Source organism: Leptidea sinapis, chromosome 37, assembly GCF_905404315.1.
Source record: "Leptidea sinapis chromosome 37, ilLepSina1.1, whole genome shotgun sequence".
Taxonomy (NCBI): Eukaryota; Metazoa; Arthropoda; class Insecta; order Lepidoptera; family Pieridae; genus Leptidea; species Leptidea sinapis.
The window spans coordinates 6559819-6631907 of NC_066301.1; the positions used below are offsets into that span (position 1 = coordinate 6559819).

The 72089-nt window shown below is 34.1% G+C and overlaps 3 protein-coding genes across 5 annotated transcripts in view; 2 read left to right on the plus strand and 1 right to left on the minus strand.

Moving 5' to 3' along the window:
• Positions 1 to 28033: 28033 nt before the first annotated feature.
• Positions 28034 to 50060, plus strand: LOC126975760 (opioid-binding protein/cell adhesion molecule homolog). 2 transcript variants are annotated; one of them, XM_050823790.1, is made up of 10 exons: positions 28034 to 28190; positions 37056 to 37153; positions 37779 to 37983; positions 43782 to 43940; positions 44982 to 45110; positions 45489 to 45623; positions 47063 to 47212; positions 47761 to 47847; positions 48417 to 48524; positions 49186 to 50060. In XM_050823790.1, the coding sequence occupies exons 1-10, from the start codon at positions 28121 to 28123 to the stop codon at positions 49203 to 49205; spliced, it is 1161 nt and encodes a 386-aa protein (XP_050679747.1). In that variant the 5' UTR covers positions 28034 to 28120; the 3' UTR covers positions 49206 to 50060. The 2 variants fall into 2 exon arrangements, with proteins under 2 accessions (XP_050679747.1, XP_050679748.1); XM_050823791.1 differs by lacking the exon at positions 43782 to 43940.
• A 21336-nt stretch (positions 50061 to 71396) lies between these two features.
• Positions 71397 to 72089, plus strand: part of LOC126975771 (uncharacterized) — a 2350-nt gene continuing 1657 nt past the window's right edge. Inside the window, exon 1 of the mRNA XM_050823806.1 lies at positions 71397 to 71838. Coding sequence (XP_050679763.1) covers positions 71661 to 71838 — 178 coding nt within the window. The 5' untranslated portion in view covers positions 71397 to 71660. The remainder of the gene's footprint in view (positions 71839 to 72089) is intronic.
• LOC126975757 (uncharacterized) overlaps positions 71840 to 72089 on the minus strand; it is a 2801-nt gene continuing 2551 nt past the window's right edge. For both annotated transcript variants that reach the window (XM_050823787.1, XM_050823786.1), the window contains exon 2: positions 71840 to 72089. This exon is cut by the window's right edge and continues 689 nt beyond it. In XM_050823787.1, the coding sequence (XP_050679744.1) occupies positions 71899 to 72089 (191 nt within the window). In that variant the 3' untranslated portion in view covers positions 71840 to 71898.

A 72089-nucleotide genomic window follows, 5' to 3' on the forward strand; every position in this document is an offset into this window, starting at 1 on the left:
GCAACAACGCCGAACTGATTGTCGGGGCCGACGTCAATGCGCACCACACAACTTGGGGAAGCAGCGACGTCAACCACAGAGGTGAGCAACTTCTTAATTTCTTAGACACTAACGGCCTACAGGTACTAAACAGAGGTAATAAGCCAACCTTCGTTACCTCAAACAGGCAGGAAGTTCTAGATATCACTTTCGCTACCGACAACATTGCCAGGCGAATATCAAACTGGCGAGTCAGTGATGAAATTTCGCTATCGGATCACCGTCACATAGCATACGACATCTTGACTTGCCTCGAAAAACAACTATATACGTTTAGGGATCCAAAGAAAACAAACTGGACTGTCTATAAAGAGAAACTCAGGAGTAATTTGGAGAATATCCCTAAGCGCATCAGAACCCTGGATGAGCTAGAGTTGGCAGTGAAAATAACCACGGATGGCATCACTGACGCCTACGAGGCTAGCTGCCCTCTCTCCTTACAACACTCAAACAGGAAAGTGCCTTGGTGGAATTCAAACTTGAACAAACTAAGGCAGAAATCCAGAAGGCTGTTTAACAGGGCTAAAAAAACCCAAGAATGGGAACCTTACAAAGAAGCCCTAACAGATTACAACAGAGAAGTTAGGAAGGCCAAACGAGCATCTTGGAAGAGGTTCTGCGAGGATATAACAAAAATTCCCCAAGGATCCCGAGTACACAAACTGCTCGCCAAGGACAAACCTAGCCAAATCGGCCTGCTTAAGAGACCAGATGGATCTTTTACAGCCGACGACGTAGAAAACGTAAGAGTACTGATGGCCCACCACTTTCCGGGGGCTACCTATCAACCAACTGTAGCAACGCCTACACAACGGCCTCTTGACGAGGACTGGCGTAGAGCGGCAAAGATAATCAGACCCCGGGATATAAGGTGCGCCATCAAGACTCTGAAACCCTACAAGTCAAGCGGTCTAGACAACATTTTTCCAGCGCTTCTTCAAAAAGGCCTGGATATCCTAGTACCGCTACTAGTCAAGATATACCGGGTAAGCTTTGCCTGGGGCTATCTTCCAGAGCAATGGACTAGGGCTAAAGTACTATTTATACCTAAGGCAGGCAGAAAGGACTACTCCCTGCCAAGCTCCTTCAGACCCATTAGCCTAACCTCCTTTCTCCTGAAGGTTATTGAGAAAGTCTTGGACAGATACATAAGAGAGCATGCTCTAAGCCTAAAGCCCATTCATAGTTCTCAACACGCCTACTGTAGAGGCAGGTCTACAGAAACGGCCCTTCTACAACTTGTGGATAGAGTCGAGAAGGCGTTACAAGACAAACAGATTGCACTTTGTGCGTTCCTAGACATTGAGGGCGCCTTTGACAATACCCCGACAGACACGCTGGTGAAGGGACTAATTAACAAAAATGTAGACTCCACCACTGTCAAATGGGTAAGGTCAATGCTCTCAAATCGCAAAGCTCTAATCTCCCTCCATGGGACATCACTGGAGCTATACACTACGCGAGGTTGCCCACAAGGTGGCGTTCTTTCACCACTTCTATGGACACTAGCAGTAGACGAACTACTTAGTAAGCTGGCAGAACTCAGAATTGATGCACTAGGGTACGCAGACGACCTAGTTATTATCGTCAGAGGTTTCTGCCAAAGCTTACTAAGCTCTGGATGGTGTTTAGCGCCTTTTGCAGTATGCAAAAGGCGCTAAACACCATCTCACAGTGGTGTACAGCCAACAAACTGTCAGTCAACGCAGGAAAGACTGTTATTGTGCCATTCACGAGGAAACGGAGACTTAACAAACTGAAGTCTCCCACCTTGAACGGCTCTACTTTGGAATTCTCAGCTGAGGTTAAGTATCTGGGAGTCACATTCGACCAGAAACTCACATGGAATTCTCACATCGACAAAGGCGTGAAAAAGGCTAAAACAACCTTGGGTGTATGTCGACGTCTGGTAGGGAGACATTGGGGAATGCGCCCCAAGATCCTCCTATGGCTATTCAAAGCAATTGTGGGACCAACAATCACATACGCCTCCATTGTGTGGTGGAACAAAGCCAACCAGAAAACAACTGCAGACAGACTAAATAGCCTGCAGAGACTTGCCTGTATGTTGGTAACCGGAGCCATGACGTCTTCTCCTGGTGCGGCCATTGAAGCAATGCTAAACCTACCGCCTCTTCCACTGTTCATACAGCAAGAGGCGAAGGCAAGCATGCTGAGGGCAATCGCCCAGGGGGGTTCATGTAACTGGATGTCGCAAACGCTTAGGACCTTAGAGGACTCAGTTATGCGAGACCACATATTAGGCATGTTACCTGATCAGATGATTCCACAATTAATCTCTGTTAAACACTATATCGTGGAACTACCTTCCAGGGACGACTGGATGAACAACAAAGTCACGTGGAAGGACGGGAGCCTCATGTGGTTCACCGATGGGTCCAAAATGGAAAATGAAGTCGGCTGTGGGGTCTATGGAGAACGCCCCAGGTTTAAATCCAGCACAAACCTGGGAAGCTTTACCTCCATAATTCAAGCAGAGGTGTACGCCATCCTGGAATGCGCGGAAACCAATATCCAAAAAGGCTACTTCAATCATAACATATACATTCACTCTGATAGTCAGGCAGCATTGTTGGCTTTAGACGCTGACTTGACGTCGTCTAAGTTAGTCAATAATTGCGTCGAATGCCTGAATTCATTAGGCATGAAAAACAGAGTGATTCTCAGATGGGTCCCAGGGCACGCCGGAATCATAGGCAATGAAATGGCCGATGAGCTCGCAAGAGCTGGGGCTAAAGCAGTCCGATATGGTCCGGAACCCATTTGTGGACTGCCAAAGAGCGCCATCCGACACACCCTGAGTAACCAATGTAAACAAGAAGCACTTAAACGCTGGAACAACTCTTCAGGTTTAAACCACTCTAAAGCACTGATAAGGGCATTCAACAGCAGCTATGCGAATGAAGCCCTATCATTGAACAGGAAAAATCTATGCATACTCACTAGGATGCTAACCGGGCACTGTCGCCTAAACAAGCACCTCAGTGTGGTCGGCATCAGAAGCGACAAGGCTTGCAGGTTCTGCCTTGAGGATGATGAAACACCTATTCATCTACTCTGCGACTGCGGCCCACTAATGCATAAGCGTAACACAATCTTTGGCAACTACTTCGTACCTCCAGATAGTGTTTGCAACACTCGCGTCAAGGAACTACTGCGGTTCGTAAAGGCGGTAGGGCTTGACGATGAGCTCTAGTATGAGTGGCGAACACAATAGTCCAATTCTGGACGCGGTGTTACTAGGAACCTTCTAGGACCAGGAAATAGCCACCCTCTTCAAATAATAATAATAATATGTAAGTTTATTGTGTTTCAGTCTGAAGGGCGCCGCAGCTAGTGAAAATACAAACGAGACAACATCTTATGTCTCAATTGTAGTGCCGCTCAGAATTTTTGGGTTTTTCAAACATCATGAGCGGCACTGAAATGTAATGCGTATCGATTAGCACCAGCTGAAGATCCTGCTCATCTCGTCCCTTATTGTCATAAAAAAAGATTGGAGGTATACAAATGTTGCAATTACAGGTGAAATAAAATAGAAAACAAAAAGATATTTTTCTCTAAAAATATTTTGAATTAAAAAGATCTGTCCAAATCTGACTTTTGTTAAAGTTACGGTAATTTGTTTAATCGTTTACGACGAAAAAATCAAAGATAAATTATTAAAAATAGACTGTGTAATAAACTTCAGGACAAAAATGTTAGATTTCGAATCATTTCACATATTTTGATATATTAAAAAACAACTTATAATAGATAGATTTATAATAGATAGATTCAGATATAGATTTATATAGATATTTACTAAGTATCTATCACTATCTGTTTGTCTATTGACAATGGCCTCTTCGAACTTCTTCCACCCTGTTTTATCTTTAGCTATCCTAAACTATGTCTTGCCTGCTATCGTATTTATTTCGTTTGACCATCTCATGTATTGTGCCCAGTGTCCTTTTTAGTTTTCTGGGATACCAGTCTGTTTTTTTTTTATATATTTTGCTCCATTTGTCTATACCCAGAAAGTTGTGTCCCGTCTAGCGCTGTTTAAGTTCTTCTACTTGCATAAGTGGCATTATTTATTTTTGTTTTGTCTTTTAAATCTATGTATCGAACTTTATGTGTTTTATTAATATTCAACATCATCTCCATGGCACTTTGGCCAACCTGCCAAATTACCAATTATGACAATCGTAGGTCAATATAGGAAGCACACAAGTATAATAAAGTTTTCTTTTTATGCTTATTTTAATATGTTTGCTCTTCATTACTAGTAATGGCCTCACAATCTGAAATACTGAAATAGAAATAAAAATAAGCTGACATTAGAAGTATTGCTTCGCTGAAAAAAACAAATACAATAAAATTTTAAAGATTCTGGTTTCTTGCCAAGTACTCGTTATCAGTAAATATGAACTCCACAGCTTAATATATAAATGATCGGACAGCCTGGGACTATATTATGATTATTTTAGAGCAATAGTAATAACAGTACAATATTGTATATTTTTATTAACAAGAGCGCTTCTTGCTCCGCTTCTTCTCTCTCAGAGAGCCATTTGTTTCCGAAGCGGTAGTAGTATCTAGTATATTAGAGATGACATCAAAAAGAATTGCAAAAGGAATAAATTTTGAGTAAATAAATGCCTTTTATGGCTTTTACGAAAGTGCTCTTACAAGAAACTCAACAAGAAAATCAACACATCTGAAAAATAATATAAAATAGGCATACTCCATCTAGTATAAATTGGACATTATGCAATAAGTCCCGAGTAATATGATTTTATTTTAGTTAAAGCATGATAAAAAATATTTAATTTAAATAAGACTTGAATGGAATAATTAGAAGAACAGAACCTTTGGTCTGGTTTTATTTCTGTAATATGTTAGGTTAATTCTTAAAATAAATTTATGTGTGTAGAATGGGTTGGTAATTTAAACGCACTTAATATAGAAATGTCTGTATTTTATAGTTTCTACTAATAATAATTACGATAAGTAATGTTCCCTCGAACTGAGCGCTCTGGCTTATATAGGGCACGACCGTCACATTGATTATGCCACCAACTGTTAGTTGGCACTACATAGTGCCAACTAACTTACACGTATCAAGTTAACCAAAGATCAATATGCTATCATAATTATTTCTAAAATTATTGTTATAATTATATAAAACAACTTAACGTTAGAATTTGGGGATGTACCAAACAAAGTTATATTAAAATTATACATCGTTTTCAGAATAAGTTGGTCATGGGTTATCGTGACTTTAAGATGAATCTTGTCGTAAAAATTATCTAAAAAAATGCAGAAGCTCACGAGCAAAGATTTCAGAATTACGTGAGGTAAGCCAACATCTCGACAACACGAAGTGAGTTAGAATTGAGAAGCTTAGGACTAAGAACCATCTAATAACTAAGCCTTTAGAGTTAGTTTTTTATTATAAAAAAAATTGTTGAATTAGGCGTTACTTTATTATAATTATTATATTAATATTTATTATATTATCCATTATTATACAAATGATTTAAGTTTTCTTTAGTGTTAATTCCGCCAATATTTGTTTTTAAACAATTCGACACGTGTTTCGCCTCTACACGAGGCATCCTCAGGACGTGCTGTCTCGCCAAAATCTGGCACGAGACGAGTCTCGGCTCTAAACAAACTAGCTCAGTGATTGTACTGTCTGAGTTTAAGAGCAAGCCTTAGTTAACTCAGAAAAAAGGGAACTAACAAAATAAATATATTTAAAATATTAACATGATAAACGCAGCTTTACAGAATAATTGCGACACAGCGGGGGTTAGTGTCTGAGCTTTATCGGGCAACCCTTCTCTCTAATACCAGTAAATATCATAATATACTATAGATATGTAAAGCTGTCTTAAGACTTACTCTGATAATGACAGCTTGCCTGTACTATGGTTGTACGCTTTACGAACTTATATTATTTTCTCAGCGAGTTTTAAGTAAGGAGTAATTGCTTTTGTAAGTGTGCAGTACAAAAAAACTAATTAAATTGTATACCTACGTATCTACAAACTACATTTATTAATTTAGTAATTTTCTTGTATCTCAACTACTGTCAACAATAACTAACGAAAGTTAAATATATTAATACGGCAATTTATTCTTTGTCTAAGAGCTGTAATTGTTTCTATTAAGTTTCTATTGTTCAATGTATTGACAAGTATTTTGTAATCCAAAACGATTTGAGATTTAAATTATATCTGCTTGGTTGGATCGAAGATATGAGAAAAACGTGTAATGCAGGGTTATTCTTTTATTTCATTTGAATTAATAATGTAATGCGATCCGCAAGTTTTTCAAAAAAAAAAAAAGGTTGGCTTGGTCAGACTCATTTCAGTTTTTGTTCTATTAAAATTTAAAAAAACAATAATGATAAGTAGGCATATTAATTATTAAATTTAATATATTTTTAAGTATGTAGTTTATTCTACGATTTCACTTTATCTTGTGGATTAATGGAAAATAAGTCCATACAATCACGGATGAGTTAAAAAAAAGGACGCCGCGCCGTGATATTAGCAAGTAAAACACGGTTATGCTAGTGTGTGTGGTGTTACGGGGGATACTAGTAACACACTTTTTTCTCCCTTAAATAATCATATATGGCCACAAATACTTATATAGTATCGTTTTTACACGTTTTCACAACGCACGACGGCATTTTAAAAATATTTTATTGAGACGCAAACTGATCTGTCACAGATGATGACAATTCTCATAATGGCCGCCTATCGGCCTGTAGTAGTGTAAGTGTGTGCGTGTGTGTATGTATTTACACGTTAATCGGCTTGTTTTGGTGCTACAGTGTTATGTAAGGTGACACGGAATCCTTATTTTTATACTAGTCTGTGCATACAATACAAATATTGGAAATAAAAATAATTTGGGTCCCAAATCGAAATAAAAACTATCCTATCTCGCAAGTTGGACTAAACTGCACTCCATGAAGTAATCCCCATCAAAATCCGTTCATTAGTTTACGAGTTCACTGGAAACAAACATCAGGTCACTGGATTTATATTATGGATATATATAAAGATTTACAGAGAATACAATATGTTCGTCGTCTGAAGTTGCAGAGTACTACCGTTTTTATAATTCATTCAGAACCATGGACTGTGTAGTACTTTTTGTTTATCGTTTCCCAAATTGAAAATTCATTTTATATACAGCTGCTCCTGGGGTTTTGTTTTTGTATCTCATTCATTGAGGCAGTGAATAGAATCTGTTGAACTCCTGTTTCATCTATTCAAACTACTTCGTCAATACTACTCATGCAGTTAGTTACTAGGCTTTTCTGTGGAAAGTTTATAAGCAAATTTAGTTCCTGTTGCGAATAATTACGACAAAATGTAATTTAAATTTTCAATCTTACCACCAAATTTTAAAGGTTGACTTAGTCTTTTTTCTACTTTTTAGTCAGGTTTAGTACGCATCAAAATAAAAATATTGCAATTAAAGTAAATGTCTAATTTTTACAAAAGTGTACTCGTTATAATATGATCGTATGATATTTTTTTTTTTTCAAAAAAATAAAAATTCATATAATAATGTTCCCAGTGGATGCTTAACAAAAATGGCCGCCGCCAGCTAAGGCCAAATAAATATTAATATATTTTATTTTCAAAAGTGTTGCGCTTTGTTTTATAGCTCTTACAAGCAAGAGCAATTAATAATACATACATCTATAAGATGCTCTTGCGTCAGTAATTATTTTATTGAAAGGCTAACATTTACCTAGCAACCATATCTGTAAATAAAACTAAATAACCCCACACCACACTCAACCGTTGCAGTTACAAACGCGACTTATTTTAAGAACATTTCCAACGTGAAATCTCTAACAAAGCTCTGAGCTTTAATAAAGCCAATTCTTGCAGCTTTCCTCAAAACGATTGTGAAGGCTTTCAACACTTTAAAGCCTTTTGAACCTGCCCATTGTAGAAGATTTATTTTTTCAAAGAAATTAAAATCAAAAGGCCTTATGTTTTTGTTTCAACTCGAACATTGATTACGTAACTAGATTATTTACAATTTTTTTTGACCCAAATTAATATTAACCGGACATACCGTACCGTTCCGTACATTTACCTGTCCTTTAATTCCTTTCTTGGCACAAAACCCCTCCACCATAACGTTCTAATTGCCCCAAGCATTCAAATACATTTGTGGTACACGATAAATACCACACATCAACAAAACAATGGAATTTTAAATTTTTTAATGTAACTTTGATTCCTTTTATACATTTATCTGGCACGAAATTATTCATCATTATGCATAAATGTTGTTAAGGAATGCCCCGTGCCATAATTACTATACCGTAATAACAAGATTTAATGAAGCTTCAAATGTTAATAAGGCCACGGCCGCTCATTAGTAATTAAGGTTTTAATTGAAGATAAGGTTCTTGAGGAAGTAAACACTTGAAATATTATAATTATGTTTTATATAATTGAAGCTGTCTTGTGTTGGTGATGTATATTAATTTTTATTATGATTCACTAATATTAAATTATCAACGATGATAAAATAATTCTAAAATACCAACAGTACAACTTATACGTGCGTTTTGAAAAGTTTATTTTTTTACAGCTGACGGCCTACAATATTAGGCTGAGGCATCATATTATTAACTGTTATAGTTAAGGTGTAAGTCAAATTTAATGTTAACAGTAACGCTGACTTTCACATAGACTGCGGAATTTGTTGTACCATCGTATTCCTTAAAATGCATGCTTAAAATTAAAGTTAAAAAGTGAAATATCCTTAATAAGTTGCTTGTTAACAATAGCATTAACGATCTCAAATCCGAACGTTTAAAAATGTTGTAAAACGTAAAATACAATGTAATAAAAGTCTTCAACTTTAAATTTGCTACTGCTTCTAAACTACTGGTGATTTTTTATAACTCTTACTTAAGTGAAAATAGCTATTTTATTTCTCTATAAAGTGAACGTTTGAAAAGTTATTAAAAAACATATAACTTTGACATAAGGGACTTTATACTATAATATTCACTACAAACAGCCGTCCGCGGGTCCGTGTGCGGGCGACGGGAGGCAGAGGGCCGCTGACTTTAACACGAATTACCTATATTTTTGCGGGTTGGTGCGTGTGAATTGAGATAGCTAGCTCCGCCCAAACGCTGAAGGTCGTTGGCGTGATCTTGAGCCTTAACGTCTATTGATATGCTATATATACCATTTAAAATGATGTAAAGTACTTTTTAAGTTATTTTACATATTATGCGAACATTCAAAAACCTGCAATGAAACTTTACGAAAGTACTTTCGCCATAGCACCTTCATAATTAACCTATTTACCCTGTCGCTATCTTAACGGCTGATGTTGAACGTGTGTAATATAAGGGTAACAGAAATTTTGTTAACAGTTAAATATTTAAATGGTATTTGACTTAATAATACTACTTTATATTTTAAATTAAAACGTTAGTTACTTTCAGCAAACTGAACTATTTTTAAGCACTCAATCGTTTGGATTAAGACTGAAAATTAAAATAACATTAAAAGACATGGACTGTATTTAGTTCAGTCGGTGAGCTATCTGAAGGCCTATACTCCTCCCTGGATAGTTCTGGAGTATCTGTCCCTGGCCGTCTAGAGTCAAGCTGAAGATACTCTGGTTTGAATTCGTGCTTACTAGAGACGAGTCGAGCAGAACGTTTAGCTGAAGGTGATTGACGTCCTGCCCATTACATTCAGTGCCACTCAGGATTCTTGAAAAATCCAAAAATTCTGATCGGCGCTACAATTGCGCTCGTCACCTTGAGACATAATATGTTAAGTCTCATTTGCACAGTAATGTTTATACATTACTACTTCACAGCAGAAATAGGCACCGTCGTGGTCCCAAAACCTAGCCGGCATCCTGTGCAAAGGAGCCTCCCACTGGTTTGCTGTAGCCTTTGTTCTAGTCTAAGGGTGAGATCTACAGAGCATACTTAGACTTTAAGGTTTAGGTAAGTAAAGTCTAACTTTACTTACCTAAACCTTAGCTGAGTGTGATAAAAAGCGAACTTGACTTTTGCATTGAACTGTCTTATCTTAAGCTCAGCATAATTTTAGGTATCAAATAAAAACGGTATCAAATATTATGCTAAGCTTACACTAAGCTAAGGTTTACGAAAATAAATTTATTGAACTAAGCGTTACTTTGCGGAAATCCATAATTATCCAAATGACTTGAGTTTTCTTTAGTGTTAATTCTGCCAATATTTGTCTTTAAGCAATTTGACACGTATTTCGCCTCTACACGAGGCATCCTCAGGACGTGTTGACTCGCCAAAATCTGGCACGAGACTGCCATCTGTCTTAACACTAAAGAAAACTCAAATCATTTGGATACGTAAGTAAAGTCTGAGCAAAGGCTAAGTATGCTGTATAAATCTGAGCCTTATATCAGAGTTCTTTCTTCTAGTCTCAATTCCGTCCACTTTCATCTTGAGATAGCGAAGCTCAGCCTTGCTTTTTTGGAGTGAGCTACAAAAATATCTCTGTCTGATACTCGTACTTCCTTCGTCTCCTAGCCGGGGTATGAATTGGAGCACTCTTTTATACCATGGGTTTGTCGTGAAATATAGGTAATAAAAGACTATAACGTTTTAAAAGGTTTCTTATAAAATTTTATGATTGGGAAATAAGTTAGAGCAAAAACCTAAAAAAATATATAGATATATTATCCTTAATTACCCGTTACTCTGGACAACATTTCTATCAACTAATTATCTATATGATTGGGGTGAAACCCAATATTCCCAAGATTCGTCCGATCATAAATCCTTCAAAACCTTTTATAACTTCGTTCAAATTTACCATATGCGCACTTTTTTATGTGTGAATTATACGTAAAGGTGGTTAGAAAAGTAAAGAATTCTCATTGATGTGTAGCGTAAAATTACAGTTACATATTATCTTAATGTTAAAACATATAAATTCCCCTTCCTCTAAATAATAATGAATACAAATGAAACGGCAACGATTGTTTAATGTAAGCTAAAGTTAATCTGACGCAAATCGACTGAAAACTTTGCCTCTTTCGCTAACTTTACCTAACCCTGTTCAGTTTTGAACTTAATTTCATTAGCATGATTGGAAGTTTGCAGTCTAATTTAAATGTGTTGTAACATCTATGGTGGAGTTACGAGGGCAGATACTAGATAATAAAACGTCACTGCTTTTCAATAGATTAACTTTTTGCTGTTTTAGTAATTATTCATTTTGTATTGGGTAATGGAAACATAAAGAAAAACGCGTCTTGAAAATACAGCAACAGAATTTATTAACCAAAAATTTTATAAAATAGCAGTAAATTCAATCAAGAACAACCTATTAATCCTGTTAGTATAAAATACTATGTACGATCCTGAAGCCCTATTACCAAAACTGAAATACGAAGTTCCGGTTGACGGATCGTACATTTTCCTATCACGAAAGTGTTTCGGATCCGAATCCGATCGCGATTATACATTTTGTCTTTCGTTTACCGTATTCCCAAATCTGTTGACATATTTACTTTTTCGTTGTTTGACATTATACTGATCGTCACTACAACTTAACTTTTTATAGATGTCTATGGTTCCGAAACGAAATCCGTCCGCACTATTCGGATCCAAAGTACTTTCGTAATAGGATTTAATTCGAAGTTCGTAGTTTTTTCGTTTCGGACCGAAACTTCGGCTTTCGATTTTGCTAATAGACCTTCTGTACTTTAATCGAACGTAGCATTGTACTTATCAGCGGTTTATGTATACTCATGATTTTCTTAAATAGTTTTTTTGTTGGTTTTCCGATGTGTGTAGTTCTTCTTATAAAAAATGTGCAACATTCCATTATCGACTTACAGTTTTTTTTATTCAGTTTAGACAAAAAAGATGAATACTTCGCAAATTCGACTGATTTTTGAATACGAGTTCCAACGCGGTACTAACGCGCCAGAAACAGCTCGCAATATCAATGTTGCGTTTGGAGAGGGGACTGCTAATGAACGCACCGTGCAATTTTGGTTTAAGGCGAGGTTTTCCCAACACTTTAGGTAAAAATTGAGCGAACGTTAGATTCGATAGGTACGCATGGACACAGGCGTCGGGCATGGCTGAGAACGAACCGAGCGATGCGGGTCAACGACCGCCGACCCAAAGGACCGCGTAATATTTTTTAAAACTTACAGTTGTGCTAGAGTACGGAATTACTGTGATAATATTTTTTATGCGTTTTTGAAGTAAATCTTTTTTATCGACGTATGAGAGAAATGTTATATTACGCGCGGCCATCTTGGATTTCAAATATGATCACACAATCGTTCCCGGACCCTCGAGAACCTCGGACACGATATCCATATTGCTGAAATCATAATTTTGTGCGGCGGCCATCTTGGATTTCAAATATGATCACACAATCGTTCTCTGCACCCTCGAGAACCTCGGACACGATATCCATATTGCTGAAATCATAATTTTGTGCGGCGGCCATATTGGATTTCAAAAATGATCACAAAATCGTTATCTGCACCCTCGAGAACCTCGGACACGATATCCATATTGCTGAAATCATAATTTTGTACGCCGGCCATCTTGGATTTCAAAAATGATCACAAAATCGTTATCTGCACCCTCGAGAACCTCGGACACGATATCCATATTGCTGAAATCATAATTTTGTGCGGCGGCCATCTTGGATTTCAAATATGATCACACAATCGTTCTCTGCACCCTCGAGAACCTCGGACACGATATCCATATTGCTGAAATCATAATTTTGTGCGGCGGCCATATTGGATTTCAAAAATGATCACAAAATCGTTATCTGCACCCTCGAGAACCTCGGACACGATATCCATATTGCTGAAATCATAATTTTGTACGCCGGCCATCTTGGATTTCAAAAATGATCACAAAATCGTTCTCTGCACCCTCGAGAACCTCGGACACGATCTCCATATTGCTGAAATCATAATTATGAGCGGCGGCCATCTTTGAATTCAAAAATGATCACAGAATTGTTCTCTGCACCCTCGAGAACCTCGGACACGATATCCATATTGCTGAAATCATAATTATGAGCGGCGGCCATCTTTGAATTCAAAAATGATCACAGAATCGTTCTCTGCACCCTCGAGAACCTCGGACACGATATCCATATTGCTGAAATCATAATTTTGTGCGGCGGCCATCTTGGATTTCAAATATGATCACACAATCGTTCTCTGCACCCTCGAGAACCTCGGACACTTTCCGATTTACATTTATATTTCAACAAATACGCTGTCGCATCATCATTATTTTTTTACTATGATTCCCGCTTTGTACTTGTTTGCTAAAATCTTACGTAATGTGAGCCCGAGAGACGCGAACACAGTACCTTCCTTGACAGTGGTCACGGGCGTACTGCTGGCTTGAGCGAGCATGCAACCAAGGCGTCGCGTTTAGTTTATTACGAAAAAAATTAATACAAAATAATTCACAAAGCGTATTGATAAATCCCACAGTTAAAACTTATAAATACTAATTAACTATCGAATAAAATAAGTTTTGTGTTTATAGCTATCATAGTTTTATGATATTATAAACAATTCAAATAAAAAAGACTATTTTTCAAAAAATAAATCCATCGAGATTTTTTTTCGTAATCGTGTTTTCGAAACAGCGATAATTTAGATAAAGGAATGAAGATAAACATTTCAAAAAATTGGAACCGTAGTATTTGTAGAAGTATTTTAAGTAGATTTTTAAAAATGTTACTTTTAAGACTATAGCGCCTTAAGCGCTTTCGTGATGGAACCACGTGGAAGACCACCCACACAGGTGAATAACAATGAATTGAATGATATGGTGGAAGCCAAGCCGAGCCAAGCTACCCAGGAATTAGTGAACATGGTTTTCTACCTCATATTTTTACAAGCTTCGTTCCATACCTTATTATCATACTATGAATTTTTAACAGAGTATGCCAAACAACTTTTATGAAGTATCTGGAATTTTATTTGATGGAGCCATATATTTTTCATATGCTTGATATATTAGAATATATCCTATTTTATCAATATATGGGTTAGCGGCATACTCTTATGTTTTTTTTTATTTAATTTCACCTTTTCAGGTATCTTATTACTTTTTGTTTTGAACCCCCCTTTTTCATGTAAAACCCACTTTTAACCTTTCTCAAGCTAGTTCTTTTAGATTTTTTTAAAGTTTTTTAAGCTTTCAGATAATATATAAATAAGTCAATGGTAAGCCTTAATCAGAGTAAAAGTTTTCCATTGATGTTTCTTCCTAGTGCGTTGAAATCTAATATTCAAACGTTCTGTTCCAAAACTAGGGAAAAATGTTTTGGTGACAGCGTACCTTATTTGACAAGAAAGATATTAAGAATAAACAAATATCTATTTTATTTATTTCTACCGTATTTTCCAATTTCGCGAAAGAGGTCACTCGTCGAATCCAACTCGGATGGGCAGCGTTCGGAAAGCTCTGTAAAATCTTCTCGTCCCAAATACCACAGTGTCTAAAGACGAAGGTTTTCAACCAGTGTGTGTTGCCAGTGATCACTTACGGTACGCAGACAGGGTCGCTAACTATGGGCCTGATGAGAAAGCTCATGGTCACTCAGGGGACAATGGAGAGGGCAATGCTCAGAGTTTCCCTGTGAGATCGAATCGAAAATAAGGAGACCCGTAGGAGAACCAAAGTCACCGACATAGCCCAAATGATTGCGAAATTAAGGTGGCAGTGGGCAGGGCACATAGTTCGACGGACGGATGGCCGCTGGAGCAGTAAATTCCTCGAATGGCGACCACGTACTGGAAGACGCAGTGTTGGTAGACCTCCCACAAGATGGACCGACGATCTGGTCAAGATCGCCGGTATACGTTGGATGAGGGCAGCGCAGGACTAATCGTCGTGGAAATCTATGTGGGAGGCCTTTGTCCACCAGTGGATTCCTTTGTACGGCTGATGATGATGATATTTTTGTTTTCGGGTAATATGTGTAAATTATGGCGAGAAAAGTGATCAGTGATTCAGTTTAATGTGTTTTTCATCACATCTCCGTTACACTTATCAATTTCGTGTCGTATAATCATTTAGGTATTAATACTGCAAACGACCTCCCAGTATCACCCTTGGCTGGTTGAAAAGTTCTGATCACGACTCTTGAATGTTTGAAGCGGCTGCAATATTGCACAATGTTCTGTCGAATTTCACGTCTGTGTGGGCGCGGCCCCAACTTCGTCTGGAACAAGTTTGGCGAAGGCTGCTTCAACCTCTTCAACTTTGTATTTGAATTTCTAACAATTGAAAATGATAAGGCTTGACTTGGGGCTCATCTGCGATTTCAATAATATAGAGCCTCACTTGTGGTGCCTGTGCAATCCTATCATCGGTGAATTTTTATTTACAGTGTATGATTGACACCTACACTTATTTACAGTGTATGATTCATTCATCTATGTTTACTGTTACTTTGAGACTTACACGTTCGAGAAATACTTAAAAGTATAAAAGTTCGTCGGAATAGGTTGGATGAGGGCAGCGCAGGACCGATCGTCATGGCTTTATGTTATAAATTTAATCTTATTCAATGTTATCAGCCATCATTAACAGAAGATATTTAACCTCATATAACAAGAAATAAAGAATTAATACGATTTCTTATAACTATTAACTTTCCGATCACATAACAGTCATAAAACAAAAAGCTTCCAATTCTACTTCACCCTATTAATTATATATCTTTGTTGATTGTCTGCCTGAGTGGCCGCGTGAGGACTGTCATCTCAAGTGCTCTTACGTGCTTTGTATGAAAGCGATTGGTTTCAATATATCATCTACGTATCCTCTTTTGTGAAAATAATAAATATTTGATATTTTTGTAAGCCGATTAGATAGAGATAAATAGTTTACTTATCGTTACAAGTTCTATTCTGTTTCAAAGACTTTAAATGTGCGTTTTTTTGCAATACGCTGATAGATTCACATAGCATTCGAAAATTAAAGAAATCCTTAAAAAAATCTTACAAAAGTAGTGTAGTTGTAGTGTTGGATTTTGTGGGAAAGGATACTAATATTTATTTTGATGTTATAATTAAGGAATCTTCAGAGTTCAATTACAGAGGTCTGTTGTACATCGAAGGTATTTAGGGACTGCCTGCTCGAGTCCTATACAATTATCTCTTGCTTACCTATGTCTCTTACCCCCGCATCTGTCTTAACTAAACATCTGTTATATTTTAGTTTTTCTTAATCCCTTCATTTACAACATTTTCGAAAAGATATTTACTGCTAAGTACAAAGGTGTAATAAAACAATAAAATAGAAAAAAACTTAAACCTAAAAATGACCATTCCATACTAATTATAGTTACATTTTGGGTTAATGTTACTGGAATACTCTAAAATTTATAGCACCATATTTGATATACATAATCATAATTATTGTATTATCTCGAGTATTACATATTCTGTAAAAAAAATACTTTTAAAGAGGTTTTTTTTTAATATTTACATTAGGCTTTTAAGATGAATAAAATTTAAGAAAAAACCTAGCTTTTGCAGGTTAACGTTTTCATAACGCGACGTCATCATTACCGTGAGATATATATATAAGATAAGTAAGATTAATTGAAATAATTTTGTGTAAAATAATACTTCATTTGTGCGGAAAGGTTAACATCATTAATCAGATAGTTCCTTGAGTGGCAAGCGACACCAAACGCTGTGATGCGATTTATTTTGTGGTCTTACCGCAACTGTAGAAGGGGTTAGCGTTTCATTAGCTTTATTTCTGAATAATATTAATATGTTTTCTCTTTTGTCTTTAGTAGTAAAATTACTCAGGCGGTTATTCTGGATATAGCGAAGATCTTTGATCGTGTATAAGGCGGTTCTGTCGAAACTTCAATCATTTGGGATTCCCGAGAATTCATTTTTTTTTTGAAAATATGGGTCGAGACGAGCAGTAAGTTCAGCTGATAATAATTGATAGGTCCTACCCATAACAATGCAATGCCACTCAGGATTCTTGAAAAACCCAAAAATTCTGAGCAGCACTACAATTGAGCTCGTCACCTTAAGACATAAGATGTTAAGTCTCATTTGCCCAGTAATATTACTAGCTTCGGTGCCCTTCAGACCGAAACAACGTAATGTTTACACATTACTGCTTCACGGCAGAAATAGGCGCCATTGTAGTACCCATAATCTAGCCGGCTTCCTGTGCAAAGGAGCCTCCCACTGGTCATGCAAGTTGAACACCAGCTTTTCCGCCATTTCCATCGGAAATTGCACTTCGCCGGTCTGCCGCTGTTCCCCTTGTCAGCGGCAGTACCTTTAACGCGTCACACCGCACCGAACACTAAGTCTCTTTTTGCTTCTTCTTCCTATTTCACTTTCCACTTTGCACTACTTCTTCTTTTCTTCTTCTTCTTTCTTTACACTTTCGAGTCAGAAGTAGAACTGCCGTAGGCCACGCTTAGTACACTTATATACCCCCGGATCTGTTCTATTCTCAAAATGATTCTCCCATTCCATTTTTAAATTTAAATATACTAGAAATATCTTTTAACTTAACAAAACCCAAAAAATTCCATACACTGGTAGGTGTATCGACCCCGGGTCTAGAGCGTCTTAAGTAAACACTTTTCCGTTGAGCTACGAGTCTTGAAGTTTGACAACTCTCGTCATATACGTCGAAAAAATTAATTGTTAATAATCCGAAAGTTTACTTTTATTTATTGTCAAAAATCCAGTAATGTAAGTTTAGAACTCGTTAGTTACCCGATAGTTAATTTATCAGCTGTCATTTATTCGCGGTACCAATTTGAAAAGTGCGCGTAGCGCGTCAAAATAAATTATACGGGAAAAATTATTGCTTTAATTTTTGATTTAGTTGTAGTTACGTCTTTCGTTATCTTAGTAGAATAGAATAGAATATTTTATTTTAGTATGAGTTAGATGAGGGCAGCGCAGGACCGATCGTCGTGGAAATTTTTGGGAGAGGACTTGGTCCAGCAGTTTAGGTCTTCCGGCTGATGATTATGATGATGAGTTACATAAAACATGTTACATGAGCAGTTAAGAGACAGTTAACTTAGTCCTAGATCTTGCTGTTGCGTGGATTGACTCCGCAAAAAGAAAAATAGTAAATGCGAAGGTTCTTTGAATGCTCTATTTGACATCGTCACAGTTGATGAAAGTTTATAAATAATATTTTTGTTACGAACTCGAAACTATCAGATATCTCCACAGTGGGTGTTTGTATCCTGTTGAGGATTTATCGACAAAAGTAAGGAAGTGAAGGAAAAAATATTTCGATTGTTAGATTTTTGATAGTTATGCTAGAAGTTAAAAAAACTATTAGTTATCGAATAGTATGGAAATAATTTGTTGCCAGTTGTCTTAGAAAATGACCGACAGCAGTGCTCTCAAAACATGAGCATACGTCAGCAAGACTACCCTTCCGCGTAGATGGTGGAATTTTCGACAGTAGATGTTTTTGGTCATCCACCAAACAGTCCCACTCGGATTTATTGTGAATTATTTATTCCCTAAAATTAAAAATAAACTAAGAGGTATTTTAAGTCAATTTCCCTGTATGCAAATATTGGGGTTAAGCAGGCTTTCAACTGTAAAGTACATCCTGTAGATGAAACCACGAATTTTATGTAACATGAGTTTCGTAAGATTCATAGTAGATATATTTAACATTAACCACTACCGATTACAAATATTGCTTTAAGAATTTAAACTAAACTTTGTTTTTGAACAGTTGCGCTGATAAAGATATGCAATTTTATCAATCACAAATATTATGTGTACATATAGATGGGGCTACAATAATATTGATCATTTCCATAACTCATTATTATTTCATGTTAGATGCTCCTTATTTGCTTCTAAGTATATCGTGTAACTTAGTTAGAAAGCTAACAAAATCTACTGTTTCAGTAAATTATTAAATAACAAACGTTATTTTCGTACAGTATACTAACAAAATTCAAAGAAAAGCTTTCAGCTCGACTACAGTAATCGAAGTAATCCTTATCTTGATAAAGGACAAGGGACTTCCTGTGTTTGCAAACATTATATATATACAGATATATATAATGTTTGCAAACCGTCGAAAAACCGTCAAAAGTCGGGAAGAGCATACCTTAACATATGAAGTATATAAAATGGAATGATTTATTTCAATAATGCTTATAAAACAGGAGAGACCATAATACATAGTGTGGGCGGCGTGTCGCCAACAAACTTATCTCCCTCGGGAATTACTTCTGTTTATAGCGAAATTATAACGATACATAAATTTACGTATATTTCATTTATCATGAAGAAATTTATATTCGTAATATATCGCTAAATTAAAATTCATTTTATCAAAGTGGTCGTTTTATTAGCTTCACCTGTATGTATGTTTTTAGTAAACGACTCATTTAGGCGCGATTTCGACCCACTTTAAAGAGCCTGATTTCGATCAAACTTCGTAGATTTATCGATGACAATACACTAATTTGATAATAATATTCCATTTGCAAATGAAGATTTTTGTTTAATTATATAATTTTCATCTTTCGTTTTTAAGAAAGGAATTGATGTTAATTTTAAATTTCCAAATAATATATTGTTTTATTCTTTGGCTTTCTATAAAAATCCTGTTTTTTGTTTTTTTTTTAACCAATATTTATTGACGTTAAGATTTCATATTACACTCTGTAGGAAAGTACCACAACTGTTTGGGATATATTTGTTAAATTCGGCTCTATTTCATTTTTTTATAGTATTAAACCATATTTAATTTAGATTATATATATTTTCATATCATTATTAATGATTCCTTCATTAGCAACAATTTTTTATTCATTTTTTTTTTCTAATATGTGTTACTTTGCTTTTAATCTTAAACCAATATTAAATCATTATTATTATCATCAATCCTACAAACCATATTGTCATAATTATTTCTGTCTTATTGCCTTAGCTTCATCATATATTTCGTAAAAGTTTTCAAATTCGAAAACAATATTTCCTTCTCGTTGAGTTTCCAAACTTTTACGATTGGTTAAGTTTCGGAGGAGGAAATAGTGGGGAATGTAACCAGTAACAATATTTCTAAAGGAATCAATTTAGAGAAAACAAATGCCTTTTATGCCTTTTACTAGTAAGTAGTAACATTTACAACGCTCTAGAAGTGGCACGTTCAGCTTATATTTGCTTCATCTGCGTAAGCGCATCAGAAATATTGATTTGAAATTCTTAAGACCAAGAAAGGCCTCAGCTCATAACTTCTCCACTTGGGAGTTGTGGATTAATATCATTCGTATAAGATTACAAACGGCATTTTTCATATTTGATAAACAGTGTGTCTAGATCACAGCTCTAAAATATAACAACTCTGCCAAAGTCTGTTTCTATATAGCTTTCAAATCGAAATAATCGAACCGGAAAATCCACCGTGCTTGCATGTGCTGGCGATGATTTACATTTGCGTTGGATCCACTCAGTTTAACCAGTCGTTTACTCTACTGCCAGTTATTTTTTATATTGATTCTCGACCTACATTGTTTAATTGGATAAAAATCCAATAAAAGCGTTTGATTTATGCAAAAGGATCTCAATTACCTCACTTGTATCATGATGTTGATTTTGTTCCTAAATTCAAGAAAAAGCTTCTTACAATCAAAATTCTTAAGCCCCACGAGCATACATAAAAATAATCATTCATACAAATCCATACCCCCGGAAATCGTTAAAATACATACATGTCTAAGTTTTACAATTATAATATTAAGCAATATGTTATTTTTATAAGTGATAACCCTCACTTCTGGTATTAATTACACAAATAAAACTGAAAACAAAATTTTATGGACGATGTGGGACTTGAACCCGCGACCTCTTACGTTCCATGCGATTTTATAAGCGATACGTCACTCGAACGGTTGGCTCAGTTGGAAAGAGCGACATCTCAAGTCAATTTCCTAATAAGCAAGTATTGGGGTTGAGCAGGTTATCAACTGTAAAGTAGCCATAACCTGAGAGTTGGACAAAGCATACAAGATTTTATAAACGATACGTCAATCGAACGCTGGCTCAGTTGGAAAGAACGCTCGCACGGAGGTTGCGGGTTCGAGTCCCGCATCGTTCGTGAAATTTTTCCTTTCAGTTTATTTGTGTAATTTATAATAGTATTCATTATTGGAGTAATCACGTGGACTATATTATATTATGTAACTTAGACAATTCTTTACATATCTACCTCAATCCTTAAAAACATCGCATTCCTTATAAGGTCAAAATAATCTCTATAACTCGTTAGGTTAAACCACGGAACAGAAACTGTTCTGTGGGTGAACCAAATTGTAAGGATAGCGCTTCGTAAATCCTTAAAAACAGTTACGTACCGCAGTATATTAAATTTAATTAAGAAAATATTAACACAAAGAAAAATTACTTACGGACTGATTGATGTGTTGAATATGGACAACGATGCTAACAGCTACATAGCTGAGGGCATATAATGTTATATTTTCGCATAGACGCAGGTTTACCTAAGACGAACTTATCTTTTAAATTAAACGTAATCTAAGCAAAAATAAAAAAAAATCAAATTCAAATAATCTGAATAAAGTTTTATATTTATTCTTATTAATCTGTATCGAGTAGACTTTTGTTTGGGATCTTTTCGCATCATTATTATTGATGTAGCACTGGTTATATAATATTTGAATGAAAAAAAAAGTGAAATTTGTGTATAAAATAATAGAAAAATTCATGACAATCTCGCACACGTAATATGCAGTAGCCAATAGTCAAAAATGTTATTGGAGACAACTAATTTGAATTTTCCTAAAAAATATTATGCTTGTAACAATTGTCTTCGATATATATTATTATTTATAAATTTCACGCCTTATTCATAAAAATATGTGACACAGTTACTTTCTTAATATTAGATGCTTTGCGATGTAATCTTTAATTTCATCATCATATTTAATAGTCAATTTGTAAGGTTTTTCAATTTGATTAATATTATTAATTTATTTTATATTAATTTATTATTTTAGATTACTTTACTAGTTTCCCAAGTATCACATTTCAAATTAAAAGCTACAAGAGACTGCGCTGACATGGCAGTGTAATCCTACACATCCGTGTATGTTCTTTGTGTGTCAAGTTACGAAAACTTTACAAGCGCAAGTTCTGAGAGTGCATGTGACGTGTGCAATGAGTTTCTACAAAATGCTTTACATAACAAATTAAATTATTAACACTGGCTCGATTAGCTGTTTGAGTATATCATTATTCATAGTATATTTACATGTAACACCTTACTTAAATAAACACTTAATCCTTGAAATGAGACACAGGCGCAAATTCCATCTCGTTTGCCTTGTCTTTTGTTTTTTTTTTTTATGACAGTAAATGACGAGACGAGCAGGACGTTCAACTGATGGTTCTTTATACGCCCTGACCATACCCCATATAATGCAGTGCCGCTCAGGATTCTTGAAAACCCAACAATTTTGAGCGGCACTACAATTGCGCTCGTCACCTTGAGACATAAGATGTTAAGTCTCATTTGCCCAGTAATTTCAATAGCTACGGCGCCCTTCAGACCGAAACACGGTAAGACGTAAACATTACTGGTTCACCGTAAAAATAGGCGCCGTCGTGATACCTATAATCTAGCCGGCATCCTGTGCAAAGGTGCTTCCCACATTAAAATGGTTAATTTGATGTCATTAAGTACCTTCATATTTGTATTATAAGTTTTCATGGGCATCAAGTCGTCGCTATGACACAGCTGCTTTTAAAGGAAGTTTCCGATTCTCGTCGGACAAAATAATACGGAAAAATATCTCCTTTCCAATAAGGAACCTCAAATATAAGCAATGTTTTCGTAGTAAACTTAAAGTGTTCCTTAATACTCATCAAAAAGTACAAGAAACTCTTACTTGACACTAGTTTTATTTAAAAATAAATTATACGAACTGTTATTTTCATGAGTTCTTTTTAAAGAGATTCTTATTAATATCAACAGAATTAGCACTCATTCAATCACACAATTAGTACTCGCTTGTTATTATTATTATTATTATATTATTTTTAACTATTTAAGTTTTTTAAATTATATTTGTAATTTGTTGAATTATGTCAGATCACGAAATTTTATGTAATTTTTGTTTTGTTTTTATTATGATATTATTATTTTAGTATGGTAACCCTTTATATATACAACCTTTATGTAGTATGACAATCCGCTAGATCACCTGGGGTTCTCCGGAAGACCAGAAGTCCATGGGTAAGATCATTATTATGCTGAGGTGAAGTTCAATTCTGCATTTTAATATAAATTAATAAGTAAGTCTACTAGTATACTAGGTTTAAGTTGCAGAATAAATTATTTATCTTTCTTTCTTCTCTCCAGTCTAGGATTATTTGATGCCATGCAATATTGATGTTTAACACTTAGGGAGATTTGAATTAATGCTTAGTAACATTTAACATTTTCGTAAACGGCAAAATTATGTTACGTCAGTTTTCCTTGTTATTCATCCAATGATAATCTCTCCATGGCATCATCATACGATAATACATAATATATACAGTTTTAATATATTTTTTGAATTTGTGAGGGAAGGGCTTAGATGTTTGTTAACTTGGTAAAATTATGTTTTATTAATGAAACTGATTGCGTGTCAGCACTACATTGTCAGCTGTTATTCTGAAAAATACGTATAAACAAGAATACTCTCTATTGGCTCTACGATCGTGGGACTACAGCCAGTCATCACTCTGTCAGCTAGCCATTTTGTAATCAGTTCGAGTTCTAACACCGTACTATAAGTGCCTTATATACGCTTTCATTCAGTTTCGTTCTTTTCTGCAACCTACTGGTTCAGTTAAGTTTATGAGGTTTGTGCTAAGTTTTTTTAAGGCATAAAAGACATTTATTCTCTCAAAAATGATTCTTTTAGAATTATTCATGATGCCATTTCTAACACAATCATTAGATTCACTTGCGGGATTGATTAAATTAAACCAAAGTGTTAAAATGGCTGACAATTGTTGCCTGTAACCCAACTTGGCGGATACTGTTAGAACTGGTCGTGAGGTATGTCGTATAACGCTAGAAAAGTATGGCAAGTCTTCATTAACTCAAGCGACAAAGAAAGACGCTATTGATGTTCTAGACGTCGAATACAAAAAACAAAAGCTTTAAGTATCACCGCGCCATAATATTCAACCATGTCTTCGCGTATTATAGATGTACTGAATATCCAACATCTAGAAATTTAATAATGTCCCTTTCAAAGGCAAGCAAAGTTCCCTTCCCCGCCTTGAGTGCCCAGATATTGCCTTTAGTATCGGTAGAGTTTTGTGAAAAGCCAAAAATATTTCAAACTAGGTGACCCGACAGACGTTGTTCTGTATATAATCAATAAAATAATGTTTTTTATGAATTTGTCAATAAGAATTACTTCGTAAAAATATGCACCCTGCTGTCGTAATGAAATTGTTTCACAGCAGAACTGTCAAACCGTGCGTCTATAAATTATCTCATAGAAATTATGTATGGACACATCAAAGGAAAACATATTTGTTGTTTTTATTTAATTCCGAGCATTTTCATATTTATTCAAATATATAATACATATTTATTCCTTTTAAACCTTCCCTGGACTGCCACAAAAAATTCAAGACCAAAATTAGCCAAATCGGTCCAGCTGTTCTCGAGTTATAATAGCGAGACTAACGAACAGCAATTCATTTTTATATATATAGATTGGTTTAAAGTCATATTTCTTGAAGAGACCATAGAATACACGATAAGTACAAAAGATTCACTCCACAAAAGATATTAAATAAATAGAAAATCTTGCCATGATACAATTAGGTGCCATTTAGATCGCACAGCGCAAGTTACCTGTAAAACTAAATGATAGCTCAGTTTGAACTTTTACTAGAATGACCTATACTATTATTAAGTGAAACTTCACGTTTTCACTTGAAATATTATTATATTAAAAAACAATAACACCAATATCAATAGAACTGTTCTAGCTACTAGCTTCCAGTTTATTATTACTGTTTGCTAGACCCATTAACAAAAACAATATTAAATATAGTGACAATATCTAAACAAATACTTAAGGCGCGTGTTAAATACATACATTGTGGTGAATGTTTGCCGCTAGTACCAACTAGCGCCATCTATCGGCAAACAATGTAGACATTCATAGTGCCGATATTGATTCTGCGCAATCTATCTCGAACAATATTCACCTAGAAGTTGTCTCTAAAGAGAGATATAGAAAGCTATAGCATAACTCTTACCTCTTCTGACATTGATTGATTGATATTTAATTACCCATTCAAGAATGTGCCTATTACTCGCCTATTAGTTTATTAACAATTAATTATGTTTCAAATTAAACTAGGCTAGTTTTAGTAGTATACAATTATGTATTATGAGGTCGTAGGTATATAGGTTGATCAGAATGCAATTTTACTTTTACCATCAGCAAAGATACTTATAACGAAACATCATATCTTAAACATTAAATCCTTTAATACTTATAAATTCGTGAAATAATAATACACCAACCTAGAACGTTCCTACTCATTAACCGACTTCGAAAAGGAGTAGGTTCTCAATTCGATGGGTATTATTTTGATGTATGTGCAGCGATTACACTGAGATTTATGACCTGATTTTCGTGATTTTTCTTTAGTTTGATGCGGGCGTTTGCCAATTGTGGGAATAAAAATTTAACATAATTTGTCCCAGTAGTTTTCATTTTATGAATATTTTTATTTACGTGGATGATGGCATATCAGGAGTTAAGAAAATTCCTCGGTATTAAACCTACTTACTTATAGTTATAGCTAATTTAAAGTAGATCTAACCTTTTAGCGGCAGGAGCTTAAAAAAGGCAATTTTGGATCACAATCCGTGTGTGGTATGTATATGTGGGTGAAAAGTTTGCTCGTAAGTCTTCTGTTATAAGTTATGCTGGCGTGGGCACCGTGCGTACTTTCTGCCTGATTACGTGTACCAAATAAAAAAGGCAGGCAACGCTCCTGTGATTCCTCTGGTGTTGCAAAAGAATTTGGGTGGCGGTGATCACTTAACACTAGGTGACCCGTACGCTCGTTTGTTCTCCTTATTCCCCAAAAAATCAAATAAAAAAAAATTTATAACAAAAAGCAATCGACTTCTAAAACACAAACGACAAAAAAATCATAAAATAAAAAATAATTAACAAAAAAACAACCGATTTTTAAAACACTATTCCAAAACAATAGATATAATGTGCACAAAAAAGTATAAAAAAAATTGCGTATTTTTATACAATCTTATTAATTAATCTAATTCTAGTTACGATTATTGTAATTTTTGAAGTCAGTGTCATCCAAAATAGGTTTGTAACTACGTACATAGTTATGGGTAAGATGTGCTTGAGTCGTGAGGAGGCGAGAAGCGAGAGCGGGTAGCGGCGGAAGGACACCGATTCCATAAATAACAATAATCGTAACTAGAATTAGATTGTATAAAAATACGCAATAATATTATACTTTTTAGTGCACATTATATCTATTGTTTCGGAATAGTGTTTTAGAAGGCGGTTGCTTTTTTTGTTAAATTTCTTTTTATTTCATGATTTTTTGTTTTTTTTTTTTTTTTATTTTATGATTTTTGTGAATTTGAAGTACACTAACTAACAATTTAATCATAGATTCCGTAATCAGAACCTAACCAAACTGTCACCAAACTATCTTTGAAGTCTATCTATCCTTTCCAATAAAAAAAAAGAATCATCGAAATCGGTTGGCGCTATATTAAGTTATTCGTAAATTTATCATCTACTTTGTTATACGACATAGATAGCAAATTTAAGACTTTTATGGTTTTCTCATTGATGTCATTGTTAGATCTGGACCAAATTACAATTGGACCACACGAGAATCACAAGCTTTCAAATAAAAAACAATTTATCAAATTCGGTTGACCCAGTCGAAAGTTTTGAGGTAACAAACATAAAAAAACATACCGACGAATTGAGAACCTCATCCTTTTTTGAAGTTGGTTAAAAAGTACTAAACATGTATTTCTTCTTACGATGCATTTACAGATACAAATTTTACATTAACATTACAGAATAGTATGACGTGTGCAGAATAAAGACAATCAGACATGACTTATGTCTCAAGTATAATCTTCAGTATTACTAAATATCTGGTCTCATAATCAAGTCTCAGTATTTCCGATGCTTACTATCTTAATATAATTTTACAATTTACTTCTAAACAATTTGTTATGTTTTTAAAGCGATAACCCTTACTTCTACGATTAATACACAAATAAAATTCTATGAACGATGCGGACTCGAACCCACGACCTCTCGCGTTTCGTGCGAGTGCTTATCCAACTGAGGCAACCGTTCGAGTGACGTATCGTCATTAAATCTCTTATGCTTTGTTCAACTCTCAGGTATTGGCTTCATCTACAAAATCTACTTTACAGTTGATAACCTGCTGAACCCCAATATTTGCATATCAGGAAATTGACTTGAGATGTCGCTCTTGTAAATCTAAACAATGCTTTCTTCAAGTTTGATGTAGTATACAAGATTCTATGACGATATGCCACTCGAATGGTTAGCTCAATTGGAAGAGCTGTCTCTCGCACAGAACGCGAGAGGTAGTGGGTTCGAGTCCCGAATCGTTCATAAAAAAATTGTTTTCAAATTTTATTTGTGTAATATACTTCTATTTGAAATAACGTAAATATTATCTTAAACGAAACGAGATACAATGAAATATGAAGAAAAGTTTTTGCATGTAAATATAGTTAGAAGGAAGCGCATGCGCGACACCCGATCCTTGAGAAGCGAAATTCTCTCCGACAGTTGATGTTCGAGCGAGCACCGAGAATATTATTCGTGAAACAAAATAATTACGAACGAACAAAACTCGATCGGGTTTCAGTTAGTGAATTGTTTAAATTTGAACAATGTCTCGTGCTACAGTAATAATTACGTTACTCGGAGTGTCAGTGTTGTTCCACAGTTCAACTTCAGTAGGTAGGTCTATTTCGAAACATCGCTTTAGTGAAGATTTACAATTTATTTTAATATTAATTAATTAAGAGTTTCATTGCGGTTTACGATTTACGACGTATTAAAAAAAAACTACTTACTAGATCTCGAACAAACCAATTTTCGGTTGAAGTTTGCATGTTAATATACATCATATTTTTATTTTAGTTTTATAATTCTCTTATTCCTGAAGTTACAGGCGCACAAATTTTAACACTTTGTCTCGCGCGCAAACTATTCAGTTTAGAAGAAATATGATATTAGAAACCTCAATATCATTTTGGGAGCGAGGAAAGAAAAATATTGTGTTTCAGTTCTAAGTAACTTATTGTTTAACCCCTAAATTTATTGTTTTTTTTTCTATTTTTGTTAAAATCTTATGCAGTTTACAGAATACATCTACTTACAAAGTTTCAACAGTATAGTTCTTATAGTTTCGGAAAAAGTGCCTGTTACAAATCCATAAGGGTTCCATTTTTTGCCATTTGGCTACGGAACCCTAAAAGGGTATCTTAAGAATAGACGACTTCTAAAATTTTTAGAAAACAAGATGATAAAAGTACATTAAATAAATTAAGAAAAATCGTGTCATTACGATCGTTGATTAATACGTTACATTACAGAATTATCACATTTGAGAAATTTAACGTTACATATTATTACAAATTAACTAACCAAAGCCGATTCCCAATTCTATTTTGTGTTAAGCCCCAATATAATTCTACTAACTACGTTGTTAATTAACAGTTCAAATAAATGGATTAAATGAAGGATTGGCTAATAGACAAACGGCTGTTTTCAATAACGTTTCTCTAGTTACGGATACATTGCTGTCACCGTTTAATGACAAGATACTATCGATCCATAGTTATGTCCAACATAGTTATAGTCGAATGGTTTATGTCGATAGGTTATTGAATTAAATTAAGTAAGTAAGCATAAAAGGATAGATTTCTCTACCTCTAGTAAGTCAAACCAAGGATAGATAGGTTATTGAAAACGGCCGTAAGTTAGTAAACGCGGTTAAAAAGACTAGACAATTAACTGATGATAGATACGGCGCGACTGGTTTAATTTAGTTATTGTCGTAGCACTATGTCCTATTTTATATTGCTATGGGACACTGATGCCAATTTTTATATCACATTTGTGCTGCAGAAGAGGTCTATTCGTGCTATTTATAACCAAGTATAGTAACCAAGTACCGTAAAAAATCATTGAGACCAAAATTTTTAAGAAATAAACGTTTTAACTATAATGTCTCAATATATTCTTGATACTGCTATGTATGTACTATGTACATATATAAGTATATACGTAAGTGAATTTGCTAGAAACTGTTATAACTGTTATAACCATATGAGAGGCACTCCTGTGCGAAGGAGCCTCTAGAAGGCCGAAGGCCGGCTAGATTACGGGTACCGCAACGGCGCGGCTTGGGTTTGAAGGGCGCCGAAGCTAGTCAAATTACTGGGACTATTACAAATGAGACTTAACATCTTATGTCTCAAGGAGACGAGTGCAAATATAGTGCCGCTCAGACTTTTTGGGATTTTTCAAGAATCCTGAGTGGCACTGCATTGTAATAGGCTGGGCGCATCAATAACCATCACTTGAAATCCAGCTCGTCTCGTCCCTTATTATCATAAAAAAAAAGTAATTTGACTGTGAACTTTTGGTTAAAACAAGAGTCCAATCATAATCTTCCTTTTTCGCATAAATAAAAAAAAACCTAGTGTAGACAATTGCGTAACACGAATTCAATGAAAACTTAAATATTTTATATTACTCATAAATATAAAAGCCTAGTGTAGCCAATTACGTACCACGAATTATAATAAAAGAATTTTAGAAGAACGGATGTTAGTTACTCAGGGGACTTTTCTGAATAAAATCATCTTTCTTTTTTGTCTATTAATAGTAGTAGTAGTAAGCTGTTGAATGCGTGACGAGAGGCATGTGAACGAACGCTAGCGTTACGCGAACGGTGATTTCTTCATTATTTCGTAATTTCATTTCGTTCTTGAATAATTTTATAATTAAATATTTAATTCTATTTCAGTTGTGAGGTCTAAAGCTCACTCGTGTTATTTTCATAACAAGATTTGAAGTGAAAACTTCTTTAGCGGCGTTAAGCACTTTTCTTGTGTTAAACTCGCGTAAGGACACGTGACCTGATCGAAAATTCGTGAGATAGTCGTTGAAATTACGTATAAAAATTGATTTGTCTGAGAGATAAACTTTTTAATGTAAAATAATTGTAATAGTTCTGATATGTTAATTTTTTTATGTAATATAAATTGTCATTTTGTGTACGATAGCGCAATAATGAAATTTGTATTAAACAACATAAATGCTAGTACTTTTGTGTCAATAAATAAAGCATTTCGTGCAAAATTATTCCCTTATCATTCTAAGATATTCAAGAATGCAATACGTAATGTTCAAGTTTTCATTTCTGTCGGCACTCTTGGAGTGCAACCCGTATTTTTTTTTAATTAAATAGCCTCAGGGCGATTTTTTCATTCTCAATCAGTTGTATAATTAAGAAAGTAATTTATGTTATATTAAACTTTACCACTCAAACGTTTTTTAACAATACTTTTGAATTCCATAATACACTTGGTTTGAACATTTTCTGGATCTTAAAAGCATAGGTAGGTTATACATCGCCCAATAAAAGACTTACTAACTCGATTTAACCAAGTAATAGGCTTAACAAGTTTATGTTGTTTCTCGTATTAACTCGTATCGACATAAATTACATTGGAAAACTTATTAATGGCAACAGTTAAAATGATTCCTTAGCACCTAAGTTATATATAGCTGAAAGACCTGCTCGTCTCGTCCCTTATTTTCATTAAAAAATATTGATTACGTCCAAGTACATGAAAAAAAAATGAGTTAAATCAGCTTGATCTAAAAAAAAACTGGTTATATTTTTGTTGGTCTGTGATATATTCTTCAAATGACTACTTGCTTATATCTTACAATTCATTCATATGCATCCAATCCTTACCTCTTATAACTATCTTACATAGAACAATACATATATATATACATATGCTATAAATGCTGTTACAAATTTAGAGTACCTAGAGTTGAATACCCTCAGCGCTGTCAGAAATTTCATCTGTTACCACTTCAGCTTAGATGAGACTCGACTGATATTGGGTTTCTTGTAAAAATAGCCCATATAAATTAAAAAGTGTGGTGGATTGTCCTGAACTCCTCAGCATGATTGCGTTACGAACTCCAAATCGAACATTAAAAAAGCATGATTTACTTTACGTACCTACCAGTCATTCTCAATATAGAATAAACAGTTACATACCACGCATCACCAAACTGTTCAATATGTAAAATTGTGATAGCCGATTTAATCTTTTTAGTGGTAGTTTAAAAAGCATAAAAAGTGCGTTCGCAAATGATTTTACGAAATCAAAAATGTATCATAAGTGTATCTTTGTATATGTATAAGTTTTTTTCTATGTGTGGAAGCTTGCATGGCTTGGCATGTCGAATTATATTTACTTGAGCGATTTGTAAATGTTGCTGTAAGCTCCCCAAATAAATAAAAAAATAAAAGATTAAAACAAAATTGGACTTTGAGCAGTAAAATAAATGATATTTCAATAAATTCATCAATTGAATTGCATTTGAAAATTGAAAACACAATAATGCTTATGACTTCAATGGCTAAATTTAAACTAATACAGATAGAAATGCTTTTCAAATCGAGTATTTTATTCGCTTAGCCTTTGAATTGGTAAATTATTTCCATTCAAAGTTCCCATCGACTTAATACTTTCATCTTGAATTTCATTTCAATACAGAACTAGAGCCCACACTCAGTTTCAATACATCCTTTGAATTTTAAATCAGACAATAGATGAAACACTTTTTGAGACTCAAATAACTAGATTATAGTCTCTATAATTAAGTTAGTCTGGTTATTTGACCAATCTGGTTGCATACCTAAAGGCTTAGATCATTAATATGTCTAGATAGATGTGACAGCTGTGAGAACGTTGAAAAAAAAATAGACTTTATAATTAGCCTCTATTTGAGCAATTCAAACACACGAACACAAAGTGTCATACAAATAGGGGGTGTAAGATGTAGTTTGTCACGCACACTTAACTAATATTACTGGCCTGTTTTTATCGGTTGTCTAACAGCAAGAGACTCTATCTAGATGTATAAATTATCTAAGCCTAAAGCATTACTAATGAGCACTGTCCATCCACTTGTACGAGAAATAAATAAATAATTAAAACCAAATTGGCAAAATTCAAAATAGCAACAAAAAAAATTTTAGGTTCCGTAATTTTTTCCACTCTCTGTCTTTATAAACAACGATATGAAAGTTTTAATAATAATTCTATATATTGTTGGCTTCCTTGAAGCTTTCATATACAGATGAACCTATATAAGTCAAATAGAATTTCAACTTAGGCCGACTTTGATTTGACATAAGGACGTTGAGAAATCAAAATTAATACAATTAAACGCCTGACACCAAGCATGAAAACATGTGTCATCGTGAGTCATAAGTTCGTGGTAATGATGATGTAATGAAGGTAGTGGTGACAATTAGAGGTAATAAATTCTTTGAGTTATGATGGCTGTAAAAAAAACATAGCTGTGTTCGAGTTACAGAGGTAATATTTAAAGTTTGTGAGCTAAGGACGAAAATATATACCAAAATGGCTTGAAGGCAAATGACTCAAAGAGAGTCGAGATTTTAAGTAATTGAGGTTTTGGTGGGAAGGAAGGAAGGGAACAAAACATGTTTTCGAGATTTGAAGATTTTTATTTTTTAACTTGTCAAAGTTCGTCTTAGCGAGGTTCTGCTGTATATATATGCTTAACAAGATAACTGGATAGACCATTATACTCTTATAATAATATTATTATTTTTAATTAAGAAAAGAATGTATATACATTGTTAAATGTTTTCTTTAAAAAATATGTATGTACTTAATTATGAGAATTGTATTACAACTTACATTTGGAATGGTACTTGGTTATTTCTTAACTTTTATTGGGTAACTTTGATTTGAAAAATAAATTAAGCATTTTTTCAAAATTAACACGAGTGTTACTTATTTCAATAAAACATTTTTTAAAGGTTTAAGACACGTGTAATTGTAACCGTGTTATTAATTTACTTTTTACGTAAATGTTACATTTTCATTATTTTATCAAATCCATCGTTTCGTGACCTTTTCAGAGCATGGAGGAGTCCCCCTGAAAACGTAGTAACTCATGTTAAAACACAGTTACACCCGTTTTAATCCTTGCAAAAGTGATTTTTTAATAAATTTGATTACCGAAATAGTTTTTTATCTTCAATGCAAATTAATGTAACAAATAGTCCATTTCATTCAACCTGACCTGTTATATTTAAGTATTTTCAAACATAAGCTGAATCCTTTTATCATAAAAGTAATAATTAATTTCATTTACCGTTCGTTGGAATGGTTACTATTTTTCTACGAGATATTTTCATTAGTCATTGTCAGAGCGGATGAATCCAGTGGGTAGATAAATATGGAAACATTTATCAAATATAACGAACCATGCGGAAGAGATAGACCTATTGAAAATAATATGGAAATAATAGACGGAATTATTTAAAGCGCCGTCATCTTTCCATAACTGTGACAACAACATTTAACCGTATTACAAATAAATGGAATATAGTTATACCTGAGAATACACCAAGAATATGCTAAATGTTTACAAAAATATATTTTGCTTATGATTGGGATATTCTTATTCCCGCGTTTATTTGCTTTGCTGCTTGACATTGGGAAAGCTTCAGAATTATCATTGTATTGACAATATTTTCAGTGATATAGTTTATTATCAGGTATAAGTATATACCAAGTTTATTTGTAAGGCAGTAAATGTTTTGTTAAGAAATGACTCTGTCGTAAATCCAACTACTGTTCAGCTGAATATTTAAGCGATCGGACAGCCTGAGACTAGATTTTAATTATTTTATTTCAACAACAATGAAAGTACATGCAATAAATAAATATTGTATATTTTACTAAAACAAGCGCAAACAATAATGATTGAAGAGTTTATTGCTGCGTTTCTTCTCTCTCAGAACGCCATTTGTTTCTGAAGCGGTGTGTTTGAAATAACATAAAAAGAATTCTAAAGGATTCAATTTTGAAAAAATAAATGTTTTTATACCTTTTAACAGTGTTTGCTTTCTGAAACGAAACGAACAAGATTTTAATTTAGAATCAGCCTTTGAACTAAAACCAGCTTTTTTTACAGAAGAAATAGATTTGGTGAGGCTGTGTAGCCCTTAACTTTTTTTAAGACCGAATTTCGTTTTTTTTTTTGGATTCAGGTAACGGCGCCTATTTCTGCCGTGAAGCAGTAATGTGTCAACATTACTGTGTTTCCAACTTAAGGGCGCCGTAACTAGTGAAATTACTGGGCAAATAAGACTTGAGTCGTAGCAAGTGTAGCGCAATTGTAGTGCCACTCAGAATTTTTGGTTTTTCAAGAATCCTGAGCGGCACTACATTTTAATGGGTAAGGCGTATCAATTGATATTAGCAGAACGTCCTGCTCATCTAGTTCCTTATTTTCATTGAAAAAAAAATACTGGCTCTATTGCGCTCATCTTTCCACTTTGTTCATCACTGAAATTATGATAAAATATAGAAGTTTCACCTACTATATTATATTTTAAAAATAATAGTAGGACATTTAATAGCAGGATACTGTGTAATATAGTAGGATTGGCAACCCTAAGCCTCATACACATGGAACATTGATAAACACTTCGGGTAGAATAAGTTCTATTACTTCCGTTCTCATATAGTGCTAATATTGTGAGAGCCTTATAATTTTACATACTAGGTGGTGCAAAAGTTATCATCTCTTTGGAAGGTGCTGTAATTATTTTAAATGGCTTCTCAAGTCATTGCAACTTCTACATTTGTAAAGTAAGTAATCGATCAGTTATGTTAACATAAGGAAAATTTTATCGATTGTTCCCTGGTCCACCAGCTCTACCTGCGTAAACATTTTTTACTTTGCATAGGACGCCGGCTAGCTTATGGGTACCATAATGGCAACTTTTTCTGCCGTGAAGCAGTAATGCATTATTGTGTTTCGGTCTGAAGGTCACAGTAGCTAGTGAAATTACTGGGAAAATAAGACTTAACATCTTATGTCTCAAGGAGACGAGCGCAATTGTGGTGCCACTCAGAATTTTTGGGTCTTTCAAGAATCCTGAGCAGCACTGCATTGTAGTTAACAGGGCGTATTAATAGTCATCAGCTACACGTCCTACTCGTCTCATCACTTACTGTCTTTAAAAAAAATCTTAGGCATGTTCGGCTTCGTAGAAGTCATTCAGGTGAGAATATCGCAGCATTCGTTCAGCTGAGTATATCGGTGTAGATCAACCAAACAACGTGCTCAGTTGGACATCAGTAGACGGTCTTTACAGCGTATATTGGGAAAATAATTAAAGATCAAATAATATTCACTGCGTAGTATATAACAAAGTCGCTTCCCGCTGTCTGTCCCTATCTATGCTTAGAACTCTTAAAATACGGAATAGATTTTGATGCGGTTTTTTTTTTGTAGACAGAGTGATACAAGAGGGAGGTTTATAATATGTTTAATACATGCTTAATATAGTAGAGAAACACTGATAATCTTAGGTTTCTAATACGAACTAAGAACTAATGAGTACTAGGTTTATAAAGTATTACATTCTCTGAAACTTATTTTTGTATGTTATCGTCGTTTATTGTTATGTTATAACTAACGGGATCACTCGGACATGACATTATACTTATTCAATTTTCACTATTATCTTTTGACAGAACGAAGTCTACCTGGGCAGCTATGATCTCGTTTAAATAACTGCCAAGCCATCCTGAACATCGACTAATATGAAACCTATCTAACCTATCGTTGTTATAATGCTACTTTAAATATATAAGACATTTCCCCCTCAGATACTTCAGTCGACATTATAGCCACAAACTGCTTCCTTTAATCTTCCTCGAAGGGAAATGATCCGGAAGCACAAGATTTGGGAAGAAACGGCGTGACGCAACTTTGACGTACAAACAGCTTTACCTTTATATAAGATAAGAAAATTGGAAATAAAAATAAGATAATTTGTTCACAATGGTATATTATTTTAAGAATTAAACAGTTTTTGTTAACTATGAAATGAAATTAGTGCTATTTTTGATTATCTTATATCTTTAAACGAGCAATTCTTGTATATTCTGAATCTCGGAAACGGCTCCAACGATTTTCACAAAATTTAGTATACAAGAGATTTCGGGGGTGATAAATCTATCTAGCTAGGTGTCAATTTAAAAAAAAAAACAGTTTTATTCGTGTTTAAATGAGAAAAAGTAACAAAAACATAAAATACAAAGGTAAATTTCGCCACTATATACACGACTATAATAGCACAGATGGGACATTGGATGATCTGGAAAGCAGAAGACCTCGGTTTGAATCCAGATGTCCTATTAGTTTCTTTTTGTTCAAGTTTTTTACGTTCTTAAAAACACGAGCAAGGCTTGGTCATCCGGATATTAATAAACAATATTAAATAATAAATTAAATTAGCAACACCCTTATGATTTCTCTGGTGTTACAGGTGAGAATGGTGTTAAACGTGGATAATTTTACAGGCTTATTAACGAAATGATGCTTCGCAATTCCAACAACTAATGAAGGACCTATAGATTGTTCTCACAATTTGTTCTACAAATAATTATGTTGCTGTGATGTTCAACGATAGCTCAAAAAATTCAAGATGTTTGAGATTGTATTATTTCACAGATCTTCCCCGGTTCGTGGGTCCGGGATCAAACGTGACGGTAGCTGTGGGAAGAGATGCTGTCTTCATCTGCAGGGTTGATGAACTGCAGTCATTTAAGGTATTAAGCTCACTCAAGTGCGACTAAAAATCAAGAAACTTAATTTGGTCTAAACAAAAAAATCTCTCACACAATTTATAAAGCTAGATTTCTTATTGAATACAATATCATAAATTACTTTTTAAATGATTCCACACCTTGAAAATTTCCATTTCGTCGCTCCCGACCGCCTATTTAACGGAAAATTGTATTCAAACATTTTTTATTAAAAAAAAGGGCCTGATGAGTTTTTTGCGTCCATTCTTCCTTTTTATAATAACTTTTCAAATGGGTAGTGGAATTTGACGCTTATAAGTTATTTTAAAATTCTATATTTGGATAAAAATATTTATGTTTGTATTTGATTTATTTATTTGTTTATCGCATATTTTCGCAACAACAGTGCTGTTTTCAACAAGCTTTCTTCCTCGTACAACAAAGCTGTGGAATGAACTTCCTAGTGCGGTGTTTCCGGGAGGATTCGACATGGGTACCTTCAAAAAAGCGCGCACTTCTTCCTTAAAGGCCGGCAACGCTTCTGTGATTCCGATTCTGGTGTTGCAAGATAATGTGGGCGACGATAATCACTGAACACCAGGTGACTCGTACGCTCGTTTGTCCTCCATTTCCATTAAAAAAAAAATAGGTGGCGTGGCTTCGTGTGGACACGCAGACGGTGCTGACGATCGCGGCGCACGTGATAACCAAGAACCACCGCATCAGCGTGATTCACGGCGACGGCACTTGGACGTTGGTGCTGCGTGACGTCACGCCGGCGGACGGGGGCAGCTACATGTGTCAGGTGAACACGGAGCCCATGATGAGTCAGCTGCACGAGTTACACGTTGTGGGTGAGTTGACAACTATTGCTATATCATATACTTTATCACAAGTTCCACCGCATCAGCTTGAGCCAAGAAAAATACACGTGACCATTTGTACTGCGCGCACAATGCATTACGACACGTCACACAGCACCAGTGGGACGCTCCTTTACACGGGATGCCGGCTAGATTATGGGTACCACAACGGCACCTATTTCGGCCGTGAAGCAGTTATGTGTAAATATTATTTGTTTCGGTCTGAAGGGCGCCGTACCTAGTGAAATTACTGGCCAAATGAGACTTAACATCTTATGTCTCAAGGTGACAAGTGCAATTGTAGTCCCGCTCAGAATTTTTGAGGGTTGAAAACCCTGAACGGCTCTACATGGGCATTTTTCCGCCAGCAGAACATACTGCTCATCTCGTTCCTTATTTTCATTAAAAAAAAAACATTCTTTAAATTCATTATAAATCAAATATGCCATATTACTGCTTTATACAATCTTTTATCGAGGTTTGGAACGCAGCATGTTAAATATACGTAAAGTCAATAAAATACGTAACTACATGAAAGCAACAGATGACGTGGCTTACACGCAATCCTTGAAATGGAAGTGGGCGGGACATGTGGCACGTATACAAGATCAAAGATGGACCAAAAAGGTGACTGTATGGTGTATTACCAAAAGGGGATACGTAAAAGAGGCAGACCCTATGCTAGATGGGAAGACGACATTATTCAGTCTAGCAGTAATTGGTTAGCCAGCACAAACGAGAGAAGACTGGCAATCCTTGGAGGCCTTCCCCTGCAGATGGGTTCTTGCAAATTTTAATTCAAACATAAAGAAAAATAATACTTTATGTACTCACAATGAGTTTCACAAAAGTTACAAACCCTAGCAAACATAATTTTTAACTCTTATTAAATTTTTTAAATTTGTAACTCTTTATTGCGAGAAATATAACGCGTTTTTATTTATTTTATTTATAAATGCTTCGTAAGTCTTTAATATTACGAAGCTTGGTTTATTTATTTACATTAAATGGGAAGCGTTCGGGAAGCTCCGTAAAATCTTTTCATCCCAAATACCACAGTGTCTGAAGACGAAGGTCTTCAACCAGTGTGTGTTGCCAGTGATGACTTACGGTACGCAGACGTGGTCGTTAGATGAGAAAGTTAATGGTCGCTCAGAGGGCAATGGAGAGGGCTATGCTCGGAGTTTCCCTGCGAGATCGAATCAGGAGAAATGAGGAGATCCATATGAAAACCAATATCATCGACATAGCCCAAATGATTGCAAAACTGAAGTGGCAGTGTGCAGGGCACATAGGTTGATGGACGGATGGCCGGTGGGGCAGAAAAATCCTCGAATGGCGACCACGTACCGGAAGATGCAGTGTTGGTAGCAACATGATGGACGATCTAGTCAAGATCGCGCGAAATACTTTGGATAAGGGCAGCGCAGGACCGATCTGCTTCGAGGTCTTTGAGGGAGGTCGTTGTCCAGCGTTGGACGTCTTCCGGCTGATGATGAGAAAAATCAAAATCATTATAAATATTGAAGAAAACGATCCTGTAATACTTGATAATCATGATCATTAGGTCTAGACTAATTAATTTCATTGGTAAATAATATTGCATACAAAATACTGAGACATATCACCTGGATAGTGAAATATGGAAAAAAAATGAAACTTTGAGGATATCAGGAAAAAGTAAAGCCATGAACGTTAATATTATTAAGAATAAAAAATCAAAAATAGCAATTCTAACATGACCGACGTATGGGTTGGGCATTTAAGGAAATGTCAAGAAAATATGTTGGCGATTTGTCAACGGGAAAAGAAAAGGATTATGTTAGATATGTATTTATTGTTACATTTATGCAGGTGTATGAAAACAAATTACTTTATATTGCATGCCTTAAGCGCGACGCGCGTAGGTATGTTCTTTTAGGGTCTAAAAATCAAAATGTCAAAGTTTTTCGCATTAAATCGTATTTAACATTTCTATTCTGCATATAAATGATATGAAAAGCACATCGTCAAATAGATAACTGTCGAGCATTTAAAAAAAATACGATAAATTGCTCTTTTACAAAAAAAAATGGTTTTAGTGGCTATTTGTGTGGACAATAACTTATGAAAATATCAATCTTTTTAACTCAATCTATTGCATAGCTTCTATCGCGGGCCTTGAGCGTAGAGACCGAATCCAGAAATTCCGTAACGAAAATAACATAACACCCCTCACTGGATCTATATAGATATTTCGCACGGTCATAACAGTTGCCGAGGAACAGCGGTTATCACGTATGCTTTTTGTGCAGAAGGTGAGGTACGTCTTGATTTTTTTAATTTCTTTATTTTTATTATCATGTTTTTTTAATTTTTATTATTATGTCAAGCATTTTTATTTAGTTTCACCTGTCGCGTTGGCTGTCTGTAATCAAATCTTGCATGTTAAATTTTACTCACTTCGTGTTTGATTTTTTTTTTAATTAATTTTATCAAAAATAACCTCAACATTATTACTTTTTATTTTCATTGTTGTTTTTGAATTATTAATAATATGAAAATGTGTCAGTCGACAGTTGTGGTCCATTCAATGGGAAACGAGTGCCACCTTGTGTTAAAATATAAAACTACGATATAATAATAAATAAATTTATCAGTTTCTTTTCACTTTTGGATTACTTAGTGTATCCAAAAAATAATCCGAGCTACTGGAGTACACTGAATAAGGGTCGAAAATACTTGGTACAAATGGTAATAAATTTCCACTCTTTTTGGCTGGCGATTTCAACATCAACTTCGCTGATAAAAAATCAGAGCGGTTGACAACTTTTCTTTCGAAAATATTGAATTTGAAAATGAATAATGATCCACAAGAATCCACAACAAAATATGGGACCACCATTGACGCGGTATTTTCCAGATATTTAGAAGATATCAAGTCTGAAACTTATGTTTCTTATTTCAGTTACCATAAACGTATAGTTTCAATGATAAATATTCCTGAATAACCTACATGTATTATATAAGATAATAAAAATATTTTGAACAATATTAACTTCTCATTTATTTAATAAAAGAAAAAAATTGTTTTCTTATCGGTCACCACGCTCAAAAAGTTTAACTTGAATTAATATCAAAGAAAAAAAACTAAAGGAAAAAAGTACTGCATAAATAAAATAAATAAATAATTGCAAAGTTGATAAAAAATGCTATGCAATAGCTTTACCGCGGCAGTCCCCGAGTGCCACACGTCTTTTTTTATCTTTTCACTAGCTGACCCGGCAAACGTTGTTTTGCCATATAAAGTATAATTCACGCGATAGTTTTATAAGTAATAAAATATTGCCTATATTTATATTGTACATCATTTTGTTATATTGTCAATAGTTTTTGCAGCGCACGCAAAAATAGGTTTTCGATTTTACACCTTGTGTTACAAAATAGCAATTTTATTACGGATCCCTAATTTTGAAAAAAAAAACATCGCCTATAGCCTTCCTTGATAAATGGACTATCCAACACTGAAATAATCATTCAAATCGGACCAGTAGTATCAGAGAGTAGCGCGTTCAAACAAAAAAAAAAACAAACAAACAAACACTGCAGCTTTATAATATTAGTATTAGTATAGATTAATTATGTTGTAAGCCATGGAATGGCAGTAAAATTTGTTTTTGTTTAGCTATGATTCATTTTTTTTCGGCTGTGACATTTTCGGGTGTTGAGCAGCCCTATGTTATAGATATATTGATTGTGTAACAAAACAAATCTTATAACTATATATTTTACAATACTATAATTTCATAAAATTATCTAACTATCTATCTAAACTATCATTACGGGGAATATAGTTATAGTTTATTTATAAATAGAGCTTGAAGACATTAGATACAAAACACATATACATAATTATTATATTAATATTTATTGACGTCAACAAAATATATTATTATATTAGTGAAGTGGTTATATTATTATATAAGAAATAACTTATATAATAATATAACCACTTATTACTTATACTTAGACTTTATCTGTATTAAAACTATTTAAAAGAAATACGTATTATATGAGCGCTTAAGGCATGCACATTTGGATTTATCAAACTGTTTTATTTTAATTAAACACTACATGTCTTATTCATGACTTAATGACTTAGCGGAGACTTAAAACATCGCTAATATACGCTTGGTAAAAAATGGTATTCATAATCGCATATTAGAGCTAAAACGCTCATTATCTCTTCGATAAAGCTGACGTGATTAATAGTAGCTGGGACCCTTCTATAAACCCTTTAAGCACTCAAACGCAAAAAAACATGGCCGACATCGATCAGCTGTTCGATAAATAATGTGATAAATAGCTTCCCGCTCAAACTTGTTGGATATCCGTCATAGATTGACAACCGACAGACTCAAAAGTTTGATTTTTGAAGTTTGAAATTATTTTGACATCGACTTTTGACATCTAACGAACCATTGACATTGAAAAGATGTCTGTTTCCATTGACAGTTCCTCATTAATTAATTAAAATAATGTTTTTTGTACGAAATGGCAACATTGCGTACTATAGAGACGTATTAGTTATGGGAGATTTATCTAACGAATATGAATAAGATATTTTATCGAACGTTTGATAGGCTTATAACACGTTTAAACTAATATAGCTTTATACGTTCAAAAAGCGTTTTATTATGTATGAGGCAGTACTTATATACAAGAAGTTAATTGTCCGCAAATCCGTGCATGTTTGCTATTTGAAGCAAGTCTTCGATTGCATTATTACCTATTTGCTACCGCTTATGTGCATTCTAATTTCCATATATTTCAGTTCCTCTTGAAAAGATTAAAATAAATAAATGAAAAATTTGCATAATATTCATTAAAAATAGGTTTTTCGTGACTTCTGAGTAAACTTAAAATGAAAATTAATTTGAAAAATAAAGTATTTACGTAAACTTACAAAAAGCATCTGTAAATAGTCAAAAAATGTTCACAAGTGCGCAAAGGCGTCAAAAAGCGTAAGTAATTAAAAAGACGTCAGTGGATACTACAGGGTCGTAGAGAATCGCTATATGCATGGTACCGTTCTCCAAACTTGTTTATCCTCAATATATTCCTTAATAATATAGTAACCTTTTCTTATTAAAACGGTTTATATATATATATGTCTTGAATGTTTTGTCAGGCAATTCTGTTATGGTCGTGGGGAGCTTATTATAGAATCTAACAGAATTTCTCAAAAATGACTTATTTGCCTTAAACTGGTTCTAAAACTGGGTATAGCAATTTTATGTTTATGTCTGGTATCAAAGTTATGCTGTTCGCACTTTTTAACATATTTATGCAAATTTTCCTCGTATACATAATTTTTTTTTAGTTTTAGCTGTTAAATTATCAAAAATTTTTACTTCATTTAATATCAGACTGTTATAATTTTATCTAGGCTTAGATCAAACATTCGGCACAATTCTATTCACAATAATAAAATAAGTCACATGTACAAGATACAATCGTCAACCAAAATTCCCCTCTTGGCTTCTTCTCCTGCACAGAAATATATTTACAGTGAGTGAGAATTGACGATTAAGTTAAAATCAATATATTTTTTAAAGAATTCTTTAACTGAATTTTAACATTATTTCACAAATTGTTATACATTTTTTATTATTCTTACGGTTCTCTGGCAAGCCAAGTTAATTAATTTCAAATTTTTACTAAGCAATTCTTTATAGTGTTTATAAAGTAGGTGTGTAAAACTTGCAATCAAAATTGATGATTTTATTACAACAAAAAAGTGTTTACAGTATCGCCGGACATCGACGACGAAGCCAGCAGCGGTGACGTCACGGTTGAGGAGGGAGAGAGACTGGCCCTTCGCTGTGTGGCCTCCGGAACCCCTACACCAAGTGTCACGTGGAGGAGGGAGGACTTCAGACATTATAGAATTGATAATCAAACTGTAGGTTCGTAATTGTATAGTTATATTTATTACTAGCTGACCCTACAGAAGTCTGTCAATAGAAAATGATGTAAATTTTCCGACACGTCCAACAATAACCATTAATGTGTACAAATATGTAACAAATTACATACTAAAACCTGTCTCATGAACTACGCTATCTATTAGTGAAATCAGTATTAAAAGTAGGGTTTATCGCGAACAGACAGACTGACAGAAGCGGTGGACGACTTTGTTTTATAATATACTAGCTGACCCGGCAAACGTTGTTATGCCATATAAATTGTATTGATCTTTCCCGCGCTAGTTGATAAGAGATGGCGCTAGTTGTATTCATTAGTAACAATCACACTTCTTTTATATTTTGTATAATTCACACTATAGTTTTATAAATTATAGCCTATTTGTTATTCTGGCGTGTAAGCTATATTATTGTAAAGTTTCATCAAAATCTATTCAGTAGATTTTGCGTTAAAGAAGTTCAAACATACATCCAGACATACAAACTTTCACATTTATAATATTAGTAGGATATTGATAGTGATTAGCACTTCACCTGATGGTAAGTGACATTACAGTCTAGATGATATTCTAAAACCTAAAATTCTGAGCGGCAACGTGTAAAATGTTTGCCATCAAATAAATGCAATTGAATAATTGTGACCTGCCAGCATTGCGCGGCGGACGCCCAATAAAGTTATTATTTATATAGTTTAAGCGAATTATCGAATCGTTAGGTATATATGGTGGCTATATTGCTATATTCTACACTTTTACGTTACGAAAGTAGGTTGTCAAGAATGTATTATAATACATGGATATAATAATATAATATTAACACAATTTTACACAAATTATCTTGCCCCAAAGTAGGCATCATCTGTACTATGAGTAAAAGACAACGATATATTTATTACAATGTACTTACTTAAACATACATAAATATAAATAAACATCCATGACTCGGAAACAAACATATGTATTCATCATGTAATAACCTACCGGGATTCAAACCCAATATCTGTTATTGTTTGATGTTCTTTAGTATCGAAGTGGAGCGGAGAATGGCTGAACATATCAAGTGTGGAGAGAGCGACATCGGGAGCATATCTATGTATAGCTACCAACGGGGTGCCACCATCTGTCAGTAAGAGGATATTGCTGCGTGTTGTATGTGAGTTTGCCTTTTGTATGATAATAAGGCGCGAGACGAGCAAGACGTTCAGCTGATGGTAATTGATACGCCCTGCCCATTACAATGCAGTGCCGCTCAGGATTCTTGAAAAACCCAATAATTCTGAGCGGTACTACAATTGCGCTCGTCACCTTGAGACATAAGATGTAGAGTCTCATTTGCCCAGTAATTTCACTAGCTACGAAGCCCTTCAGACAGAAACAGTAATGTTTACATGTTGTGGTACCCATAATCTAGCCGGCTTCCTGTGCAAAGGAGCCTCCCACTGGTAGATTATTGTCTTATATTATGTAGATTCCTCTATTCCTATACATCTGACAGATGACTTGCATTAAAAATGTGTCCTTTTTGTAACAGTCGCCCCCTCAGTTTGGTCCGGTCATGCAGCAGCTTGGGCCCTAACCGGTTCCTCAGTGATCCTACAGTGCACATCAGAAGCATACCCTATTTCCGCCTCATATTGGGTCTTTGACGGTGAACTACTAGTAAATGGTAGGTAACCACTTGGTAATCATTAACTATCACAATCATTATGGTTAAAGCAATTTTGTTTGGTTAGTGTTCTTAAGTAAAATTTGTTCCCTACAGTCATTTACAGCATTACTGCAAAGTTTAGATTGCACGTCAGGGCTTCATAGATTGGATAATGAATATTTCCCGTACTCTACCTTCAAATAAACATGAATAATAACTTACTTTAAAGGAAAATATCTGTATAGAACCCAATCCGAATGCCTTAAAATATAGTTTTAATACTCGTATAATAAACTCCTAGCTATTCCAATTGATTCACAGCACATGGCTGTTTATATTTATGTGTTTGGCATATTTTTCAAATAATTACCTTGTGTGGACAGTTTATTTGACGTTAATAACATGATAAGTGTTAGCCTTATTCGCCTATTTGACAAATAAATCCAATCCGAAATACGCGTTACCGTGCGCTTTTCAGTTTCTCGAGGCACATCAAAGGGGTCAAAGAGGCAAATAAGCAAATAAACCGTCCGCTCGTGCCGTGGACGAAGGTATTTTCTGTCTGTGTTGTGAGCGAGAAATGAAACTACTATTGAATATTAATTGGGACAGTAAAACAGTGCTAAAATTCCTGGAATTGTACCAAATTAATTCGTGTATATTGAATGAATCTCCCCCAGAATGAATCTCATAAAAATAGACAGTGTGTCAATAACACATGGAGTAATATCAAAGAAAATTTGGGGGTTCCTTCCAAATGTTGGTGTGTATGTTATATGACTGCCATGTTTGGATGGTCGTATTTGTCTTTATTTTCATGTTTGCCTACACAAACAAATAAAACAATAAAATATAATTAATTATCAAAGCCAAAATTTCTTCAACCCTACTAAGCTGTCATGACAGGGAACCAGATTTATAAATGTTTGCTACCTCAATACAAGGATTCAATATACTCAAGTAGTGGCTTCAAAAAATGTCAAGTTGGAAAAAATTGTTAAGTGAAGGACACAGTGTATTTCTCCGATTGCCCAACGGTTGCCAAGATGGAACAGCGTGTTGGATCGGTTTTCGCACCAATAACACCGACGATGGTGCGAAATGCCACACATGCCATATCCCGACCAGTTGTGTATTGAGCAAGGAGGAGCACAATTTGAGACGTTTCTGTAAATTTGACGTTTATTATGAAAAATAAGTATTCGTTGAGGTTGTTTCGTTAGGTTAGGTCTTTTAAAATTTTTGTCGTTCCGCGAATTTGGTAGAAATATAGGTTTATTTTCATTCTGCGTAGTTTTCAGTAAAAATAATAATATTTTTTATTTTTTGGGGTACATTATACAGCGTTACTACGGTTCTTAAATATTGTCAATGGACTCGTTCTAAGGTCCATTTAACCTTTCGGCTTTACGGGTAGTTTTGTTACACCCTGTATATTTGCTTCATTATTATCACAGGTAGCAAACACATGGAGAGCATTATATCGCGAGAGTACCGACACACCATGACGCTGGTAGTGAACGACATGTCACGAGAGGACGCGGGCTCGTATCGCTGTCACGTGGACAATCATCTTGGAAACGCTCAAGCGGAAATATCCTTATACAGTACGTTTAAATATCTTATACATAAGTAACAAACAGCGAGCAAATATATCACGAGAGCACACTCATTCCCCTTCGAGTGTTTCTCTTCAAAACCTGCGTAAGAGAACTAATGGAATCACATCAAATATATTTTTTTTAGTTGGTTGCCGTGATAAACTAAGGCCAAACCAAACCAAATAAAATTCGAACCCTAATTTAAGACTCTATATATACTTATTCCTATCTTCTCAAAAACCCTGTATATATCATGTCAGGTAATACATCCACGAACTTCTTAAAAGTCAAGCCAACTTCAAAATGTCACATAATAGTTCGACGAAACATTTAGAATGCCTAATATTTCATGTCATGCTAAACTTATTGTAAGGATAATTGAAGATTCAGATCTTATGTATAGCTTATAGTTAATACATTATGAATTTATAAGTCCTAGCAATTAACGTCAAAGGAAATGATTTTGTGATTATCAATTTCGTGGATCCATAGATATTATTTATATTCTATGAAAATAAAATAATTTAATTGTCAATTTCAAATAATAATTGTAGTGGTTACAACAACGACTTCAACAACAACAACAACGACCACAACAACAACAACAACGACAGCACTACCAACAACTACGATGGTCACATGTAAGTTGTAATTTTGTTACATCTAGTTTTTAACTTTATTGACATAAATTCTCACACTTCAGAATAATTACACAACTACATTATTACAACAGTCTTGTGTTTTATTTCTTATTTAAAACCAATCCTTTTTTAAAGTTTTTCAATCAATATTATTTTAAGAAGTAAAGTTCATCATTACAATAAGAAAATGACTTACAATAAATTCAAAATTGTGTTGTCAATTATGTGTGTTTGCTTGATTTTATTTTTACCTAGAATGTGAAAAAATAAAACTATGATAATCCAAATTAAGTTTAAAATATAAATGATAATGTTAAAGTTTTTCAATAAAACTTATTTTAAGAAGAACCTTACTTCATCATTAAAATAGGAAAATAATTTACAATACAACTACAATAAATTCAAAATTCTATTATTTTTATTCACTATGTATTTTAATGATATTTTTTCGTAGAATGTGAAAATATAAAACCATGATAACTGTTTGATGTTTTCTCAAATTAAGTTTAAAATAAAATTGAATATTTCGTTGAGTAACCATTTAATATTATGATATTTTTCAACAATAGATGAAGAAAGATATACAGACAGACCACTTCGAGATAAGATGGAGGATCCAGCTCTAGAACAATCAGACATTTATGTTGTTCTCAGCCAACATCAAATGCAAACCCTAGGTAAATTTAAATATAACTTTAAAAGAATAGTTGTAACTTTCTTTTATACCCAATTTTAAATGACTTAAAAAATGAGGAGGTTCTTAAATCGACGGTTTCTTTATGTTTGTTACCTCAAAACTTTCGACCGGGGAACCAATTTTGATGATTCTTTTTTTACTTGAAAGCTGGTGCTTCCCGTGTCATTCCATTTTGGTCCAGTTCTGACAATGGGATCCATGAGAAAACCATAAAAGGCTTAAATTTGCATTAAGTATGTACTTAGCAAATGGACGAATAAGTCAAATTCAACCCAACCGATTTCGATGATTCTTTTTTGTTGGAAAGGACTTCCTTTCCTAGGGTATTTTGATGAGAGTTTGGTAAGGTGCTGATTACGGGAAGCATGACAAAGTAACTCTTCAATTCATAGGAGAAAATTAACGATAGTCATTTATGTATTATCCGGATATTTAAGTCACCTATCGTAACGTCAATTCCAATAACAACAATAATTGTAACTGCAATATATTGACTATACAGTTTTAGAAGAACACGCATTTTTTTTACTTTTTAGTGCATATTATATTGTTTTGGAATAGTTAATAATAATTCGCATAAAATGTTACATATAAGATGTTAGTTAAAGATCACTTCAGCTAACATCCAATTTTTTTCACAGAGCTGTTAACTACATTATGACCTGGAAGCGGGGAGGGCGCACAGTCTCCTTGGTCAGATGGTTGGTCCCCAGCACACGACGCAGCTACAAAAAATGCTCCAATGTTAGTAATAACATTGGTCACAATATTAACCATGGTGACGAGATAAATGAACTCGAACGAATTTATGACGTTTAAAGTGGGATGGTCAGTGTGCTAGTGAACTTTTTAAATAAAATGTGAATACTAACTTTATCAAGTTCAGCGTCATTTTTATTTATAGAAAATGTTACATTATTGCCAGCCAAAATTATAGATTTAAATATGATGTAAATTATAATATAAGTTTACTGAATGTTACTGAAATACGTATTTGAGGACTTGATTCGTTCCTACGAAGCCTGTGAAGAGTTCCATGAGGATGACAGGTCCAACCATTTTTAAATGGTTCCAGATATAATTGTTAAAAGCTAGCCATATTAATAAAAATCCAGAAACATTCAGTAATAATAATGTAAATACAAAATGTTTGTTTGATGCTATTTTGAAAAATATATATTGCAACCATCTGAATTGATCTATAAGATTTTTTTAATCTAGTAGCAGCTATGTGCATCTCATCGTTGAAGCACGCACTCATAAAGTATATCACAAAGATATATATATTGAGATAGTTATAAAGTCTCCGATGTTCATTACATCATGAAATGTTATAAGACCCTGAAGCCATTCAATTTAAAATAAAAACCAGTTGTATGATTTAGGAAAACTTTAATAAAAATTATTACAATTATTGTTACATAATGTAAGAAAAATGTCAAAGTCAAAGTGGTGTTTTGCGCTTTCAAAATGGTGTCATTTTAATTGTATACACATTATTTACGATAAAATTTAAGCATGTAAGAACCTCTATTTGAGTACGTACTTGTAACTGTACATAATACTTGAATGAATTAAAGGATATTTACTACATGATACTTTTTTTATTACTACGCTTATCATTTTTCATTTCAGTAAAAACATGAAGATATTTATATTAATAACTAACTTCCTTGATATAAAAAAGATATTAGACTGATGAAACTAGCATATTTTAAGGAGATTTGCTTTAAACTCCAATACTATAGGTAGAATATTCTTTTAATTTTTTAATACAATTGATGAGATGGAAAATGCATATGCTTAAATTATGTACGTTTGGAAAGTCATAGCCTTGTTGAATACTTGCGTTCACGACTTAAGGTCTTGGCCGAATTTGTTCCTATCGATTCTGTAACGTCTAGTTATATTTTATTTATCGGCCCATATCAATTCTGAATGTAATGAGTAAATTATTCGAAACAGTTGTCTATACTTACATATGCCCCTTTATAACTAGATCTATTCCCTACGGATTTATGAAGAAACGGTGAATACAAATATAGATGTTTTTACGGATTACGTATTACATAGTATGGACGAGAAATATCAAGTGGATGTGATCTACACGAATTTCTAAAAAGCATTTGACCGAGTAGATCACGTAATCCTACTGCAAAAACTAAGGGTGCTAGGCGTAAATGGAAGCTTGCTTTGGTGGTTTATTAAAGAACCGTATGCAGGCAGTTGTGACTGGTAGTGCTAGAAGTGACTTTGTAGTAATACCCTCAGGAGTACCCCAGGGGTCCATCCTAGCTCTGCTTTTATATAACGCTGACCTATTTGATATTGAAAGTTGCTTCCACCTTGCACAGTATTTAATGTTTGCTGACGACAAAAAAGTATTTGTCAAAATACGTTCACTTGAAGATTGTCATTAACTACAATATATTGCTTGCGAATACTACGCAAGGAACAGAATCATAGTTAATGTTAAAAAGTGCCATCATATTACTGTGACTCGTAAAATATATCTAATTGAATTTGACTTTAAAATTAACGGCACATGTTTACCCAGTGGGTATCCAAATCGATGATGATCGCTTTCAATGAATGAGCACGTTGATAATGTTGCAAATACAGCCTTCAGACAACTGGGTTTCAAAAAACAAGTGACCCGTTCCTTCAGTAATCTGGAATGTATAAAAGCACTTTACTTTGCGTATGTCCGGAGTATTCCTGAAATAATATCGAAAGAAGAATATACATATCGAAAGGCTTGAAATCATACAGAGACAGTTTATAAAATACTAAACTTATAAGGACTTTAAAGAATTTAACAGTTATGAGGAAAAGTGTTCTCACTATGGTATCGACACACTGGAACAAAGAAGGAATCAAAGTGACATTTATTGACGAGCCACTCAAAATTGCTTGCAGTAGTTATCTACTGCAAGCAATTTTGAGTGGCTCGATCGACTGTCCTAGTCTACTGTCAGCCTTTTCACTAAACACCCAATCATTAAGATCACGTCACACGCACATTAGCATGTTCCCAAATCTAATACAAATTTTGTCCAAAATTCCATAATTACGCGTCTGTCACGAACTTATAATTAACAGTACGATGAGTTTGATGAATTTCACTTAAACAAAATGAAGTTAAAAACGGAAGTTTAAAACATCATCGTAAAAAATATTAGATAACGCATAAAAACGCAGTGCTCACACACTCCAACTCCACACACACACACAAACACGCTATAGTAGTCTTTTATTATTTTATTAGTATATTATATTATTTTTTTTGTCTATTCTGTCAATATATGATTTGTTTTTATAATTTAAAATTTATGTAATCTTTTGTGGCCTTATTTAAAGCCTAGATTTAGATTGTAAAATAATTGTTGTGTACGCTGTTGATCATTTTAATAAATAAATAAGTTTGCGATTCACTCACGGAAAGCCAATATGAGGCCGCAAAAGAAACTCCTTACTGAACTATACATAGTCAAAGTTATATTATGATGATGAAAATTTAAAATCATAATACAATACGTCGTATGGGTCGATAGTGTCTAGCTTATGCTTTGTATCACTTCAGGCGACCACAAACTTTGGTCCCATTTAAGCCTCTTTTATAGCAACTGTTCCACAAGTCGACTTAACGTATTTTATAGTTTAGTATTTCATATGACAGAGTGACAATGGACCAGTATTATCTTTAGCGATAAATAAGTAATGAATATAACTACATTTCATTCGCATTACGAATATTTTCTATTGAGAAATGTATTTGAGGTTTTTTCAATTAATTCTAGCTACTGACTGAACATTAAAGATAATTAAAAAAAAAAAGGAAATATGCTTTTACTCATTCTTTCTTATTATTTTATTTTTATTACAACATTATAATATATTATTGGTTATAAATACAAATAGTGGGTCAACTCTCTTGTCTTGCCGCTTAATATAATATAACACTCAATCTCGACGTCTAGTTACTTATAATCACAGAACAGTTTAAAGAGATAATAATATTGTAGGTGTGGAGCATATTTATAGTCAAAAAGTTTTCATTTGATTATAAATTTCAGTTAATAATCCCTTATAATTATTATTTAATAAACTTAAATAAGAATGGAAGCTAAACTTCCTATATTTTTCGCTGAAAATATTTGATGAAATCAACTTGGGGCCAGAGAACACGCGTGTACTAATTTCATGTACGTGGAACTCCTAAATAAGAGTACTGATTCGCAATGGAACGAATCGGAACAACCGCAGACGGTGCGTGCATAATGTGTACACTGCTCTCTTTTTATTAACGCCTATGCTGCTGTTTTTAGTTGAGTCACTACTTCTATAGACTACACTATCATATGGCAATATAATGTTGATGTGAGTATGAGACGGAACAGGCAGATGATCCACCTGATGTGAAGCGTTACCGTTTACCCATACGATAATTTCAGGCTGAGATCTATAATGCGTACTTAGACTTTGCTTACGCAGAACTTTGCTGAATGTTATAAAACTCTAATTTGACTTTTGCTTTGAGCTGTCACTGTTAACCCAAGCGCTGGCTTATGCTTGCTTAGTATCCCTATTGAGGCGTAAGAATTACTGAGACCGATATATTTGTGATCATTCTGTCTTCGGCAGATAAAGCAGCAGCCCTAGCACCAACTAACGTAATTTGAATCTGATATGGAGCCAGAGTATCAACGAAAGTCTTATCCCACACCAGCGCCCTTCCCCGTGCCCAAGCCTCCAGGGTCATTCCATCAGGACGCTTGCAATTGCGGCCAATGAAATTGCAATTTACCATTTGGCCCTAAAATAGCTGGTATATTAAGAGCGGCAAATGCCTTACGGATGACTTCATTTTTGCTTGCGTGACGTCTGATACGACCTGCCGATTTTAGGCAGGATACCCCGTAACACCCAAGAGCATCTATTTGAACGCCACATCTACATTTATGTGGTTCATTCAGTTTTATACCTAGCCGGAGTGACACACATAGTGACAATGTCATATTGTCAAGAAGCGGTCCAATCGGCGCAGAAGGCAACACTTGTAATCAAAAGCCCGACTCAATTTTTTTGTTTCGGCCAAAAAACGAGCATGCTATGTTCTGTCAGTACATGTGATCAAAAGACCATCAAAGACTGACTTACAAAGAAGTTAGACCCATGAGAAAAATTTTGAATATTTGCAATATTTGGCCACGCACTGTTAGTTTCCTGGTACATGATAATGACAATTCTAGTAACCACAGGCTTTGCACTGTGAACTGAAGATAGAAATGCTGGTAAGGCAACGTCCAAAACTTTACGAACGAAATCAAACCAAACCTTATCTGTAAAGAGGCTTGAGACTAAGCACGATGTGTAAACGCGCAATTCAAAACGGTTTCTAAAATATTTTTGATTGAAATATCGATCACATCAAGTAATTTTGGAAATTTTCATAACGGGCATTAGGTATACTAAGAGGTACGTAAATTTCGGAACCAATAAAAAAGACCGAATAATGATTAAGGCTATATGAGAATTAATCTTAAATAATCTGTCCAAAACGTTATTAAATTGTTTTATATGATCATCTAACATCGTCGGAGTTGGAACAGGTAATAATGGAGCTCCGAGAAGGTGAAGTGAATTCTTATCCAAAACTTTAATATTGGGGGCCAGAACATTAAATTAATTGTTAATATCAACCCCGTCGGAAATTTGGAACTTTTCGCTAGTAAAAAGATTGCATTTCGAAAACTTTAACTCAAGGCCGATTGAGGTAAAACTTTCTAATACAACATTAAAATCATCTAAAACAGAGTCCACTTCACCATCCAAAGTACCATCATCCAAGTACTAAACATTTTATTTTAATTTATTTGATCGAGTTTTAATTTAAATTTTAATTTTTTTGATTTAGTCTCATCATCGGGCTTCTTTTTGGTACATACCCATAGCATCAGAAATAAATAGAAGACTCCATGTGGTATTGACGTGGAACGCCCTGTATACATAAAAATATAATAATTGTACATAGGGCATTATTATTTCTACTCAATATAGGAGATATTCAAAAAGTAATTAAGCATAATATTTTTATTTTGTAAATTCATGTTTAAAACATTACTCGTAATAGTAGCGAGTGCAATAGTTCGGGATCTCATGCCAAATTGTTTCCTGCTGCCAAGACATTTCTCTGTAATAGGTCATCATCCTTCTTAGCTTAACAAAGGTTTAAGATGGTGATACATTTTTGTGGACTTTAAAAAAAATAAACCCTTAGATTTTTTTTAAATGTTACAGATTATTTCATAAAGTCACTAAACCACTGTCGTATCTACTACCAAAATTTTTGTTAGATGTACGAGTATATATTTTTTTTTTATATTCTTTAAATGAAAATACAATTCTTCTAGTCGCCTTGTTTATTATTTCAATGAAATAATTTTAAATTTAATTTATTATTACATTTTCATTCCATAAGCACGTGTTCTGGCGTTTGTCCTGCTTCTCGGCATCCTCTGCACAAAGACCTGTCTGTATTTTTTATCCATTTTGATTAAAACGGCATTACAAACCAATTACATTAATCAATTATATAATATAATGATATTTAACACTATGCGAGGACTCACAAAGTTGGAGCAGCAACTGCACCAACAACTTAAGTCTTTTAATCAATAAGGGCGAGTTTCTACGAGGCGAGTTAGCAATTTCAAGACTCACGGCACGGGCGCCGCACCGCGCGCTAACTTGCGCCACGCGGGTACTCTCTGTTATGAGTGTAATTGTCAATCGAATAAGATTATTAGGAATATTAAGTAAGGTTGTTGCTTGGTCGAGAGCCCGTATGGTATAGAGTGTTGTATCCGAGGATACCGATGAGATAAGCCCTCGGGTACAAGTACGGATAGTAATAATTAGTTTCCGCTTATACAGGAATCGCAAAAATGCTTTTTGTATCATCTCCAGCACAACAGGTACTCTTTTACGCCTATGTTAGATAGATGCTTATTCAAGCGACAGACCAGTGACAATACCTACTATTTTATTATTACGTCCTATATTATTATTTATCCCTGTGTAGTCTCACCAGGCTGCGGGCGAACCTCTTTGATGGCGCTGGAACCGCATTCTTTTTTTTATGGAAAAGGAGGACAAATGAGGAACGGGTCACCGGGTGTTAAGTGAACACCGCCACCCACATTCTCTTGCAAGCATGCAGAGGAACCCCAGGAACATTGGCTGTATTTAAGGATGGTGTACGCGCTTTTTTCAAAGGTTGGGTCGTATCGTCCCCGAAACACCGCAAAAGGAAGCTTCCTTTTCAAAGCTTTGTATGTACTAGAAAGGAATCTCCTTGAAAACCGCATTGTGGTGGATCGCCACACATCAGATGGTGGGTATGATATCCTAATATGTGGCGTATCGTGCGCGGTGGAATATGGCGGCAGGAATCAAGTGAAACAGCTCTTCGGACAGTGGTCCGTAATAAATTCGTACGTAATAAATTCGATAGAAGACATACAATGAAGCGATGTCTCTACGCAACTCCGATTAATCCAGCTTTTCACAGAGCTCTGAGTCCGATAATTCGAGCATTGCACACGGTCACATCCGGCCCGCATCCTTTGCTCTAGATTTCTCTATACGAGACCATGTTATTTATTTAAATCATGAGAGATCAACCATCCGCCGGTCACCTTGAGATGCTTTTGAAAATAAATAGAAACATTAAAATTATATTTAAATAATTGATAAAATAATGCTTTAACGACATTTTGAGATAAGAATCTTGTTCTTTATACTTAATAAAATACATGTACTTTAACAAAGGGATATAACATATAATGTGTACTGTGGGCAAAGCTAATCCACTTATAAAATGTCGGCAAAGACTTCTAAGTCTCGAGGCGAGCGAAAAGAATCGGCTTAAGTTAAGCTCAGTGTTTTTGGAAAATGTTGAAAATGTGCCAAAATATACATCACGACTTTCATTTTATTTATACTAACTCGTAATACTTTATAATATTATGTACTTCTGAATTTAAGCTTTGAGAACACAAACTATTTTTATGTTTTGCTCTACGCAGCATTAAAGAAAGGAGGATGGCGAGAATGGGACCCACAGGAAGTAGTGGCGTCGTACATCATGGAAACTTGTTAATAATTGTAGAACGTAACAAAACTAAGAAAGAAGCAAATCGTAAGAAAAAAGATACATCTAAAAGTAAATTATAACCTAAAATTATTAATCAATATTTATAGTTCAATTAATAATTTGTATCATATTATGTCTATGCCTTATTACTGTCTGCTAAAAGATGATATTAATATATATGAGGATGTTTGGCCAGCAGCTAATAATCGTAGATTCACAATTCATTCTTTTTTCAAGCAGGCATCGAATCTTATAAAGATTATTACCTACTGATTTTAGTTTCAAAAAAAGATAATAAACTTATTGAATCTTATTTTGAATGACTACTGAATTGATTTGAGTAGGTATAGATAGTTTGATGGTGTCAGAACATCCATATAAAAATTACTGTGCGTAAAACGTTCCGTTAGTGCAAGATGACTTATTTTTTAATAAACTATAATAATTTATTTCTTTTAACTCGTAGTAACATCGTATAAACTTAAGTTTATAATTAATGTAACTAGTAATTGTACGATGCTTCCTTAATTGTTTAATTATGTGGGTCCATTCTCGCCAACCTCCTTTCCAAATTCCTTATTGTACGTTAGAGCAAAGCATTTGAACTATAATGTTACAAAGCAAAATTTTAAATTTCAATATTTATTATTATAATTCAAACAAATAGCGCCACACGACATGATCTCTATTACGTTAGGAATTAACTCTAACTAAAGCAACATTATTATTTTTGGCTAATGGATTCAAGTGCGTGTATATAATTTCTACCAAACTAATTCAAAACTATGTTACTAAGATAACATTTTCTAATCTATTAGTTGTTCTTGTTCCAATATTGAAGCAATCAGGATAATATAGAATATTTATATTAAGAATTAATATACATAATTGAATTACTAGGCTGGTTCGAAATGTACTCGATTACATACATCCACACATGCTTTCAATGACCATCTGTTTGTTAGGGTCGGGACTTTTCCTTTTGAATACGAATGAATTTTAGCGATAGAGTCAACTCGCTGGCACACCTTCTGGGCACAGTGCGAGAAAACCAGCGGTAACCAGTAAAGACAGTGAAGTACAGTAAAGACAAGAGATCTCTGTTTTTGAAAATTAAGAAGTCGAGCAGAAAGGGTGGCTTGATTTTGTTGAAAAAAAGGGACGAGACGAGCAGGAAGTTCAACTGATGGTTATTTATACGCTTTGCCCATTACAATGCAGTGCCGCTCAGGATTCTTGAAAAACCCAAAAATTCTGGGCGGCACTACAATTGCGCTCGTCACCTTGAGACGTAAAATGTTAAGTCTCATTTGTCCAGTAATTTCACTAGCTACGGCACCTTTCAGACTGAAACACAATAATGCTGACACATTACTGTTTCACGGTAGAAAAAGGCACTGTTGTGGTACCCAAAATCTACCCGGCATCCTGTACAAAGGAGCCACCAACTGGTAATTAATCTGTTTACACAACAAAAATACATTCGTATTATTTACTTGAACAAATCACATAGATAGGAGATCTGGAATGTATGAAATCCTGAAGACAAAAGGTAAATAAAAGATGATAAGATGTATTACCTGAATAAATGTTGGTATAAGGCTCCTGGCTGTGCCTGAAATGTTATATAAGTAAATAGTTCAACTTTATCTTAATCTTTGCCTATTCAATGTATTTTTGCTATACTTTTAAACCAAACAGTGAATGTTTTGCTTTCCATAACTGAATGCTCTAAAATTGCTATCACTTTAATTGTCTCTATTTTGTTAAAGATCTCTGAGAAGTTCTGACACGAAGGATCAGCTGAGCGTCGATAACAGTGCCGATTTCTGGCATATTATTAACGTATAATTATATGGTTCCATTGTGCGCTCATTTAAAGATAAATAATATTACCAGTGGGAGGCTCCTTTGCATAGGAAGCCGGCTAGACTATGGTTACCACAACAGCGCCTATTTCTGCCGTGAAGCAGTAATATGTAAACATTATTGTATTTCGGTCTGAAGGGCGCCGTAGCTGATGAAATTACTGGGCAAATGAGACATCTTATATCTCAAGGTGACGAGCGTAGTTGTAGTGGCGCTCAGTATTTTTGGCTTTTTACATGAATCCTGAGCGGCACTGCATTGTGATGGGCAGGGCGTATCAATTACCATCAGCTGAACGTACTGCTCGTCTCGTCCCTTATTTTCATAAAAAAAAACAGTCAAAAGAAGAAAAAGAATTATCAAGGCGAGCGTAATAATTTAGTAAAGTAATTTACAATAATAAATAATCCTCTATGTGTGTAAATTATTGAGGTGAAATTATGATTCGATTTAAATCTCCAGGTGAGCGTGAATAAGCTCCGAATAAAATCCGCAAAAAAAAGACAGAATATTTACAAAGATTTACAGAATAAGGATTGTAAGAAGGCGCAGGCGCAAAGTGCGGCAACTTATACTACGCCCAAGTGGCGTAGGCGTTCTTTTATATGACAATAAGGCACGAGATGAGCAGGAAGTTCAGCTGATGGTTATTGATATGCCCTGCCAATTACAATGCAGTGCAGCTCAGGATTCTTGAAAACATCCAAAAATACTGTGCTCCACTACAACTACGCTCGTCACCTTGAGATATAAGATGTCTCATTTGCCCAGTAATTTCATCAGCTACGGCGTCCTTCAGACCGAAACACAATAATGTTTACATATTACTGCTTCACGGCAGAAATAGGCGCTGTTGTGGTAACCATAGTCTAGCCGGCTTCCTAATTCTTCCTTCCTTCCTTCCGGCTTAATTTCAATAGCTACGGCGCCCTTCAGACCGAAACACAGTAATGCTTACACATTACTGCTTCACGACAGAAATATGCTCCGTTGTGGTACCCGTAATCTATCCCTCCTTTGCAAAGGTGCCTCCCACTGGGACGTGGGCCAATCTCAATCCAATAATGAGTGACGTTGACGTGCCAGATGTACTGTAAAACTTTGCTAGAACGTCATTGTTGATAAGTTATGTTTTGTAAAGATAAGTGTTAAGGACGGGTGCCATTCCTTCCCCCATTATCACAATATGACACCGGAATCACGGGGAGTGTTGATCAGAAGAGCCATTTAATCTGATCCCTTCCTCTAGTAGTATAGCGTCCCGCCACAGAGCGATAATCAAGAGATGTTTTGTCAAGAACAAACAAATATTGGAATGAGATTCCTTGTGGGTTTTTTTTAAATAATAAATAAATTGTTTATTTCTTTAACAAAAAGTACTTAAAAACTAGGGGCAGGTATCTCCCGTTAAGCTTATCGCCTGTGTTGGGAATCACCGCTCTTTAACCTTTATTTATAGCAAAGAAAATTATATTATACTTAAGAGTTATTTATGCATGTAAAAGTTAACTAATTAAAATATAACTTTGAACTTTATTAACTACACCCAAAATTACACAAATGAGAAAATTGGGATTGATAAGCCGTATATCCACCATTCTAAAAAAATTGAGTGTATTCACCCCATATTCTCATTTTTATTATTACCTTTGCAAGGTAATGTCCGTGGCAATCATTAATAATCATCAGCTGATTTTTTTTTATTTGTAACCATTCTCAAGGAAAACAGGTGAAAAATTATTGGCAATTCATTTTATTAAATTTATTCTTAATACTGCTTCAAAGAATAAAATAACATAAAAATTATAAGCTAAACTTTTAAAATATCTACAAATTCTATTTTCGTTTATGCATTAAATTAAAACGATTTTATTAGCAAACAATTCTCGGCTATTGGACCGCCACGATTGCCAAATAAGGGCCACTTTTACTCATAAATAAAAACCTTCAGACAAGCAGATGATTAATGAAACATTTTGTCTTTTGCGATATTCTTTCGATAACATTGTATTCAAGGACTCGCCAGTTGAGAAAATGTTTTGTCGTTATAAGCTTAAGCGTGGTGAGATATTTTAACGAAATAAAAAAATCTATTAACCAAAAGTAAGCAGGTATATTATACTTATGATAAGAGTGGGTCCTTAAAAAACTAGTTAAAACTTATTTAATTCAACAATTTTATGGAAAAATCTTTTCCTTTCTAAGATATGACCTGAGTTAGAGCTGAGCTTTAATGAAAGTTGTTGAGAAAAGTTGTTTGATAGTAGGTAGGAGGGTGAAATTTGAGTGAAAATGAAGAAAAACGAATTAAGCAGTCACGCATCCACTTTGAGCATTACATCGTTAAAGCTTTCGTCGCAGCAGAGTTGTTGTATATTAGTTATTTATGCAACTGTTGTTTTAATACACGAATGTGGGTGATAATAGTATCACATGCGTGTGTGTTTTAATACCTAATTATCAACATTTGCATACAAGACTTTATCTACACCCATAATATGAAACCTCTATAAAAGATGCTGCAACAGTTAGCTTACTGCTAACATTAAAAAAGGCAGTCCTAGTAACCATTATATCATCCAAAGGAGTGTTATTACGACAACTGATGATATAATGTTGTACTGAATTTCATTACAACACTCGTTTGAATGATAAAAGGCATAAAGGCATGAAAGGCATTTATTTTCTCAAAATTGATTCCTTTAGAATTCTTTTTGATGTCATTTCTAATAACTACTAGATACTACTACCGCTTCGGAAACAAATGGCGCTCTGAGAGAGAAGAAGCGGCGCAAGAAACTCTCCCAGCATTCTTTTCAATAAAAATATACAATATTGTACAGTCATTTCTATCGCTATAAAGAAATCATAATCTAGTCTCAGGCTGTCCGATCATTTAGATATTCATCAGTGGAATAATAGGATTTACGACAGATCCATTTTTTTTAAAACATTTAAATTTATTTATAGATAATGCCTGAACAGTGGCTGGGACTTTATTATAGAAGTGTATACATTTACCCTTAAAGCTATTATGTATCTTATGTAGCCTACTAGAATTAGTTACAAGCAATCCCTTATTTCTAGTGTTATAATAATGAAAATCACTATTAAGAGCAAAAATAAGAGCAAAAAAAGATGTAATGGTTATTAGGACATTGGTTGTTTTAGTGTTGGCAATATGCTAACTGTTTAAGAATCTTGTACTCGTGTAATCGTGTAGATAAATACAATTTACGATTAATAAAATATCAGATTGTTTATAGTCAGTGCAGCGGCAATTAAAACGAAAATTGAAAAAACCTGTGCAACTGCCAATATGAATGAAAGTTCTGAAGTTTAATAATAACATACTTATTTTATCCCTTAATATGCACCAAGTTTCAATTCACGTTCAATAAAAAAAACCGTATGTATTATTGAAATTAGATTTTTTTTTAAATAATCAATCAGCTGTTAACTGAATCCATTTATTTTCATTCAAATTGCGGATGTTACTTAACCCTTAAACGCTGACGTTGTACTTTACGGTCTAGCAACGGATAGATAGTGCAAGAATTATTGATTAAAAGTTTTTAAGCATCAAGGTTTCATTTAAAAATAGCCGTAAGTATTATTGAAATTATAAATTTTTTAAGCGATCAACCCTCTACAGCCTTATAATATGACACATAGCGCGTTCAAAAAAATAACATCTTTATTAATATACTAGCCTATACCCCACGACATTGTCCGCATAGATAAAGGATTTTTAAAAATAATAAGCAAGTAGGGAATCGAAGAATATCTCATGCCCTATTCCAGTTCCGGTTCTTTTCATTTTATTATATTATGAATCTCATTTCGAGGAAGATTGCTATGGCAAACTAAACATTCTATTGGTATAGTCATAGTTCATCCACGTGAATTATAGTTGTTCACATATACTTTCGAAAGCTCTTGTCTATCGCTGTACCAAATTTCATCAAAATTAGTTCAGTAGCGCCGGCGTAAAAGCGTAATAAACAAACTTACATTCACATTTATCATCATCATGCATCATGCACATCATTATATTTCTGCAAAGTCGTAGTATATAATATTATTCGATGTTAAAATTATTTTGGCCCTTTTTTTAAGCCTTGGGTTACATTATTGGAGTTTTCGTACAGATCGCTAATTTTTTGAAAACATAATGTAGCTAATGTGACCCGAGGATAATGTGGCTGTCCAACAGTGAAAGAATTTTTTAAATTGGTTCAGTAGTTTCGAAGCCTATTCAATGCAAATAACGAAACAAATAATCAAATCTTTCCTCTTTATAATATTAGTACAGAAGTACAGACGTATATACACGATAGCAAATGAGATTGATTAAAGAATAACAATGTTTTGAGGAGTGTTGGAGAATTTCACTGTGTTGGATTTGAACTGCTAAATAGCTGTAATTTTAAGCATTCAGTTAATTAGCATTTAATTAATTGAACCAGAGTTTGCGAATTAAGTCCGTGCCCCATTTACGGTCTTTTATGTCCAATTAATTAATGTTACTTTGTTGACTTAAGTCTCTCAAATACCACACAATATTTGGCAGCGTAGAGCAGATACAGTGGTAAGATGATAAGTGATTTAAAATTAACATTCACTCATTGCTTGGTTATCACCATTTAATATTTAAGATTTTTTACTCACTTAGATTAAGATTATTAAGTTACAAACTATAGGTTCGTCGTGCGTATAAACCAATATCAGAGTAAGAAAACAGCATTAAAGGTATCAATTGTAAGATCTTGTTACCTATATCCTAATTTCACTCGTTGTTGGAACTTTACACGCGATATTTTCTCACAGAAGATAAGTCTCACAGAACGCGCGAAACACAATTTTGTTTCTACTGTTTTGAGTGAAAGAGATGAACTCTTAAGTGTGGTTATTTTTGTTAAGTGGATCGTTATTTTTGAAAATCAGTTTTTGACGATATCTTTTTTTTTTTATAAATTCAAAGTAAGTATATGATATTATATAACATAATTATGTTATTATGTTAAAACGAATTATCTGCTAAACGCTATGCCATATCTTGGAAAAATTACTCGGATCTTTCTATGTTAAGAATTTGACTGAAGATATATGGGGTAGCAACCGTAATATCATAATGGACAATTGGTTTACTTCTGTCCCCAACAGTTCAAAGCACCATATAAACTAACAGTAGTAGGTATGCTTCGAGCAAATAAACGAGAAATACAGTCTGAGTTGATTCAAATCAAAGAAACTATAGGTTCATCCATGTTTTGCTACGATAGGGAATGTACGTTAGTATCTTACATGCCTAAAAATAATAAGAACGTTATCTTGCTTTCTACCACTCATAGGGACGGTACTATTGCTGCTTCTGGTAAGCCAGACATTATCAAGTTTTACAATTCAACCAAAGGTGCCGCAGATACGTTTGACCAAATGTGTGGAAGTATGTCTTATAGCAGAAAAACGCAAAGATGGCCATTATGTTAATAATGTTGCTCTTAGATATGATTATGAATCTAGGGTTAATGTGTTCTATTATGAGCAATTCCGAGTGTAGATATAAGTCAACCATTCATGTAGATACAATTAAGACATTATAATATGTGCTAAAATTGAATTTATGATTCTTAATCAAATCTAAATTTCATACGACAATAGTTGATTGATATTAACAAAAAATTGTGATTTGGAATGATTTTGTATATAATTTAAATTTAGACGCACACTATTTTAAATCGTGGGATAAATATATTAATTAACATTTGTAGATCACAAATCAATGATGATAATATAATAATTGATTTTCGAGCGAGTCATGGAATTTGTATCTACCTTTGTACCCGCGTAATGGAATCTTGACCCTAATGTCACACTCTAAGGTCGAGATTGACAAAGCTTGCTGTTACGTAAACAACGTGTTTACATGAATACAACACAATATATTGTTCAAAATAATTGTGTTAAATGTCATACAAATAAAGACTGTTTTCGTTTTATCTTATATTGACATGCTGAGATGGTTTAAATTCCACGCTGGTAAGGTAACAGTTACAGCTAGTATAAAATATTATATTACCAAAGCCATTTTAACTATAATTATCCTTTCCGTTCCGGGAAACTCTGATCGCGCGGTATGCCCTCAGTTCGGCGTGATTTTGTCGCTCGAGCAGCGTTCTGTCAATGCGTATTATTTAACGTGAAGCAATAGATTATAATAAGGTTGATTTAAGTCAATGTATCTAAAAGCTATTGAAAGAAGCTATAAGATCATGTTAAATAAACCATCTTTTAAATAGTATAGCCGACCTGTATAGCTGAATGGTTAGCGATCCTACCTACTAAGCTAGAGGTCCCGGGTTCGAATCCCGGTAGGTGCAAGCATTTATTTGATGAATATGGATGTTTGTTTCCGAGTCATGGATGTTTAAATGTATTTATGTATGTTTAAGTAAGTATATTGTATTAAATATATCATTGTCTTGTAACCCATAACACAGGCTATATATGCTTAACTCGGGGCAAGATAATTTGTATAAAAAGTGTGTCAATATTATTATAATAATTATTATTATAAAAAAGAGAAGGGTCAGAAATTGGTGAGGGAGAAGGGTGTCATACGGCACCTTGTTACGTGACGAGAACAAAACTTGTTTTAAAAAAAAATATCAAAATGATTCACAATTTACAAGTTATATCTAAGACATTGAAGTATCGACTAACTGCTATAGCTCTAGCAAGAGCTTATATTATGCTATAGGAATGTACTTAACTAATGTATTGAAGATAACTAAACATGGGAACAGTAAACAATATATTAAACAATGCTAAGGGTCGTTACTAATTACGCACTGATTACGATTTGGGAAAAATACATAAACAGAGTCATTACGATATAAATGTTGAATATAATTAAGTACTCAGAGGAAATAATAAGTGTAGAAGAAAAATTATGTATTAAAAGTAAATAATAGGAATGATCAATGTATAACTAGAGTAAGGCTACAACTATCGTAAGGCAATACAAAACGTCGTAAAATATGTTACGTGACGAGAAGAAAACTTGTTTTAATTTTTTTTTTATTATAATGTGTAAATTAAAAGAAGTTGTTGCTGCTGAATGGAGGCTAACAAGAATGCGGCGTCGCAAGAACGAATGAATCGATACACTTCTGAACTTTGTGACGTGTCGAAATCAGGAATTAGTTGTAGTAGTACTTTAATATCTACTTCTACCTAGATTTTGACTTCTGGTTTACTCATTTTGAAATGTTTTTGTTAGTGATATAACAAAATTTTTTTGAACTAACTAACAACTAACAATAGTTTCACTATATTTGAATTCCTCACACCAAAATATCATATTACAAAATGGAGTCTAAATTGGCTTTACAAAATAAAAATCTATATGTGCTGTGTATTTGCTATTGCATCATAAAACCTGTTTTTTACTTCCATACCGGAATATTTATTTATAAATGCTGGCTACGATCCAGTCACACAGTACAAACATTTTTATTTCCATTGCACTCTAGAGGATAGAAGTAATTACGTTCACTAAACCCTTGTATTAAACTCTAACTTATTGCATATCGCAGATTGTCAATATACATTGTATTCGAATTAAAATAAACAGTTTTGCTATTTAACCATAGTTATCCCTTTTGGAATGCTTTCGCATTAAACTATTTTTTTTATGAAAATAGGGTCAAGACGAGCATGATGTTCAGCTGATGGTGATTGATACAGATACCGCTCAGAGCGGCACTGCAACTGCGCTCGTCACCTTGAGACATATTAAAATGTTAAGTCTCATTTGGCCAGTAATTTCACGTTACGGCACCCTTCAGACCGAAACACAGTAATGTTTACACTTTAATGGTTCACGGCAGGAATAGGCGCCGTTATGGTACCCATAATCTAGCCGGCATCCTGTGCAAAGGAGCCTCCCACTGGTAAATTCACTTCAATCAATATTTTATTTTTCAACAAGTGAGCCTTATTACATGGTTCTTAGGGCCATAAACCGAACTATAACACACGAGCATAATAGAATTATCCCTACAAAGTTGTACTAACTGCAAAATGATATGAGAGTAAACAGAGCATATTCAATTTAACCGAGTAATATAGATCTTTTTTGTAACAACAAAGAGGTTTTATGCCGGTGAAATTCAATTTACATTTTTGGAATAAATGTGTCCTTAATTAAGATGAAAATACATTTATTATTATCAAATTATTTATAATTCACAATAATTTGTTATAAAATATATTATGCATTGTATCACTAAAATTATAATCTTGAATGGATACATTTGACGCGTGCCAAAAAAAACTTGCCTGCAAATACATGTTTGATTTTTCCCCGCAATTGTGATTGTGTTGAAACAGTGGGTATGAAATTCGTGAGCAACTTGGTCACTAGACTCGGCTGATTTACGCCCTTGCGTACGGTTCGGGCTGCAACCCACAAACTGTGTATAATGAGCAACTTAGCTCATTTGTATCATATCATACTATTATTTTACATTGTATTAGACTGACCTGTACCTTTCTATGTAACGGAATCTACGGTCATGATTTTCACCCAAATTTTAATGTCACATTGAATTGAATCTTTGCATACTTATAAAGGACCGATGACAATACAATGATTAAAGCAAACGTTCCAACTTTTATTAGCTTGGTGTGTATGTCTGTTTGCAATAAAATGATTTTTTTTGTTGCAGGAAACATTGTGCTTAAGATGTTAACATTATACTATAAATAATTAAATTTTTTTCGTCAATTGTCATGCAAATTGTAACGGACTCTTTCAAGGTGATCTTCGACCCCTTCAAAACGTTGGATTAATTTAAAACGTTGCACACTGGTCAAGGACTGATTAAGTAATTTAAATAGTCTCATTTTTCTTACCAAGATCTTCAGGATTACCGTTTTTTTTGTCCGGTTGTGTTTTTGTGCAAAAATAGGCGTGCTAACACATTGATTATTTGTTACTACGACATTATCATCGCTTTAAGACTTAAAGGCAAATAAAAAGTAGTTAAAAACATTAACAACATTATCTTAAACCCAACTAGTAAGAAGTAAATAATTTTCACCAAGTATAATGAATAGTATCATTATGTTATAAAAAAAAATGTAACTTAATCATAGCATATAATTGTGCAAAATTCTCGGTTTGCTTTATATTTTCGAATATTGACACACACTTTTTACAAAATTATCTTGCCCCAAGTTAAGCATATATAGCCTGTGTTATGGGTTACAAGACAATGATATATTTAATAAAATTTACTCACTTCAACATACATAAATTCATATAAACATACATAAATACATTTAAACATCCATGACTCGGAAATAAACATCCATATTCATCATATAAATGCTTGCACCTACCGGGATTCGAACCCGGGACCTCTAGCTTAGTAGGTAGGATCGCTAACCACTCGGCTATACAGGTCGTCAATAATAATAGAATAAACCAATGCTTGCAGTACACAGCTTCTTACTTACTTTGAATACTCTGTGCATACATGTTAAGCCGCGATTACTCTGTGCACTAAAATAAAAAAGTATACATATATATAACATAACATTATGTATTGTTTATTCCATCTTAGCCAATACATAATTCATATTGTTTGGAACTGTAATAAAGTTTCTTATAGGGTCGATGGTTTAGTAAATATAGTACTTACAATAATAGGACAGTTTTCCCTATTACTGTTACTATATATAAAAATATAGTAACAGTATTACTGGATAATAAAACTATCGCATGATATTTAATATTGATACTTGAGGTAACAGCTGCTAGCTTTATATAAGTGGAAGTAAACTTCCTCTGCCACAAACTAAGATCAATGATTCATTATTAAAATCTTCATAACTTCGTGAAATACATTGTCTGATCCGTACATATTCGATTAGAATCATTGACCCACATTAAAATTTAGGTTGGTTTTTCTTTTGTTGAAATCAAAGCTTGCTTTCATGTCTCAACATACAATTCAATAGAAGTGAATCCTACTCTTATAAGTAATATCAGAGAATTTAATCTAATTTTTATATTATTGTTTAGATATTTTCTTAGATAGGTTGACTATTTTAAGCAATGCACGCAAACTAATACAAAGTCACCTACAAATGGCGACTGTAACACAGTAATGCTTACACATTACTGCTTCACGGCAGAAATAGGCAGCTTTGTGGTACCCATAATCTAGCCGGCATCCTGTGCAAAGGAGCCTGAACGTCCTGCTCGCGTCGTCCCTTATTTTCATTAAAAAATGTAAGGGTTCCTTCTCTTTGAGATCCGGATTCCTAAAAATATAGAAAACCTTAGAAATGAACAAAAACAATGGAACATTGCGTTCTAAGATTTTTATAATACGTTTGCTTTGTATGAAATTGATACATTTTAGAAGCCTAAACCACTGAACCGATTTTCATGAAATTTAGTACAGGCTACCTAAACGACATAGGCTACCTTTTATGGCGAATTTAAGGCTTGGTGGGGATGAAATAGGGGATGGAAATTTGTATTAAAGTTCGTCATTATCGAAGATAACACCATGAAACTTTGTATTTAGGCACTTGATACAGAAAAAGGGGGATGAAAGTTCTATAGATCGTAGCTTATAAAAATGTTTTAACACAGAAGTTTCTAGTGTATTATTTACAAAGTGAGTATATTAAAATAAAAAAATGCTGACCATAGTAAGTATTGCACGCGCACAAATTCACGGGTAAAACCTAGTGTCTAATAAAGGCTTAACAATTTTAACCAATTTAATTTATTCTGAGTGTCTGTCTTACCGTAAATAGAAGTTTCTCGAACAGAATATAATCACAACCGTTCTAAAAGGGAACTTGATTTACTCGTGATTTTCATTTCGTCTTAATGCGGTATAATTAAATAGATGAATGTTTATTCGAGAGCAGGCATTCAATCTGTTTTCCATTCAAATTGGCCTGTACAAAGCTATCCTCATCACAAATAGCGAAATTGAATTGGAAACCTTCCTTATAAGTTCTTGAAATAAAACTATGGAACGGAATTTCAGCCAATCAAAAAGGAGACAATATTTATTATTTTGAAATATTAAAAAAAATGTAAACTAATCCTTTCTAATATAACAATAACAAAATCGGCCAAATGTGCGTCGGACTAGCGCAGGAAGGGTACGTATAATAAATAGTAGTAAAATAAACTAAAAAAACGCTCTTTCTATAGAAAGCCGAAATTAAAAATTTAAATTTTACTTTTCAAATATAAAATTAACATCAATTCCTGCCTTATAGACGTTAGATGAAACTAACAAAAACCTAATTTTGCAAATTGAATGGAATAATTTTATTATTTAATATATAAAATTAATGTATTGTCATCGGTCTTCGATAAATCTACGAAGTTTGAACGAAATCTGACCGTTTTAAGTGTGTCAAAATGGCGCCCAAATGAGTTGGTTACAAACAAACATACATACAGGTGAAGCTAACAAAAAGCGTGTAATAACGAACAAAAAAATTACAATTGCTCAAATTCAAATTCAAATATTTTTATTCAAAATAGGATTTAAAATCACTTATTGAACGTCAAAAACTACCACCCATGTTTATTTCTTTAAATTTTTCTCTTAATGATGATTCTCTAGGACCTGTTACGTCGGAGCCCCCATAAGTATTTATTAAGTCTGTTTTATTTTGATTTTATAATTGTTGTTTATTTATTTGTTCTCATAGCGGGAACAGAAATACATCAACTGTGAAAAGGAGGATGGTGAGAATGGACCCACATAATTTAAAAATTCAAGAAGCATCGTACAAGTACAAGTTTATATTAATTATAAAATTAAGTTTATACGATGTTTATATAAATATTATTGAGGCGCTAAGGTGTGGGAGTCAAAAGAAAGAAATTATTATAATTTATTAAATAATAAGTCATCTTGTACTAACGGAACGTTTTGCGCAGTTGTCATCTTCAGTATTTTGACATGACAGTCCTTGTCATTATTTATATGGTTGTTCCGACACCATCGAACTATTTATAAACTCAAATCAGTAGTAATTCACAATAAAATTCAATAACTGTATTATCGATTTTTGATACTACAATGAGTTGAAATTATTTAAATGTATCGATACCTGCTTGCAAAAATAATGAATTGTGAATCCTCAATTATTATCAATTCTTACTAATATCTTTAACTATCCCACTGCTGGCCAACCTCCACAAACAATAGATATAATTTTAGGATATATTTTACTTTTAGGTATATCTTTTTTCTCCCTTTTTTTAGGCTTACTGACGATTTGCTTTTTTCTAATATTTTTTACGTTCTACAATAATTAATAAGTTTCCATGATGTACGCCACTTCTTTCAGTATGTCCCAAAAAACATGTTTTCTCGCCATCCTCCTTTCAAGAGTACAACTATCACGGTCCATGAGATACAGGCTGGTGACAGACGGACTGACAGCGGAGTCTTAGTAATAGGGTGCCGTTATAACCCTTTGGATACGCTACCCAAACAATAGAGTTTTACACTAAATAAAAATTTTGCATTTATTACAATGAAAGTCACTATCAAAATATAATATTTAAATGATTAAAACTTTCGTGAGACTTAACACTCACCCTGGTCCTCCGATTGGTATAAAACTAGCCGGTACCAACACAATTGCAAATAAAATTTTGACAGAACGGATTAAATGAAAACACTTGAATATATCAATCCTTAAAAAGTCCAAAATCCAACCATATAAATCCAGTGTCCTGATGTTTTTTCCAGTGAACTCATAAACTAAGAGCCTGTCCAGATGAAGCGTTTTACGCGCGAGTTCACTCGCGCGTTGACACTCGCGCGTAACCGAGGTACTAGAGCTACGTACATCCCGTCCAGATGCCTACGCGCGTTTCCTCACTCGCGCGTAAAACGCGTGCAATGAGCGGGACTCTCGACTCGCGCGTCCCATGCGCGAGCGCCGCGCGAGTCGAGGTACTCGGGGGCCTGTGCTGCGTCCAGTACTACGCGCGTGTCCGTGGCGAGTGGACGTATTTGGTTCAAAATGGAGCGTGATAACTTTGACACGGAACTTTTTATCGACGAAATTGAGAAAAGGGTAGCTCTATGGGACATGGAATCATCAGATTATTCTAATAGAACCATTAAACGTAGGAACTGGGAAGAAATAGTGGAAATTTTTTGTGAAGTTGGTGATTCCGAAGAGAAAAAAAAAACTTTAGGTAAGTAAATAATACTTTATTAAATAATATTATTATTTGCATAGATTTTACATTGTTAAACTATATCATTTTATCTTGCCAAGGGAGTTTGTCTTCGTTTACAAAATAATCAGCAAATCTATCTCTTATATTCAATGATCTCGCATTAGGCCTCACTGCCTCATTGTTCAAATTATTCAGAGATGTTTCGTAGAGAGTGTGATCATACCTATAGCCATCCCTTAACCTTACGTAGTTATGGAGAACACAAC

What these genes read in the sequence shown, in the direction of transcription:
- LOC126975760 (XM_050823790.1), top strand. Translation starts at nt 28,121, where the DNA reads ATGTCTCGTGCTACAGTAATAATTACGTTACTCGGAGTGTCAGTGTTG. An exon ending in CCACAGTTCAACTTCAGTAG is followed by an intron (nt 28,191 to 37,055) that starts GTAGGTCTATTT and finishes ATTATTTCACAG; the next exon opens with ATCTTCCCCGGTTCGTGGGT. An exon ending in GATATTGCTGCGTGTTGTAT is followed by an intron (nt 45,111 to 45,488) that starts GTGAGTTTGCCT and finishes TTTTTGTAACAG; the next exon opens with TCGCCCCCTCAGTTTGGTCC.